Here is a 72,089-nt window from a genome sequence, read left to right as displayed (position 1 = left end):
ATCATGGTGCCTAAAGGCTCAGCTTGTGTCAATAAATCAATGTGCATCGTCCCGAATAGCAATCTTTCATCAACTACATCCAATTACCTACAACTAGAACAATGCTTTCCTATGTTTATTATTATGAGTGTTTATGACAACCGCTCTGAAGCCGACTGTATGTGATATGACATTACTCCCCTTTATTGGGGTTTGAATAGTACTATAATGCTTCCAAGTCGGATCAGATGTCTATGATTTAACTCAACTTATTTGAATTCAAATTAACACTTTATTTAAAAAAATATTGCCTATCATACACTCAGGTAAAAAAAAGAAAAAAAGAAAGAAAAAATACTTGTCTGGGGGTGTGCTATAAAAAATGTTTTCTTTTGAATCTTTATGAACCTTCCAAATGTAACATCCAATTTTGCTCCCACCACAAATCTATTGCCGAGTGCATGAATCATCACAAAAATGTAAATGAGCATCCGAGAACATTTATTTGTGTGTTTGTTCTTCCTATGCATTTAAATAGTTCATATTTGGTCAGGAGAGCGATTTTGTTGTTTGTGTTCTGTCACTTATTATAAGCGTCCATCACTATGACCCACACAACACATTATACCTTATACTATAATTTATAAATCATATTCAAAACACACTGCAGTACAGTAAAGCACTACTTTCCTCAAACAAAACAAGATTGCCGTGGCCCGTACATAGAGTGCATTAACAAAAAGCTAATAATAATTCAATTGAACTCACACAAACTAACTTGCCAGTGTCCTGAATCTTTCTGACTGCTAAATAGCATCTGTGGCGCCCAAAGGAACGTGACATCTTCACTTTGCTTTCAGCAGCAGTGCTACAATAATGAAGCATATTCATTGTCTCTACATATTATATATTCCATTCATATTTGGTATATAAAAAATAAGAATAAACCTTTACTATCTATATAATTAAAGAGTCAAAGTAAATCTTATTACGAATGTGCATATAAATCTACATATCGGTTCTCCTGTAAAGTCTGAAATAATAAATGCAAACTGTGCAAAATAAATCAAATAATAATCATTGAAAAATAGATAAAACTCGGGCATTTATTGCATGAAATGAAATCTAGCTTTGAACAAAGTCAAATGGTTACTTTTTTTTTTTGCTTTAACTACTGTAAAGAACCCAATATCTTCCGTCAAAAGCGCGCACAGCAGCAAACTTGTCTGCTGAGCCAATGAAGGAAACGAGAGCAAAAAAGTTGAGCTATTTGTCAAGGAAGTTGTTTGTCGCTTGGCTCCCAGTGTGCCGTCGTAGGCAAATAGCAACGGAACCCACAGAAGGCGAGAAGCATAACCTGAAGGAATCATTGAAGATGATGGCTATGAAAGCCAACTCATTGCAGAACACTTGCTAATAGGATTCTTGATGGGGCTTTATCAAGAAAGTGTGGTTTATAGCACAATATAATAGCCACTTTGATATTATTCTCAAACAGTTATTTGCATCTTGTGTTTTTGTCATCTTTTACCAACGTTTTAATAGCATTAAGCTGTCGGGTGTTGCTTTGCAATATGTGCAGGGACACTTGTGTCAGTTAAACATGCCTTAGGTGTACAAGCCTTGATTGGGAAACATCTTTCGGTGACAAATGACTATAAAAAAACAAAAAGATGGCTGCACACAGGACAACCTAACTGAAGTAATGAAGGAATCAGGTCACGATACATAGACAGACGTCTAAACGATATAACAACAGCACATTTGACAAGCGAATCTCTCAAACAAGGCCCGGAACATTCTCTGAATGCAGGCTTCCTGGTCTGACTTTTCGTATCACATGTAAGCGGTCTTAAGCTGGCTACACGCTCTCAGCTCTGCCTGGAAACACGATGAATTGACTTGTAAAAAATGAATGAAAGCCTGAGGCTGGAATTTGCAAGCCAAATGGTGACAGGCTGAAAGAAGGGCTCGCTCCGTCATTTGTTGACGAGGAGCTTCAAGGACTTGTGCTGCCAGGAAGTTGTGGATATAGTGACATTCTTGTTATTAAAGAGGGGAGACGACCCCTGCATTCCTAACCAACGTTAAACGGGCCTGCTATGTGACTTCATGGAAACATATACACAACATCCATAAGCACTGAGCCTGGCCTACTTTCAGATGTGAATGAGGAGAAACATTTTGGTTCATGTAAATAATAAAGCAGCGGGGCATGCTTCCACATCACCATCAGGGTTTTATGTTCAATGGTTAGCTCCAGTAGTCCTGTCTGATGTATTTCCAAGCAAACCTCAAACACTAAACAATGAGGAATGGAAATAGGAAATTTCAACATCAAATCGTTTTATCATCATTCCACAGTCGGTTTTATTGGTTCGGCAGTTGTCAAGAGGGTTGGCAGTTGTCAAGAATAAAATGCTGTGAGGCAAAGTGAAGTCAACATGTGAAACACACCTCCAGTGGGTTGCAACACACAACTCATTTAAAGGTGAATTCAAGAAAAAGGATCACCAAGACTATCATGTTTTCATACATATAGCCTGGCCCACTTTCAAATACAATTTACAAACAAACAATTAATATTGAACAATTTCAAATAATACTGCTTTCAAATATATTGATGTCCTCTGAATGTTAACTACTGTTTGTTGATGCTGTTGTCTCAGTGACACGTGAAAATTGGAGCTAGAAGTCTGCTTCAGACCCCACCTGGTTACCATCAAGTCACATTGATTTCCTTGCAGTGGAAGGATAATACCACTTGGCGGCAGTAATGTACCATTAAGAGTAATGATCTGTTTTTGTTGACTTTTGTTGTTTTGTTTTGATTAGATTCTGTTTTGTCATGTTTTGTCTTGCTCATTAGGTTCTCATCAGCCACGCTACTCATATCCTGTCTAAGTGTGCCTCGTTGTCTCATCATTTTGCTTGTATTTAGGGGTTTCTTTTTGTCTTGGTCAGTCCATTGTTTCAGTTGATATTTGGTCTGTCATTGTGGTGTTTTTGTTTCGTTGATACTAAGAATTATGGTTAGTTTGGACTTTGTTAAACTTAATAAGTTAAGTTTAGTTTTGTCAACATTAAAAATCACTCATTTTTATTTTATTTTCTTAACAAAATAGCTTTTTGAATTGTAGTTTCATTTTTTTCGTTAGTTTTAGTTAACTAAAATGACCTTGCTCCACACTCCACCAAAAGCCCCTTCACTTTGTGACATTAAGCTGGCTGTCAACCAACTCTAGACCTCAGAGAAAAAAACCCGCACAGTCTTGACAATACATTAGGTAAAGATGTGTTTTGCACTCAATTTTTTTTGTTTTGAGGTTACATGGTCTTTTTTTAAACAGTACAATATTTTTGAGTGCAATTTTTATCATGCTGTTCTTCTCAGCTTGGATGAAATGCATTTCCTTTCATTTCAATGGGGAAAGATGATTGGCAATGAAAGCGTTTGAATATAAAATAAAAGTCACCTCTGTACATCACACATTTTGCTGAGGATCAAAGATTTGTTTCACACGTAAATGTTGATGTATTGAACTCACCAGTATGGGGAAGCCGGTGAGAAAGTCATAAATGAAGACAATGCCGCTGATCAGGTAAGTGATCTGCAGCGAAGTCTTGAGAGGTTCTGACCCATCGATGGAGGACCTGCGCTTGCCCTGAGCATCCTCCACCACAATGGTGGGGACGTTAAACTTGTTCTTGTCGGCTTTGTGGCCTGCTTGAATGGAGAAGGTCTGGAAGAGAGCAATGCCGATGCAGATCACACCCATAGTCACGCTACCGCCAATCAAGAGCAGGAAGCAAACCCCAAACCCCAGGCCGATCTCTGTCACAATGAATCGGCAGTCGGAGGTGTAGAAGCGGTCGATGGTGTCGTGCCAGCCCACTGCTGGAAGCGTGGACAGGATGAATGAGACCATCCAGATCCCCATCACCGTGTGCACCGCCTGCTTCTTGGTGTTGCTCAGCCTGGAAACACAAACGCACGATTTAGTATAGGAAACGCTAAAAAGCTCAAAACAACACAAAGTTCCACCTTCAGATACAAGTACCCCACTTTGCTTTGACTTGTGAGCCAAAATTCAAGATACAAGCACTGGTTGCTGGCAGCAAACTCAACTCACTAGTGAGCAATTCTATTACTCACAGGCATATTTGCAAACCTCCTATTACATGCTGTTTCAGATACCTATGCGAGTGTTTTGAATTAAGAGTGCAGTCAATAAAAGAATTAATCACATCAAACACATAAAATGTTTACGTAAAGGCCCTGCTTTATTTGCGGAATTGTATCGACATTTCGAATGATTTTAACAGCACATGGACAACCAGAACCGTAGCACATGCTTACAATTGCTCTGAATGGTCCATACACTTACTATATATATATATATATATATATATATATATATATATATATATATACGTATATATTTATATATATATAACATTATGTACAACACTACCCATTACTTTTTTGACAGGATTTGAAAAGGGAGTTTTATGAGTTTTATTGTAAAAGAAATACAGTACAATGTCATCCTTGTAGTGTGAAAAAACAAGCTGAAAAAAGGTGCACACTGTATCATTATCGCTTAGACAAACTGAAGTTGAATACTAGAGTGATGTAAGAGCTCTTTACTGATGGCAAAAAATTGTGCTTCACATCCTGTGGTCAATTTGTCATTTTGTTCTATATCTGTGCAGAGGGATTTGGTGGTCCTCACATCTCCAAATATATTGTTGCAGCCAAGCACTTTGCTAAATGTTTTTGTGTCCTTTGGCGATCGCTCCTTTCTCTCGCACACATATATACGTGAAATAAAACAGCTAGTGACAGATGTTCCTATTAAAGTCTGGACTTCAGCAACATAGGACAAAGTAGGAGTATGGGGAGTTATTATCACCACCTACAAACAAAGTTTAGTGGAAATTCTGAATCATACATGTGAATATATTACTCTGCAACTATCCATTGTTTCAGCCTCCATTGAAGAAAGACAACATGTTGGTCAACATGTCACTGAGAATGTCAGAATATTTCTTAATGAGGCAGTTGTCTCATAATAATATAATTACAAAAAAAGGAAATGCATGATCAAAATGACTTGTTTGATTAAATTGTAGAAAATAAAACCACATAATTGTGATTTTTTTTTTTTTTTTTTTTTTTTTAATGATTTAACCAGTGTTGCCACAGTTACCTCGAGAAAAGTATCTTGGTTACTTCAATTGCTTTAAAAAGTAACGGTTACTTTACTGATTACTTGATTTTAAAAGTAACTATGTTAGATTACAAGTTACTTTAAAAGTTACATTCAGCAAATGCTGACATCCTGCTTAACATAAAAATGACACTGTTTTGCCAATTTACTGTGTTGGAAGTTGATTGTAACAGTGACATTCAAGAATAAAGATTATTATTTTTTTATTAAAAAATAAATGAAGGCAACCTTTTTTTGACTTAATATACATATTAATTTTTCCTGTATTTCTCAAAATAAATTATTGGCCTACATGTTTTTTTTATTAGAAAAAAAAATGAAAGTCTTTCATAGTGGAAAAGATTCCACCCACCACCACCCCCACACTCAAAAAACGGAAGCGCTAATATTGAGACTACCAATAAATGACTGCTAATTAATATAATTGAGACAAGTGTGCTGCATTATTACAGAAAACACCTAATCACCAGAACAGGGATAAATGTTGCCTGTCTAATATTTCCACTTGCTAAAATCCTCTCGAAAAAGCAGCAAAACATAAAAAATATATATACACAAACAAATCAAAATATTGCTGTTTCCATGTCCTAATCTATTTTTAAAGGATTATTTGACATACATGGTTGCAAAATGAAAGGTAACAATAGCTTCTGCAGCTTTGTGCGAAGACACTGAGAGCAATAACGCTCATCTTTCCTCAATATTCCTCCAATTCCTATAGCCGAGAGATTACATCACTAAGCAGCTTGAATATATTGCGTGAATGAGCGTTGCAAAGGACAGTGGACGCTGTGAGAGAGCAGCAGCCCAACTACAAGGTTGAAATTCATTATTCAGGCCTTCAGTGTGTGTTAATGTCAGAGACAAGGCAGCCATGCTTGCTCAGCAGGGCAAATATGGAGAATGAAAAACGAACAGCATTTACATGGCGTTTTTGCACCACAACAAATGAATATTCAAATGAAGTGGCGAGTACAATGTCAGTCAGAAAGGAAGTGAAAGGTGGCGTGAATGGGACAAAAGCATGAAACCTAACAATTCACCAGCTAGCCACATTACCCTTCCATAATTAATAATATAAGTCACGAGCTGTATCTAACATTATGCTACCGTCAATGTCCAGCTTTGATGAACAATTCCTAAATAATTCAACAATGTTATTTTGTGGTTCACAATGTTATAAAACAGCCCTGTAATCATGTGAGCTGTTGCTATTTTGACTGAACAAAACATATTTAACGATAGGTTGTACAATGGAAACCACTGCAAAGTAAATGAATGTTCTTGAAATTTGACACGCAATGTTGCTAACGAGTAACGACTTTCATCTGTTTTTTGGGGGGGTTTTTGCCTACAAAGCAATAAATGTTTGAGCCACGAAAATGTAGCCACTTTAAAGTGGCTGCAATTTATGCCACAGTGTCACCCCGGGGCTTCCCATTAGACGTGCTGTAGCCACCAGCTTTCTCTTGATCTAACAGGATTCCTGGCCTTCTCTCAGCGACGGGGTGTAGTAATAGCTAGCTAGCTAGCTAGCTAATTGCATGCTATAATTGTAAATATGGATCTCGCTGTAAGAAATACGCAACTCGCCATTGTGCCGGATCACCACAGATGCGAGCGTAGGCACTCAGTTCTTATAGAGAGGGACTCATGTTGTTTTAGCCACGCCCCAAAAATTCTGGACAACTGAAATGAGTTCAAGTTATAGCCCCACAATTTAGTACTACATAGTTGTCATTCGGGCAGGCACGGTGGTTCAGTGGTTAGCATGTCTGCCTCCCAGTACGGAGGACTCGGGTTCGAGTCCAGGCGCCAGCCTTTCTGGGTGGAGTTCGCATGTTCTCCCATGGGTCTTCTCCGGGTACTCCGGTCTCCTCCCACATTCCAAAGACATGCATGGCAGGTTAATTGGACGTTCCGAATTGTCCCTAGGTGTGCGTGTGAGTGTGGATGGTTGTTTGTCTCTGTGTGCCCTGCAAATGGCTGGCAAGTTCAGAGTGTACATGGCCTACTGCCCATAGCCAGCTGGGATAGGCTCCAGCACCCCCCGCGACCCTTGTGAGGAGTAAGTGGTTCAGAAGATGGATGGATGGATAGTTGTCACTCTTTTCACATATTTTCAGCAGACATCTTCAAACATGCATAATGGATTTAAAGATCTTGGAAGTTACTACCTCTCTGACCAAAACGAATACAACTTTTGTGCTGGGCTTGATTCAATTGTGCAGGTGTACCTACTGTTGTGGCCAGTTTGGTATCACACCAGTATGTGAGTGTTATAGATTGTGAATTTGAACATCTGTTTGTCTCAACAGCGCTGCCAAATTGGCCAGGCTAACTGTAAATGCATTATGCCCGGGAAGCACACTTATTCTTTGCTTCTCATCATCAGATTAACAGTGAGATATCATGATCATTAGCACCACTTTCTGCACATCTGCGAAACTCAATCCCATGTTCATAGGTGCTGCGTTTGTTGACTACTGTATGTTAACCCCAAAAAGAAAATGTAAATGATCATCATTTATTAACAGATGTCTGCAGCAAACCAAAGACCTTTGAGGAGCGCCTCAAGGCGAGCTGTCATACATCTGCACCAATAGCATAATAATTATATAAGAGCAAAAGGCTTCAATGTGAAGTAACTATCACTGCTAAAACACCACCCACAACAGACACCTATGATAAACCATCTTGGGAAAATATGTAGTGTAACAAATACCGACCTAAACAAAATACATTCCTACTGTCTGAAAAATGACCAACATAAAAAACAAAATAAAAAAAAAAAAATGATCATGCATCCCAGACAAAAATAGCATCAAAATCCTTTTGGAAAGCAAGCATCTATGTGTGAACAGCAGATGTCTTCGGAGTCTTGCGAGGCCAAATTGTGTTACTGCAAGATCATGCTGTCTGGTAATGGGAATCTTTATTATTCAGTGCCACTTTGCTAATATCGCTTCTTGTCTGGAGCCAAATGTAGCTGAAGGCCAGAGCTGGCAGATGCTCCTTGTGGAATATTGTTACGGGTGTGAGTTCAAACAGAAGCATTGGCGGCAGAGAAGTGTCACTTAATACAGACTGTGTAGTGTACCCATCTGAGAAGGTTATTCTCAGGACTACTAGATTTTGCCATTCCCATGTCTTTTTATTTTTATACGCATTTCTGAGCTACGCACATTTTCCCACCCATACTTCTTGAATTCTGAAGCTGTCTGTTAATCATGGTGCATGGAGTTGTCACAGAAATCCATGACCATGACCATCCATTTGACCTTGGTGCTCTATAATATTAGTGGGCCACCTCTTGTATTGTGTTAGCACCTGTCACAGTGCTAATGTTACTGTTCAGAATTGTCAGAGTTGGAATATTGAATGTAGTTAGAATGGTTTGAATCGGCTTAAATGTGGAAGAATGAGTAAATATCTCTTCATTTGGGAATTTTGTTGTGAATTTGGAGAATATTATAATAGCTCCATATATGTTGTGAATGAGCTGAAGACTTTTATGGTTTAGTTGGTCGAGAAATGTGGAAGGAGTAGGTAAGTACCGGTAAATGTAGGCAACCATTTAGGATGTTGTCATGGAAAATGAGGAATATAAAAAAAAAAAAAAGAAGTGAAAAATAGCGCACAAGGTGTACTGAATGAGCTGAACAGGCTAAAGTTGTAATGTGAAAGATAAGGATTATTTTGTCGAATGTCTTCACATTAATTTTATTATGTGGAAAAATGTGCAATTGTGGGAGAACTATACAGAAATGTGAAAAATAGTTCCCTAAATTACCTGAATTTGGGGAATATTTTCAATTTTGATTGGTTTAAAATAAGTATAATGTCAAAAAAAAATGTGGGCTCGTCAGCATTCCCATAACAAGACAATAATAAATGAAATTGGGGTGCTGAATGGCAGCCCGCCACGCTTCCAGTTCGGATGGGTTATAACTGGGGAACATGGCCTTTAAATAAGGTATTGTAAAGTTGAGGGACGCGACATTCCTTTTCAGAAGCACCAAAATGGCCGGCCATCTGGACACTACATCTCCCAGGATGCCTCCCTCACAACACCAGCAGGTGTGGTCACTTAGACCCCTTGATTAAAGCAGGCCTGGCTGACTGGAGCGAGGCGAGAAAAAAAAGTTCCTGAGGAAAATTGTTTCTCAATGTCAAGAACACAGAGTACGAGTTGGGTCTGAGTAAGCCCGGTCTCAAGAACGTACTTCCAAAGCAGTACGCATATCTCGCTGCCATATTTCCGTATTTCATCGCACTTATATCATGTGACTAGCTTTAAATGAATTTGTACTACTATTTCGATGTTTCAAAATGTGTTAAAAACCTTACTTACGTCCTTGTGATTTTATGAGACGTCATCAATGGCGGCCCAAGTACTGTTCCAATTGAAAGTATGCATAAGCCAAGACCACACAGAATTTCAGGATGTCGTTCTTTTTTGCTAGCTTAATTAAACCAAGGGTACATTGGTTGTTGCTTGGCTTGGCTTGGCTGGGAAAATATCCCAAGATGCATTTCATACTACAAGGAACGGAATGGCAGCGGAGGAGGATCACGTTTGTTGGTTTTCTTGCTTCTTCTTTCATTTCTGGCAGACAAGGCACGGCATGTACATTGCTGCCCACCACCAGCAACACGTTTGATAACCCTCCCCTTTTATGAGCGTAAATAATAATAAATATTTAACGCGTAAAGTACAACTTTATTAAATCAAATCCTTTTTTACACAACTTAACAATTGCAATTTACACTATTATAAATATATGAATATATATCCATCCATTCATCCATTTTCTTGACCGCTTATTCCTCACAAGGGTCGTGGGGGGGTGCTGGCGCCTATCTCAGCTGGCTTTGGGCAGTAGGCGGGGTCACCCTGAAGTGGTTGCCAGCCAATCGCAGGGCACACAGAGACAAACAACCATCCACGCACACAAGCACACGTAGGGACAATTCGGAGCGCCCAATTAACCTGCCATGCATGTCTTTGGAATGTGGGAGGAGACGGGAGTACCCGGAGAAGACCCACGCGGGCACGGGGAGAACATGCAAACTCCACCCAGGAAGGCCGGAACCTGGACTCGAACCGGAGTCCTCAGAACTGGGAGGCGGAGTGCTAACCACTCGACCACATATATGAATACATATTAAATGTAATTTACTGTATACATACACACACACACATTCAAAGATAATTTTTAAAAATGTACCACAATTTCAGGAGAATCAGAACAAAACCTGCAACTCAAATCGGTGTCTTTCCAGACCCTTTTTTATTGCAATATAATCCTAAATTGGATAAATCTCATGTCTCAATCTCAAATGATATTTTGTCAATATATTACTCGTAATTATATAACATTTAGTCACGAGTAGGGGTCTTTAAAAAATCGATTCGGCAATATATCGCGATACTACAGCACGCAATTCTCGAATCGATTCAATAGGCAGCCGAATTTAATTTTTAACATCCATTTTTGATGAAAAAATATTCAACAAAACGTCTAACTTTCACACCTTAAGTATGGAAGAATGTGAGAGAGAAGTGGAGAAGGACTGGAAGGACTCAAATAATGAAACCCACCCAATATGAAGGAAAGTTGTGTCTTTTTAGTAACCAAGACTACCTTATTTTGGAACCTTGTTTTGCTAGCCTTGACACTTTGTGATGACCTTTTGTTTTTTGAAGCCAACTGGCCACTCTGAAGACGAGAATAAACATCGGTTTTGTTTCGCATTCAACATTGGTAGACTCCTCCTGTCCTGGTGCGCCTCTCATGGCGTCACAGCATCAATAAATGAATCTGAATATGAACATGAATCAGACGTGTCTCACCTGTAGTTGACAGGCCAGCGTACCATCCACATGCGGTGGTAAGAAAGCGATGTGACGGAGAAGCAGGTGACCAGCGTGAGGGTGTAGAAGGTGGATACAAACACCTTACACAATCCCTCATTCCACTCGTAATTGGAGTGCTGACGGCGCAGCGTTATGACGCAGTACATGGTGATGGGGATGGCCATGTTGAGGATGTGCGTCCCGGCCAGCGTGCAGATGAGGAACTCCAGCGGCTTCCACTTCTTCTGCTTGGCGCTGACGCTGAGGATGCTCCACGTGTTGGCCAGGATGGACACGCCCGAGCAGACCAGCCAAGCCAACGTGTTGGCGTTGATGACGTCATCCACCATGTTGGAGAGGGGCGGGGCACAGCCTTGGGGGCCGCAATGAACTGTTGGCAAGAGCGGGCGCACGCGAGGAGAAGGAGGAGGTGGTGACGGGCAGGAGGGGACGCAGGGTGGGGGACGAGGCAGGCATCCTACATGGGTTGGCGCGCACTCTCCATGGGAAGGCCACAGCGGGGCGGGGACACGGCGGCGGGGCAATGCAGCGGGAAGCAAGTGGGAGCGGCGGGCAGATCTGGGCCGGTTGCCTGGGAATCAGAAACAGAAGAGGGGGCGGTGATGCAATTACATGCTATTAATTCAGTCCAATTGAAAATAATCCTTCATCAGACATAATCCTTCTGCCCAGTCAACTAATTACGTGAATCACCACATTTTATTAAAGTTAATACAGAAAGTCATTCATTGGTCGTGCTTCACACAGAAGGGTGATCAGTCAGCAGGGCCAAAAATTAAGCTGCCACTCCAGTAGTGCATATAGAAAGTCTACACACCCCTGTTCAAATGCAAGGGTTTTGGCATCCAATAATAAATCATTTTAAAACGTGTTTACAATTAATGTGACTGAAAACCTGTACACTCTATTTAAAAAAAAAAGTAAAAAAAATAAAATAAAAAATCCAAGAGGGAAACCGGTAATAAACAACTAAGATAATGTGGTTGAATAAAATTACATACCCTTTTATAACTGGGATTATAGCTGGCTATATTCAGAATTATCATGTCACATTCAAACTCATCTTAAATTGTCATCAGCACAAACATTTTAGACAATTTAAAAAGCCTCTGATTAACTAGTACTTCTCAATTATTTGTTGTTACTAGCTAAAATAAAATATTCCCCTCCCCAACTCTCTGCCACAACTATAAAATTATAATTTGTCCATAGAAATTGTGTTTATGCCACTCAGCAAAGGAGCTAAACTCCTTTCGCACTCAGACAATGACAGCGTCACTGCCACCTACTGTCGTGGATGTGCAAATACTTTTCAGGTTTTTTGTAAAACAAGTTTGAAATATATATATACACTTTGTTTCACTTCATGATTGTGTGCTACTTTGTGTTTAACTTCCACATAGAATTTCAATGAAATATATTTGTGTTTGTTGTCGTACCATGTGAAAATGTTGAAAAACTCATGCGGTGTGAATACTTTTGCAAGGCGCTGTAGTTAAGTGCTACTTGATCTAGCAGGCAACATATATATATATATATATATATCACTGCAAAATGAGCATATTCTCTCTTTTTTTGCACATATTGTAGCCTGTTAACGTGCAGCTAAATCACAGATATAAAGTGTTAATGAAAACAACTGTGAGCTATGGGTGCGAGTGGAGCTTAGCAAAACAGAATAAAATGTTGTCACAACAAGCTATAAAAGATCATGCACAAACTGTAAGTATGACTGCTGCCGAGGGTCTACTTTTACAACCCTATTTACTACTCAACACGAGCCAAAGCACCAGAAGATATACAGTACAATGATGTCCCTCCCTCTATGGGGTGAAAAATGCTTGCCACACAGCCAGGGCATGTTGTCACATTCATTCTCTGTCTTTTGGCTTGTCCAAACACTCATGTGCTGCAGGCTGTGGGCACTGCAGCATCCCTGAGAGGGGACTGAAAATGACCTCATCAGCATCATCATCACCACAACCAGTGTTTGCGGAAGAGAGGCATTGATGGGGTAGCGGTTCATTTGCCAGACTTCCATGATGGCAGGCAGTGTTAATTGAATTCCTACTCACTGACTGAGTGTTGTCTGTCTCAAGGTGCCCGATGTAACTGTTACTGGCAATCAGTCCAGGGTGTAGTCTAAATTTTAGGGGGAAAAAATGAAGTCATATGGCAGTCACAGTCTGCTGTTGCTTGAAAGACGAGCAGCACCAGACAGAAGATAATGGACACAAAAACTCTATATCTTGTCAAATATACACAGTACTGTTTATTATTTTGTAAGAATTCCTAACAGGCTTCTTTTTTTTTTCACAGCTGGAGCTAGTGGGGCCTCTACTTAAAACAACATGAACCTCCAGTACAGCCGCAGTCATTCAGGAGAGCAAATTGAGCACAATTGTGCAAATAATCAATCAGAATTTGTTGCTTCGCACTGCAGTGCAGTGACAGTTCACAAAATTACACACATCACAGCATCCACTTTTATAATTTGGCCAAAAGCAAATAAAAGCACAAGTGTCCAAACTGCTTTGAATCCAAATGGGAAGTATTAAAGAACAAGTGACTTAGCTGCTCAACACTCACTATCAACACAAGTTGAAATGATGTCATAGTTACATCAAAATGCATACATAAATCCTCTTAGCAAGCAAACACGTCGTAGTTGGATAACACTGGATCAACCCAATTAACTTATCTAACAAAAACATTTCTCTTTGCTCAAGTATTTGAACTGGAAAGCTTGACGGAGCCTCAAAACAAACACAAAATTGACATAGTTCAAACAAAACATGAGATTAAAAACAAGAGACTGGCCAATATTCACTATGGAGACGATCAAAGCAAACACACGGACCATGTTAAAAAAACAATGACAAAGCATTCAAGACATCAAACCAGGCAGGGGATGTAAAAAAAAAAAAAAAAAAAATCCCAGCTTTGATCCAGGGGTCCCCAGGTGCTTGTGAGAGTCTGAGCTGCTTCAGCAGAGCTTGATGCAGAAAATCTAACAAGCAGTTATAGTAAAAGCATCAATAAGTCCTCCAAGTTAAGGAATCTGAGATGACGAGTTCGATACCTTGCATCTCCCGTCAAAGAAGAGACCATATGAGAAAATATGTGCATCTTTTTAACTAAACCAATGTCCATTACAGTATCTTAATTAATTTCAATGCTGAAACGCAAGTACAAAAAGGTTGGAGGCAAACAAAAAAAATAACCACATAGTGTGATTTTTTTTTTTTTTTCCTCCAATGCAAAAAAACTTTGGTGCATAAAAAAACATTCAAAGAAGGCAGAAAACTACTGAACAGGAAACCACCATTATGTATAAGAAAGAAAAAACCAATCAAATTTTTTTTTGTAGTTTCTGTTGCATTTTATTTTGGGTGCAGTGCCACTGTCGAGCAATAGATGGCGACACAAAAGGCTAATTAATTTATTTTGAATGAGGATGAATGAAAACAGGAAGTATACAGTAACCTTGTTTTTGTGGAAGATTATTAAACATCAAATCTTCACGCTGCTTTTCACGCCTCCAGAAAGAGAAGGCTGTAGTTTCATTTATAATCTACATCTTTGGGCCTGATTAATATTGTAGGCGTATGAGATGTGTTTGTTTGTTCTGGGGGAAAAAAATGGTTTGTTTAACTGTAAACATGTAGAAGGATAAGCACACTGTTACATTGTTTGTACTGTTTGTAATATTTTTATGTTATCCATTGGTCTTGCTGTCACTCAATGTGTGTTTAATCTTTACATGTTTGTATTAATTCAAAAGTGCGTTTAAAGACCTTGAAAATAAGTGTTGTAAATGCTACAATAAAGACAAGGGAGCGAAACCACCGTGATGAAAGGGGAGGGGGTTTACTGCACACCCTGTACTGGTTTTCAATCAATGGCTGGGCACTCAGAGATAGACTGCTATGTGAAAGTCAAACGTGTGAACCACTACACAAGCATCGACAGCACTTGTCAACTATCTGCACTCCTATTTCTTCTTAAATTACGAAGCAATGACTGGGTACTTATTTGGTGGAGGCAGATACTGGTGAACTGGTTGCCTTAACAAACACAAAAAGGTGACTCATCCAAAGCTTGTCTTCTTCTTGTAATGAACAACCTCATAGCAAGAAGCGAGAACACAAAGTGCCGGATGTCAAAGTCATTAATGACATTGAGGATGGCTATGGCTGACACTTAATATTACCATACTGCTTGTAAACATTCTAGAAGCACTAACCACATCAGCGTACCAATCCAAACTGTACTACAATAAGAAGAACTATATGACTTGATGGCAATGTGACTTCAAGTCCTTAGTTGGCTTATGCAATGCCTTATTAGCAGAAATGAAGCAAGAAGCAGAGTTAGAATTTCAAGTCTTGAATGATAGCCTCCTTTCAATTTGAACTAACAGCTTGATCGCCCACAGTCCCCTGGGCCTCCAAGCCAAATACTTTGCCGTCTGCAAGAAAGAGCACTGGCAATTACAAGACTTTTCTCTCTCCAACTTCAAGGTCCTGAATGATAACAGAATCACTGAGAACAGACGGTCTTTGTGACGAATGACTTCAGAGAAAAGTCACTTTAAATATTTCATGTTTAGACTTGATGAAATGTGCTGGAACAACCCACTTGTCAACGTGGCATATGCAGGGTTTCTTTGACATGTGATGGCAGAAGTGCATTTATTCAATTAGCTCTGGTGGCTACAGCTAGCTCTGAAATTGCAATTATACCTGCCAAAGACGAATTGTAAAAAATGATGAATGAGAGTCATGAAGGTGAATATTGAAGGTGCTAGCTGACGTTGCTTATGACAAGTCACAACACCAACCATCTTCTTCATTTTAGTAAGTAAGTAATTAAGTTTTTGTCTGTTTAGCGCTTTTCACAGACACAAAGTCATAATGCGCTTTACAGGGTTAAAAACGGCACACACATTCAAACACACTAGTGGTCAGCTGCTGTCATGCAGGGCATTGCCCAGTCCACTGGGAGCAAATCGGGTTCAGTGTCTTGCTCAAGAACACTTTAACACCCACAACCTCACAGATGGGAAAGGACCACTTTACCACTGAGCCTTGTTTTATCTTTTACTCATCACAAAAAGGCTGTTTTTGTGTCTTTTTTCAATTGAAAACCCATGAAAGTGAGGTAAAGACATACTGATAATCATTCCGAATTCAAGTATTTTTTCCCAGATTACCCGATTAATCTGAAAGATTATCCGGTGTGTGGGGTTTGTTAAGTGATTGTTTTTTTGGTTTTTTTTTGTCTTTTTTTTTTTTTTTTCTCTAGCTTGACAATTGTAGATGTTAAATATGTTCAGTATACAATACCACAATAAAAATGATACAAGTTTACAACTGGTATTGTATATATTTATTACATATGCTAGCACAGTACACTAACCATTCTTCTACTACTCATTCTCTTTTTGGAATTTCACTAGTCTGGATGCCCTTTGGCACCATGCTGCCTCTCACAGGGCAGTCTTGGTACTACATTTATGACATTTGTGAAAGCAGAGTCAACAATTCCCAGTGGAGATATTGTTATATGTGTGTGGTGTGCCATATTGGACATTTTAAGTACACTACACACTATTACAGCAGTAAACTTTTTTTCACATTTTTTATTTATTTATTTTTTTAACTGTCACTATATTATAAATCGGAACCTGTGTACCTGACATCCTGTCCATTTTGAAATAGAATTTTAATCGACAAACATTATATTATGTTGCCAGCTGTAGGAATATAAATTACTAGATGCATTTTGTGGCTGTAAAGGAGATAATTACCAACTATTTAAAATACTGCAATGATACTTCAATGTCCAGGAAGAAGAGAGGGATTAAAGATTTTCATGTGGTGCACAATGTCACCCACACACACACAGACACAGAAGAGCTCTCCTTCACAGGGGAAGGGATTAGGTCGGCCCTCGGAGGTCAGCACACAATCAATCTGGTGCTCATTAGCTTGTTATCAGAGTCCAGCAGAGGAGCCTTCATGCATAACCAATCATGTGCAGGACCAGCTTGTTAACCCACTGTCCCGCAAAAAGACTAACAGGGGCTGGGGGCCATGATTTTGGGAGGTTTTCTCCAACTGTTGCTCCCTACAGTCCCTACAATTCAATTCTACGTGATCGCATTGCACCCATGGCCTGAATTAGGCTCACAAGTAATTAAGCGCCATTAGGATTCTTATTAACTGTATCAGCCCTTTGGGGCTCCAAACAAAGAATGTTACAACCAACCAAACGGTCCGCTTCTTTCCATGGACACAAGTGACCCCTTGCAAAACATGCTTCGGAAAATCACATACACATACCGGTACCTCAATTATTATCCTTCTTTCGCAGCTGGAGACACTTGCTTGAGACTTGAGTCCCCTGGGCAACGTGCTGTCATTTATGGTGTGTATTTCTCCATGATGTCATCTTGTTATTTGGAGTAAAGGGCATCCTGTCTTTCCACTCGAGTGAAGGCAAAACAAGTGTTTGATTTGCTGTTTTAATGTAGCAATATATATATATATATATATATATATATATATATATATATATATATATATATATATATATATATATATATATATATATATATATATATATATATATATATATATTAGGGGTGTCAAAAAAAATCGATTCGGCGATATATCGCGATACTACATCGCGCGATTCTCGAATCGATTCAATAATCGGCAGAATCGATTTTTTTTTTTTTTTTTTTTTTTTTTTTTTAAGGATTCACACCTTGAGCATGGAAAAATGTTATATGAACGGCACATTAAGCCTTAATATTTTTATTTTAATGCTGTTCAAACATGAAACAGATTACAACCTCTATAAGACTGAAATTTCAGATAAATAAATAATACATTTTCATATAAATCTTACACTCTACAAGCTTACTGATTAGTATTTTCTAAATATGAAAAAAAAATCGCAACAATCGACTTATAAATTCGTATCGGGATTAATCGGTATCGAATCGTGACCATTCGTATCGGGATTAATCGGTATCGAATCGAATCGTGACCTGTGAATCGTGATACGAATCGAATCGTCAGGTACTAGGCAATTCACACCCCTAATATATATATATATATATAGCACAATGTGATCGCAGCTGATCATGTTCAGTTCTTGATCCCAATCGTTACCATAACCACCAAGCCACCTCATGTTTCCATTGAAACAGTTTTTCCCACTAAACTTGAAAATGCATGTTCAGTGTGAAAATGTTCATGACTTGGCAATGACCAGCAGAGGCGCCGTTGAGTCAGTCTCAACTAGTTTGTTGGCGACAGATGAGGATAAACAACCCCATTATTGGAAAGCTGAGCTACTTCCACACAAAACTTCACTATGGCACAACAGTGGCTTAAAAAAAAGGTGTTCAGAACATTCCTTGTCCAAAGAATAGCCGAAAAGGTAAGTGATTGAATGTACTTACTAATAGATAAAAAAATTAACGTCCATATCACAATATCGCGATATTAAAATTGCCACAATATCATCATCTTGTCACGATATTAAAAGTTATGTTAAAAAAGCGATGTTCCATTTGTGAAGTTCCAGCACCCTCTGGCGGTTAGTTTATTAGTGCATTTTAATTTTAATTAGTCATATTTTGGCCAGTGCTGCGGTTACCATTCTTATAAATCAGTCATACCAGCAAATATTTTTCAACACCTCCATAAAAAAAAATAAAATAATAAAAATATTTTTTTTTTTTAAAACAAAAAACATTATGTTTTAGTTTTCACCCGTTTTGGCCGAAGACAGCATTGTGAATTACATAGACCATGATACTTATATGGCCAATAAGAGTACATGACAATTAAATGAATGACCAAGACTATTTCTTTGTAACTACTGTTATGATGTACAAAAACAATATTGTGCTCCAATATGAGTTTTTTAACAATATAGTGAGTTTTTAATACAGTATGTGAGTTTTTTATTTATTTATTTCTTTTTATGTACCATCAACCTCCCTCACAATATCGTGATAATTATGATATCATGATGTGATGATATTGTTACATCCCTCCTTGCTAAACATTAACAAAAGTCAGTCAGCATGTGACAATCCTGTGCAGAAATAAAAAATGTTGGATCAACTTTGGGCAAGCGCTCAACACAAGTAGACAAAAATGTTGGTATTGATGCTAATGCTAATACAACATGAGCGGCGCTCTGGTTGGTCCACCAATTTGTTGGACAACTACAGCAGGTGTTCCGGGCTCAACATGGCAGCAACAGAGATGATGAGCTCCTAATTATTACTCACATCATCTAATCATTGAAAGGTGTTAGTTCAAAAGTTTAAAAAAAAAAAAAAAAAAAAAAGGCATAATGTTGCTTAAGTCTGCTGTTTTTACTTATTTTAGACACTTAAAAAAATATATGAAATACATATACTATACTCATTTGTGAAAACTTAAAAATGACCCCTTTTTAAATGACTCTCCTTTGCCCCAGTCAGTGAGGTCCTAAAGGCATCAATCTTGGCAAATATGACAAGTGGCTGTTCCATCCTGCAAACATTTGATTGAAGTCGTTGGTGAACACGTCATTAAATAGAACATGCGTCCTGATTAAATGATCCAGAGGAAACATTCCGAGTATTGTACACAGAGGTACTCTTCCCTTTGAATTTAATTGCCTCTGCTTGCTTTTACTCTCTGCAATGAACATAAAGTCCTCCGGACTGTTAGCGAGATCATTTTGGCTTTTATTGAGTTGGGCTATGAGACTAGTTAAAAGGCAACCACTGTGAATAATCTGCTTGTGTGCAGCTTCCACTCGTTTTTATTTGTTTTACAAACTGCTATTCTTCACGTTCCTTTGCAGCTTTTGCTGTGAAGGCAACACCAAGTTGCAAGACGGCGATGTACTAATAAAGATGTATTAAAGACGCATGCCATAATACAACACGGTGCTTGCTCTCCCTGTGGGACAATTGTAAACACTTTGTTACAGTGACCAGCTTCTCAGAGGAAGTTGTTGAATTTTCCATCATGTAACCCGAGTCTTTCTTCCTGTTTATGTAAAGCTACCTCAAGCTAAGAGTGAGGCGGGATCACTGCAAGCCATATTGCACGGCTTTTGTCTCAACACACCGACCAGTCCCACCATTAGAATCACCCCAAATCTGTTATTTATAAAAACATGCACTGTGCTTATTACCTTATTATCATCATCACCACCACAGGCTAAGCAACATAAATTGCACTCAGTTGAGCACAGACCTCCAACTGGGCTAGAAAATCTGAATTTGATTCAACAACAGAATGTGCATATTCATAGATGTGCACCTCCTGCAGAAGTATTAACGGAGAAAATAAGACAAGTGTTGTGAAATTACAGGGTTCAAACTAAAATATGACATGATGCTTGCATACGCCGTCAAGGGAAACATTTGCAAACAACTAAGGGCATGTTTACATAAGGTGTGTCAGAAAAGGCCCTGACCTGGTTGTCACAAAGGATATATTTTATTTCAAACCCAAATCAAAAACTATAAGTTTCCCCCTTCAGTGTGGGCCAAATGAATAACCAGCATGTTTGCGAAGACTGCTGCGGTACTTGCTTCTTTCAAGCCATGAAAAGATGTGAGATCTGTGGCCGGAAAACTCATGGTTGCTTCACTCATAATGCCCTGAGCATCTGACAGTTCCCGACCAAGAAGAAAATTGCTGTGGGCATTTCGACAAATATCGGTAATGGCCTTTTTTAAAAATCTGATGGCCAATAAAAGGTGAATAGAAAACCATTTTAATCTCAGGGAACTATTTATTAAAATTTTCAGTTAACTTTTATAAGAGACGCTGCTGACCCTGGGAACCTTCAGAACCTTTTGTTTTTGTTCAATATTAATATATATATATATATATATATATATATATATATATATATATATATATATATATATATATATATATATATATATATATATATATATATATATATATATATATATATATATATATATATATATAAAAAATCTCTCCTTTTTACTGAAAATATTGGTTATCGGCCTTGACTACTAATGATCAGAATAATATGAATTTGACACACCTGGTGTATACCATTAGTGACACCAGTCCTGGAACTTTACTGACACACTATGTCCAATAGTGACTTTGTAATTGAATTTTTTTGAAAGCACTATACACTTGTTGGTAGTAAAGGCTGGAATACAACGAATTTGTTAAGACCCATTTTCAAATACGTATGAACAACAACAACAAAAACACATTTGTGTTTGTTTGTTTGTTTGTTAACATTTTTAGTTGGCAACAATGTGATTCAAGCAGGCTTCAAAAAAGCAAAGCGACCCTTCCTGGCACAGGTAACAAACATGATAACTCCTTGATGCACGTAAACACCGTGTGAACTTGTTGTGTGTTCAAGTGAAGGAAAGCACAGCGTGAACACAAAATAAGCCAGGCAAACGTGTGACACACAAAATGTCACACATGCCCCGTGAAACACTGAGCGCGCCCGCGTCACGTGATGTGCAGCCTGACACGGCTGCATGACAGCCACTCTATCCACAGCGCACTAATGGCCTCTGCATTGACATGAATGTCTCCTGCTATGGTTGCTGACATGACCACGCTTTTACATTTTCATAGTGGTAACATAACACTCCTAATTATGTGCTTGGTGGTGAAGAACATTAAATGCAGAGGAGTAACTCCTTGGATCAGTTGGCAGGTCGAAATGATCTGGCATCATGTGTTTGCCTACTTGACAGAGACACTGCATATTAATGAATACTCCTAGGGGAATACAAATCTTGATAATGTCACAGTTAGCCTGATTCAAGATGTGCAAATGATCAGGTTGCTCAAATGGACAGTCACAGCATATCCTTTGCAAATGGAGGTAATAGTTAATTCATTCATTACAGCCTGTAAACAGCCTGAAGAGCTGCTTGCTAGTTTTGATGCAAACACTGCATATTGTTTGACAGTGGGGCTCATTTGCATAATAACCACCCTCATACTGAATTTCTCCGCCCATGACGTGGCAGCTAGGCTCGGTGAAGATCCAGATTACGCTGTGTAGTGCATATCACGTCAAAGCCAAGAGGTAAGTAGAGGTTTAATTTAGCCAGTGGTGGCTTTCTACAAGCAAGATTCATCCGCAGTCTGGACATGGGCGAACATCTGCTCTGGAGTGAGTCTCATAATAGTCTCCAGAAACAGCATAAAAAGTCACTAGTTTGTGGCTCATTACTTGAAGGGTTGGAAATACTGCTTTCTAGTTCTAATTAAAAGTTATCAGCACTGAGTTGCCATCACTTTATTGTCCTAACTCCACCGCCAAAAAACATTCTTGCCATATATGAGACAGAACTGTCACTCTGAAACTGTCAATCACAGTAAAGTGAAGTAGATGTCAAGTGTGCTAGTATTCTTAATATTTTGCTTACTTAGAATGACAGAGACCTTTTATTAGGAGAGAGAACTGTTTTAATTTTTTGGAGGAAGAAAATGCCGGTGTACTTTTTTTTTTTTTTTAATCTTGCTGTATTTACACTATGTGTTTGAAGTGACACAATAGCAGCAGAATATAGTAGTGTGAAGAAGAAAAAAAACGTTCATGAAATCAGATATCCTCAGACTGCAATCAGGCGGAACAATATGTGAGTACCCAATGTACTGCAGTTGTTTACGTTCATTTTGTTCACTAAGTACAAGCACAGTGATATCAGTAACATCAGGACTCTCCAGAAAATACACAAGTGACACTTAATACATGCTGAATGTTGAAAAGCAACCACTCACACCTTCAATAAATATATTTTAAAGAAATGAATACATTTGTATTCGAGAGCACATTTCCTATCAAGAGAGCAGCTATCTGATAAAATGTTACTACTGTATCTGGTTTATTTGTAGGAGATGTTTCCCCACATCTATCAAATGTGAAATTATCATCCTGAACCCAGCACGTTTCAATTACGGATACTGTGCTGTGCTGTCAGTGGGTTATTTCACCTCTCAACTGGGTCATTTTTCATTTTGCATCGGACAAAAATCGATTTGAATGCAATCAGCCAAATAGGTCAGATTAGCTCAGTCTATGCAGGAATGCTGCGTTCACGTGTCTTCATATCGAGTGCAGGACACCACCTGTTTGGACTGGAGCCTATAACCTACTACTCCAATTCTACAACTATTACAATAAATATTCTAACAGTATTTGCATTTTATCACTAATGTGATGTGTGGTGCTTTTTGTTTCTTACCTTTGAAGACACGCTCAAAGCTTCCTTTCAGCCGCTCACTTGTCACACGAGGTGTTCATGTTTTCACGAGAAGTGGCTTCCCAGTTTCTGTCCAACAGTCCAAAGTGAGCAAAAGGAGTCAGCCGCGATAAAAATGTTGGTATACCCCTGGAGATAACACGCATCACCTCCGCCGAACTCCTCTTTGTCTTCCGAAGCGAAGGAGAACGCCGTCTTGTTAAGATTATCGGCGCGTATTGATCAAACCATCAGAGTGGTCCTTTCCATAAGGCCGATGAAGAGGCACCGGGGGTGCACGAGTGGCGTGAAAAGCAAGTAAAAGATGCATCATCTTCGCCTGCTCGCTCGCTCGCCCCTCGCCTCAGTCACTCAGCGGCTTTTGGGCTGCTGGCTGCGCGCTCCCGCACCCCAAATGCGCGCGAGAGCGGCAAGACGCTCCGTGGCGGTGGCGGTGGGAGAGGGAGTGCACCGACAGACTGCTATGGGATTGGGGGAAATCATTCATGGAATGGGAAGCGGCATACACGCAAGCCTTCTGAGTGAGTGTGTTTGAATGAATACTGTAGGGGCGATTCTTGGATCAGAAGTTTAGGGATTTGATAGTTGACGAGGGTCGGGGGCGGGGCATTTAGTTAGAGGCATTCAATATTTGGGGGCCAGAAAAGAATATAGGGTAGGCTAAGAGACAAATCCTTGCCTTAGAACACAAAACAGTGACCTATGCAGAAGAATTTAAACCGACTGTATGTTGATATATTGAGTGGTATATCTTTAAGAAATTTGACACATGTCCTTGTTGGGAGTGATTGGGTGGATCAAATCAGTATTGAGGCAAAATAGTTAAGGATGCTGTAGTTTTGTTGATAAAGTATGTTTCAATAATGTATCTACTGTAATTGTAAGGTTGTTTTTTTTTTTTTAAGACAGAATACAGTAAGTAACGTCTTAATTTTTATCAAATTTTGGTGCTTACTGCTCAGATTTTCTTTACAGTGCAATGCATATACATCTAATATAAACTACAACTACAAATACAAACATCAATAAATGTTACAGTGCATGTCGCTAAATCATTGCACTATCAGTTTGAAAACTAGGGATGGATGAGTGTCGATACCAGCCTTATTTTAAGGTATCGGTACTCGAGACGGTGGCTGTCCTCTTGTGGACATTTTACAAACAGGAACTAGAAATTAGAGAAAATGGTGCTGGTAAATGGTAGAAAAAATTACCATTAATGCCAATGTTTTTATTTTAGTAAAAATATCACATTGGAATATATAGGTATGCCTTTAAAATTATGTGTCATTTTTGGGGGGGATTTTATGTACTAGTGGTATCGGTATTTGGTATTGTATCGGTGACTATTCTAGAATTGAGTATCGGTATCGAACATCCGTAATGAAAACAATGTAACAATTAAAAACAAAAAAACAAAAAAAAACCTCAACATTGTGTAATATCTCTCTACAGTGGTCACTACGGCCACTGTGAAAGCCAAACTTTTTCAAGAGTACCTAATTTTGTGACCACACCAAAGCTCACATGCAGAATGAATCACACTGCATCCAGTTATTCATGCTCCTTTGAAATGAGCAGTTTTCATTGACATTATACGAGTGGTTATGTAAGACTCCTCCCATGGACGCTGCCTTCAGAGTAGTGTTCTTCCCTCGGGGCTCACATTGTACCCAGTGAGAAAACTAATAGACTCTGCATGTCATGAGCGCTGCCTGCAACACAGACGATGTTCCCTGTTTGCAGGCTGCACCTGCCTCCCATTCACTCACAACTACACCTGGCAGCTGCACATCCTGGGAGGTGTGTCGAAAATAAGCTCCTCTTGATTGTGAAGCAGCAAGAGGGGATTTTGGAGGAGGGGGCAGGGGGCTATTTCCCAAGAGCTTATGTGATCTAGTCAATAAAAGCTGCGCCGTGCTCTCTTGAGGTTTCTTTCAAACGACATCTGTAATTGGACTGCAACAAAAATCAACACAATCGGCATATATTTGTTGTCTTTGCCTATAAGTAGGCCAACAAAACGAAACAGAAATTAGAAGTGTGACTTGAGTTCTTCTGTTTGTCAAAATGCCAATTTGTCAATGAGATTTCAGTGGATGCTAAGAAACACACAAACCGATAAACAGACCTTAAAAAAAGCCATTACGATACGAAAAAGACAATTGTTGGTCTACATAAAGATTGCCGCCAACCTGAAAGTGAGCTAAAACACGGTGGCCAGCACCTTTTAGAAGTTAAACAAGACAGATTCCACTCGGAACTTATGGAGGACCAAAAGTGCCAACATTAAATAAATAAATACACAATTAAATAATTAAAAGTGTCATGAATTAATTAAATGTGTAATTAATTAATTAAATTCACTATGATTATTTATTTATTTATTTCTCTATTTAATTATTTCATGGTCACTGTGTTGCGGTGTTTCGTGAGTTTATTTTATAGTATCTGTCAAACTCACCCTTCAAAGTTAGTGGGCGGGGCTAAAGCCTGATTCACTCAATCTTGTCTAATCAACTGCTTCGTCCTGGAGTGGTTAGAAACATGGCGGCTACGGTGATGGATTTTTTGCTGATATAGAGTGATCGAGGCTTGTTGTTGTGCAAAACCAACATCAAAATAAAAACTACATTTTTTCTATTTCGATAAAGTACAATTTTGCCTTGTAGGAGTTTCCATTGAAGAGTGATTTGCTTCTGAGGTATAGTTCTCGTAATGTCCCGCCTCCACTCTCGCAAGAACTCACAGTTAATGTAGGCGGTCACATAATAGAGATAGTACTTGGATGCCCCCTGGGGAATTTAATTACCCTGGTAATTATTGTTGGTGGAAAAACGTGCAAACTGAATTTTACCAAGGTAAACTGAAAAGTTCTCCAACGCCTAATTTGTATATTTTCACTTAGGGGTGCAATCCTATTTGTTGCCAGAGGCTAACATTAATGACTGTTTGTTAGATAAGCTGTATAATGTCGATGAGTGTGGGTTGGTGGGCGTTCGGTGTTTTCCCATGAAAGGAAATCAAAAATGCATTTTTGTGAAACACTCTATGTGCAAGTGTTTGGTGGGGGCAGTAGAGGTCAGGTTTTTAAAAAGTCGTCGTCCATCTCTCGCCACCTCTTTGTGATGTTAAGTGACCTGGAAGTAAAAAGTAACAGAAGGCATTCCCGCCCACTGGCTCCTCTGGCACCAGGCTGCCCCCACTCTCCCCGTCAGCGCCACACCATCACCCACCCACCCACACGTACACACAGACGAGCTTGAAACCCTAACGCTGTTTGACGGCCTTGCTGGTGGTGCACGCTCCCTCACAAAGATAGCTGCCACACCTCTTTAGGCAGGAGCTTGGTCATTTTACAGCCAAAGGGGGAGCCCAGTTTAATGGTACCTGCAAAGGGTGGGGGGATTCCAGTCCCGTCACCAATAATTCATCTGCAAGGAAAATCCTGCTGGCTCCAAGCCCAGATAAAAGTGGCGAGCTGCAGGAAGGACTCCCGCTCTGACAATGTGTTCCATGTTCACTTCTTGTATATGTAATAGCCAGGTGTCCCAATATTTTTGCCAACATTGTGAACAAAATATTGAGTCATGTGTGGAGCAGGTGTCAACAAACTTGCGTTGATTTCCAGAATTCATGTCCCGGATCATTCACATGTGACCTTGAAGTGGGATGGTGGCTCAGGTTTCTGTGTGAAAATTAAGTTACTCAGTCTGACAAGAAAAAACAAAACAAAACAAACAATTGACAATGTAGCTGAAGAAATACAAAGCTCATTCTGCAATGAAAACCGAGAATTCTTGTTTCCAGCATGACATGACACATGCTTATGGGCTTCATTTATTCTTCCCAATTTGTTTGATGAGCAGGAAACTGCACAGGTGTCTTGACTAAATCCCAACCTTATTTGTTCTCTTTCATATTCTGTTCTTGCTTCTTGAGTTTTCTCCGGCTTCCTCCCACATTCCCAAAAACTAAGCATGCTAGGTTGTCTTACTAAAGACTTTGAGGACTCTATTTTCCTGCACAGGATTAATGTAACTAGTGTTGTTCCGATACAGTTTTTTAGCTCCCGATACCGATACCCAGCTTTGCAGTATCGGCCGATACCATACCGATACTTAAGGTTTTTTTTTCCTCAACATGAAAAAGCTGTCCTGCCATTGGTTCAGAGCATTCAAGGGCCAATAGGTTATCTTAGATCGGCATGCAGTGAACAGGTCACATATCAGTGAATGTCGTGCACGAGCAAGACACAAGATGCTGCTTCCAAAATCCTATATTAGCGTTGGAATTAATGGTATCGGCATGTTACTTGTGAGTAATCACCGATACCGATACCACTGTTTTAATGCGGTATCGGCACCTCTGCCGATACCAGTATCGGTATCGGAACAACACTAACCCCGGGTTTTCATCGGATGCGGTTGCGGTGTGGTTGCGGTGCGGTGCGTCTTGACTGCGTGCTCCGGACGGGTAAATTTTTTTGTCAATCCACACCGGCTCCGCACAGCTGCGGTCCGGCAGCTCCGCCGCCGCCCACTTCCCAACGTGTCTCGCAGGACCGCGCGCGCGCGATCATGTGGCATTTCACAACGACAAACATACAGAAAGTCTGTGCTCAACAGAGAAGCAGAAAGAGAGGTGGACTTCTTTTGATTTAACCTTTTCTTCTTCTTCTGCTATGAGATTCCATGCAGCATCCTTTTTTTGTTGTCCTTGTAAAGTATATTAATAACGAGAGTCGGGTCAGTGCGGGTCCACTCTTTATTTCTGTCTTCCGCGTCCGGCTGCCGCTCAGTACGGCAAGCGAGACGGGCACAACAAGCAATCGCGAACATCAAACTCACAATACATTACAGTCCTTATAAAAAGGATGTGCCGTGTCATATATTATTTTGTGGTTTTCCACCTCCAAGATAAACCTCTCCTCGTCCATGTTCGCTGGTGTCTAAACCGTGAATGAGCACATGGCTCGGCGACGCCCACGTCACGTTTTGCTGAAAAACTTGCGAAATAGGAGCTGGCGAGTGTTTTATTCTGAAAGGTAACCGGAAATTTATTTTGAAACTGCCTCGGTCTTCCTGTCCCGCTCGATGTGTTTTGTGCTAGCTTGCCATTTGCCGGAGGCCTACCGCTGCGGCGTCCGGCAAAAATAGAAAATAGGTCTATCCTTGCGGAAGGCTTGCGGCACGCCGCAGGCCTTCCGCAGTCGACACGCAACGCACCCGCAAGCGGTGTAAACTGCACCATTCGAATGAATGGAATCTAATTGCTTGCGTCGCCGGACCGCACCGCAACCGCACCGCAACCGCAACCGGTGAAAACCCGGGGTAAATGTAACACAAGTACTATCTAGTTGTTCGCATAGGTGGAGGTTTTTTTTTAAATCATATTTTGTATTTCTGCAGGCAAGCACAGTTAGAAACATATGTTTGCACCATGAGTGCTTTATGACGCAAAGCCTCGAAAAAAAAAAAAATACACACAGAGAAAGACTGTCTGTACTGACCCAGCTCGATGGACGTAAACCTTCAGTCAATGCTTTATCAACAAGAAGCATTTTGTAGCAATTCTAATAATACTACGATTCCATGGCTCACTTTTGCATTCAAGAGCTTTCAAATATTCGTTTAGACAGACAGACAAATATATATCTATATATAATAGGGGTGTCAAAATTAGTGAATTTAACACACAATTAATGACCGCCCCTTACTTGGAACGCCTGTACTGGGGGAATTCCAGTCACAACGCAAGTAGACACGTCCACGTCAAAATCTAGCAATACAAAATGTAATAATAATGCATATATTTGTGGAGACTGAGGTCAAGTTGTAGTTTACAATTTAAAAAAAAATGTGTGGAATTTCACAAGTTACTTGCGTGTTAAAGATTAGATAGTTCTTAATATGAAAAGAATGCACTGAGCTGTCACCGTCTTACAAATGCAATTATGCCATCTAGTAACAGAAAAATTACCTCAACACAAATCAATGCCACACTCACTTTTTACAGTACAGTAGCCTACATCATTTTCATTTTAACTCAATTTTATGAATTATTATGAAATGACTATCAATGAATAAAAGATGCAGCCATATTTCTATTAGTTTAACATTTTTCCTTAGAAAATCACGAGTTAACTATAGAAGTCATGCGATTAATTACAAATAAAAAAAAAGTAATCACTATATATGGAATTTGGTGTTGAACTTACCCATGCTTCAGCATGTTTATATATTACTGGAAATTTCATATTATTATCATCATCATCATCATCAATATCATTGTTATTATTATCAAAAAACGTGTGGGAGGAGCTGCTGGCAACCAGTCCAGGGTGTGCTGCCCTACTGCCCAAAGCCAGCTGAGATAGGCTCCAGCACCCCCCGCGACCCTTGTGAGGAATAAGCGGTCAAGAAAATGGATGGATGGATGGATGGTGTGGGAGGAGTGATGAAATGGAACATACACATGTAACCAGGCTTGAGCAAAATATGCAGCACCTCCACTCTTCACATGATCCAGACTTTACAAGCAGGGATGAGTAAAAGAGGGATGATTCGACCAACCAAGACAAATGCGAAGACGAAAACTGCTCTGTGCCACATCCTGTTGGTAACCATAGTTACCATATTGTGGCTTGATGCGTGACAGCCAGCTGCAACCAGCCCAATTGAAATTGAAATGGCTGAAAACAGTGGGGAAAATTGGCACATGTGATGACAAATGTGATGTTTTAGAGCAGTGCACAAAATAAGAAGAGGTCATGTTTCGTTTTCTGAAATGGATTGCACGCTCTTTTTTCCTCAAAATGCTTTAACCTCACTAGGGTTAAAAATAGATTCAAAGCGCCTCGTGGAAGCTTGGGCCTAACTTCATTTTCATGGTTAAAATGAAAAGCTAGCATGCTGTGCCGGAGGGACTCTGTGGACAGAAACAATAACCTTGAAGATCCAATGGCAAATCATTTTGTGCCTGCACAAGGAGGAAGAGCAAAAAAAGGTGCTTTGCTCTGGTGATCCTCCGCTGGCTGTCTCTTCACCATCTCTCTCACACACTTCAATCTAGTGCAGCTTTCATCTCACGACAAATCTTGCCATCTGTTGCGTGGAATGAAAACATGACTACTTTTCGCACAACTTGCTGATCTCTAACAGGTTTGTATAATCCATTAATCATCCAAAAAATGTCCTGGTTCTATTAGAATTGGTATTTAAATAGTCATCTTCTCCAGACTGCTCACATTTCGACATAGTGACACCATCATGACACCTAACAGGTGATCAACAACTTGCCATCGCAAAGCTACCAAAAAGATGTTCCCTGAGTGAAGCGGCTAATTAGCTGAATGTGTCACGAGCAGGTTGCACCACAGATATAATAAGAGATTGGAAGAGTTATGGAAAGGCTCGGAAATGCATTGGTTGCTAAATGAATCCACTTTTTTGCCATTCAGCTCCAAAGAACAGAAATGTGTGTAAAAGGTACTGTAATGGACAGGGAGGTTTTAGTGCATTTTAAGAGTACAAAGCTGACCGAGGCACAGAAAGAGTGCAAGCGAGGAGTACAGAAGTGACAAAGCAGCAGACTGGAGAATCATTGTGCACATTGTGGCTGCACAGGAGGAAGGAAAAGAGAGCAGTGAGGCTGTGTGAGGGTGAGAGCACAGGAGAGCAAGGTTGGGGGGGGGGGGAGGTTTTTCGAGGGAGTGTTGTGTGAAGGCGTGGGAGACATGAGAGTTGAGTCAAAGACCCCCAAGCCAGCCCTGCACCTCCCCCTCACCCCTTTGATTTCACTGTGGTGAAAAGATGGGTGGCGTGTGTCCTCTCTGCCAAGGCATGGCCAAGACAATGACATCATCATCATAATCATCATCAACAAATGAGCAGGAGTACGAGGCAAGAGGTCAGACTCACGTTCGGGATCTTTTATTTGTTTCTTCATCTTTTTTTTTGTTTTTGTATACTTCATCAAGTCCTTTTTAAAGCTCTCATAAAAGACTAGTCAGTAGCTGCATCACACAAAATTAAAATATTTCTCTCTCTTATTTAACATTATATATGTATATTATATGTGATCACTTTGGCGCATGAAACAGGTCAAGGTTCAGGAGGAGGCTACAGAGGACGAGAAAAGGGACTTTGCTTTTCTTCGGTGTTGTGTTGCAGCCGTGTCACTGCTTGGCCTCCTTCTCCGCAAGTCTCTTGGCTTTATTGAAGAGGTAGCGGGCTTGGCCTTCATCATAACGCTTCTGCTCCTCCTCGCCATTAACCTGAGAAGAAATAATAGAAACAGTATAGTCAACATGTAAAATAGAATCACATTAGTTATAAGTATAAACATAAAAGTGCCATTTAATAAAGTTACGTGTATGTTTAAGATGGGATTTTTTATTTTTTTTTCCTTAAGGAACATTAATATCTTACCCTGATTTTGTAAATCAAACTTGAGCATAATTATCTTTGCACAGGTGAGGATATCATAAAATTATAAAGATGCAACATCAAGACTCGCCACTGCTAGGACTATTTGACTATGAAGTCAAAAACTTCATTTTTCACCTCCTCAGCTGAAGCAGTCTTTCGATTCACGGGGGTTAGCCACGTGCAATCCTGCAGTTTAATTAGACTGCCTCTCCGCTTAAACAGCATGGCCACCCACGGAACGGCACCCACGGACATTTTTACAGCGCAGCCTGTACTCTCCCTCGTCTACCTCACCAGACAGGGGAGCACGCGTGCGACTGTTTATTTTTAAATACACGGCAAGCGACTCTCAGAATTCATGGCTTATTCAGAAACAGGCTCTTCAATCTGCTCGCACCGGGGGGTTGGCACATTCAAGAGCACCTGCCACTCAGCAGCGCTCCGAGCGCTGAGCTCACAGATGGCGCTTTAACTTTATGGCGGGAGCAAGGTGGCAACGCACAAGACAAAATGTCAGCATTCTGGGACAGGAGCACGGGTCGCCTCTCAAATGGGATGACAATTTTAGATGGTGATGCAGAGCCACAAAGGCACTGCAGAGACCATATGTGCTGTAAAGCCTAAAACCCGGACCTCAACTCCATCAAACATTGTTGTGGTTGTGACATTCATTGTGTGATCCGCAAAAATTCCACATCTTGTAGACGTGCGAATATAAAATATACAAGTTTGAATGTAATCCAATGTTATTAAATTAAAAAAAAGAAAAATACCACTTGCCATGAGTGTATAAGAAGTTGTTCATTAATAGTTAGTGCTGTGAATAAGCAATCATTAATGTCTGTTTTTATATCGACAGAGACACAGTATCACTACGTGATCCCGACAAGGAAGTGTACATTGTGTTCCCTTGAAATGTTATTCGCACAGCAGCTGCAGATTAATAACTATGATTATCCTACTGCTAATGACTACCATCTCACCAAAGCAGTACTGTGTGTCTCATTGTGTTTCAAATTTTAATTATACACCAAATGTCTTGAAGAAGACAGTAAAAAGTTGATTATTCCGTAAAATGTTGGCTACATCTCCAAATGTCAAGAGTTGACGCTCCAAACTAGTTTTTCATTTTTACGGTAATACAAATATAATACAATTTACACTCTAGAAATGTGAACCCTTTCATTCACAATTCTTTATTAAGCAAGGAAATGAGCAGTGCAGTGCAATGATGTGCCTCAGACATCGACACAGTCACGAATATCTCAATTCTGTCACGCGTGTCGCCATTAACCCGTTGACTATCCAGTTGAAGGCTTGGCGTCTAAAAATAAACATGGCATGACTTGGACCACAGCAGGTTGCCATGACAACCAGGCTTGTTTTCATGGAAAGGGATGCCAGATGAGACTCTGCCACCACGGAAGGCAGACTCGGAGGAAGGGGAGGTAGGAAAGGAGGGAACGATGCAAGGAAGAAGGAACATGATAGAAGGAAGCAAGGAGAAATGGAGATGAAGGGCAAGGGAGGAAGGAGGGAGACAGATGAGGAGAAAAGAACTGAGTCACAAGATTAGAGGAGACGGACACAAAACGAGTGTGACCACAAAAGCCAAAGTGTATGGAACATGAGTTACAGTAGAAGGTACAAATAAATAATTGGAGAACAAAGGTGAAGGAAAAATGGAGAAAGTTGGTGAAGAACAACAACAGAAGGGAGCAAGACATGAGAATTAAGCATGAAGAAAGGACATTACAGAAAAAGAAATGATGATTTATTGGGTGATATAAAAATGGAAGTAAGGAAAGGAAGAGAAGGAAAGAAGAGGCAAGTTTGGAAAAGAAGCAAGATGGAAAGAAAGGATGGGAGAGGCTGGGAAGTACTGTGAGTAAAGCAGTGCACATTGACAGCATCCAAAGTGACGCCCTTCTGATGAAAACACGATGGTGCTGAACCTTAATTCCATCCATCCATCCATTTTCTGAGCCGCTTTTCCTCACATGAGTCACGGGGGTGCTGGAGCCTATCCCAGCTGGCTTTGGGCAGCAGTAGGCGGGGTACACCTTGAACTGGTTGCCAGCCAATTGCAGGGCACACATAGACGAACAACCACTCACAATCACACCTACGTACTATTTAGAGTGTTCAGTTAACCTGCCAAGCATGTCTTTGGAATATGTGAGGAAAACCGGAGTACCCGGAGAAAACCCACGCAAGCATGGGGAGAACATTCAAACTATTATGAAAAAAAAAAAAAAAAGTACATATCCTAAAAATTCTTCAGAAAATAATAATAAATAATCAATATACGTTTGTTACAAAAACGGTCTGGAAGAGGTGAAGAAAATCCTGGAAATATTGAAAAAAAAACCCGAATAATATTAAACATATTTTGAAAAAATATGGAATTATAAAATTATATGGAAATAATATGGAAAATGGGTGGCACGTTGAATGAGTGGTTTGCACGTCCGCCTCCCAGTACTGAGGACTCGGGTTTGAGTCTAGGTTTCGGCCTTCCTGGGTGAAGTTTGCATGGTCTCCCCGTGCCCGCGTGGGTCTTCTCCGGGTACTCGGGTCTCCTCTGACATTCCAAAGACATGCATGGCAGGTTGATTGGGCACTCTGAATTTTCTCTAGGTGTGCTTGTGTGTGTGGATGGTTGTCCGTCTCTGTGTGCCTGCGATTGGCTGGCAACCAGTTCAGGGTGTACACCGTCTACTGCCCATAGCCAGCTGGGATAGGCTCCAGCAGCCCCTGCAACCCTTGTGAGGAGCAAGCGGTTCAGAAAATGGATGGTTGGATGAATATGGGAAATAAAACTGCAAAGATGCAAATGGCCACCGAACCACAAGTATGCAGGGTTTGACTGTAATTTTAAGTTGTCATATCACCATTCACCACTAGATGGCATGAGTTTACCTCCCAAGACTAGAAGAATAGGTTGATTTTTTATTTTTTTTTCGATTTGGAATAATATGGAGGACAAGCATAATACTGTCTCAACAATATACAAAATTTGAGTGAGTTGATTTTTGTGAAAACAAAATGCACAAAATGACTTCTTGCACTTCATGTTGGCTTCTTGTTCAGCAGTTTTGTACCGTCCTTGATCATTAATTTTTATGCAAGAGATCTCTTCGTGCTGGGGAAAAATATACAGTATGTGGTTATTTTGTTGTTTTCTTCAAACCCTTTAATTTTGGGTTAGGATAGTGGCTCTTTATACATGTGCTGAGAAATGTATTCTGAAAAATATTAAGTGCACGTATTTTGCACATATGCACATAGTGTGTTGATATTTAAAGTGGCATTTTTGTCATGCATTTGGTTAAAAAGTGTGTGTTCCTATTTGGACCCCAGTAGTACTGATGAAAAATTGGGGCCCCCTACAGCATTTCGATTGTATTGTACACATGTGGAATACAGCAAAGAGTGCTCGCAGGCATCGACACTCTCTTCTGCGCCCCAAAACAAAAATGATGGCGCTTCTTCTCGCGGGAGATACCACCAGCCATGGCCCCCATTCCGCCTCCCCATGCTGTCCTCCTTCCCCAATATACATGACATCCCCCTCCATACACACACACACAAGCGCTGAGACCCTGCTGAGCTAAAATGGGGAATTCTATAAATAGAAAGAGAGCGGGCTCAGTGGGGAGGACGCCTGGTTGAGAGAATGGGGCGCTGGGGTGGGGGGAAGCACCTGCAGTCAAAAATAGAAGAATATGACTTTCATCCAGACTATTTATAGAACACAACTAGAGCTGAATCTGCCACAATGTCATGAAATATTCATCGGTGGAGCTGCTGCCGTTTCATTGTGTCGCTGTCTATTCAGAGATCATGTATGGACTCAAATGTAAAATGTAAGCTCCATGTTAAATAAGCTGCAAGCACTGATGAATGTGTCATTGACAGTTGGAGACATACAGTTGAGAAGACTTAACACAAGTCATGTTTCACTGCATATTAGCAGTTCACTGCAGAAAAATCAACCTATTTGCTGATACTAAATCCTTGTTCAATAAATTCAAGTAAGTAGTCATTTTATACGTCTAGGGGTTGTGTATATATGGGCAATTATAATCCCTCTGGCATTTAAATTATTCATGTTTGTTTGTTTCTTTTTTTGTTTTTTGTGGCATGGGGTTGTAGACCTTGGCCACCTGTCAGTATAATCCAAACTCATTCTCGGCAGAGGATAAAGAATATATGCTTGTGAGTATTACAGTACTTTCTGTCTACATGTGGTTCACCGTTGGTATTAGGGGTATATCTCGATATTACATCGCACAATTCTCGAATCGATTCAATAGGCGGCCGAATCGATTTTTAAATATCCATTTTTGATGGAAAAAATATTTACCAAAATGTCTTAGGGTTCACACCTTAAGCATGGAAGAATGTTATATTAATGGAACATTATGCCTTAATATTTTATTTTAATTCTGTTCAAACATGAAACAGATTACAACCTGTATAAGACTGAAGTTTCAGATAAATAAATAATACATTTTCATATAAATCTTACACTCTACAAGCTTACTGATTAGTATTTTATAAATTTAAATTTAAAAAAAATCATAACAATGGACTTATAAATTTGTATTGGGATTAATCGGTATCGAATCGAATCAAATCGTGACCTGTGAATCGTGATACGAATCGAATCGTCAGGTACTAGGCAATTCACACCCCTAGTTGGTATTCAAATACAACTGGGCTGTAAGATTGTAAAGCCGTTTTAATGGCTTATTTTGTTTGAGACTAAAGATGCTGAAACAAAGCAATCTCAAAAAGGCTTTTGCATTGCATGCTATAACTAGTTATGATGCACTTGATAAGTCAACTAGTAATGTGTACATCTCAGTAGTATGTAGTAGTAAGAAAACGTTGCCATGGCATTTCACTTTCCTTTTAGATGTTCTGTTCATTAAATATTGATGGTTGATCAACAAAATGTGGTCACCAAGGTAACGGAATTCCAGGGTTTATTAATGAAATGATCCATGGACCGTGCCTTTTTCTGTACCACATAATGTGTAATGCTCTGGTTTGCATTCATCCTAGCTTGACTTCTTAAATTAGCAAGTCAAATCTTCACGGTCAAAGAATAAAACCTATTAAAGCAGCACTAAAAATACTCCCATGCACAAAAAAAAGTAGTAGTCTAGTTTTGCTAATTATCAATTTGGTTTAAGCCTAAATGTTTTGTTGTTGTTTTTTACCTTGTGCAGAACATGGGGATAAATTTAGCAAAACGAGGTCACACTACTGTATACTCTAGCTTGCACGGCAAATTGAGGTTGCCGTCGCATTCCCATCCATTAAAGTCCCATCGCTATCGTTAGGGTTATCATCAGGTGTTAATTGGATTGATGTGTCCCGTCGTATTTCCTGCTCATGATAATGCATCTCTTTGTGCACAGAGGGGTGGAATCAGCAATAGAGTTCACGTGAGCGCTCCCTCGTTTTTGATCTCGTCTCGGTCCATGTTTAAGCCAGCAGGAAGACCGAAATAGCAAGACTTTATCCTCATGTGCCTCCTTTCTCATAGAAATGAACATGCTTGTTGATGTCTTCAAGCTAACGTGCATTGCCCACATGCACACACACATTTGAGCTTTCTCTTTCAAATAAGCACATCAGTCCTTTCGATCTGTGCTGTGTTTATGTCCAACATTATCGCTCAACACATGCACACACGTACAATTTTCACTTGGCATGCTCTACCAGAATCACAAATGTGCAGGTTCCATTTACAGAGCCGAGAATGAATTATTAAAATCACCAGGAGAGCTCATTTCTGTTGTTTTGCTTCTCTTTTCATGGAATCGAGGTGTAGTGATACATTACAACGAGGGCTATCATGGCTGCCGTTTCGTGCCATTAAAGCAAGACAGGAGCAGCTGATTAGAGATGGGAAAGTGGCTCTAATGAATGCGTGGAAGCAGGCACACAAAAGGCGAAACAAACACAAGCTTGTGTCAAATGGAAATGAGGACAGAGGCAGGCGCTTTTGAAAACGGTGACTGGCAGCAGAGGTGCGTTAGATTCAAAAGTATGTTTGGTGCTAACAAAAGCAAACTGGTGCGTTTTCAACTCCCACCACCCAGCGGCCCTCCTCCAACTGCCACCATAGCACACACATATACATTTAAAGCACCACTAAACATTATACTCTTTAAACAGTCTCAAATGTACGAAAGTAAAATGTAAACATTTATTTTTACTGTCAATTACACACACAGTGGTGGGCCTAGTTTGTACAGCCACTTATGTTTCACATACCAGAAATATACAATACCCGTTTTGATAACCTAATGTCTGCTCACAAAATAGTTTCCACTCTGGTTTAAGATTTTTGTAGAAAGTAGAAATAGCTGTCATGATAATTGAAGATTGCCCAGCAACTACTGATGACTAGGGTTGCAAAATTCAGGAACATTTCAATGTAAGTTAACATAACTATATAGGAAGATATGACCCCACTCAAATAGACGCCTTTTTAAATATTAATTATTCAAAACTAAACGGAACAGTAAGATGTTCAGAAAACTGATACAGCAATACTTACAGGCATATATTCTTTCGACTGTGTGAAAAAGAGCCATAGCCTATGGAGTATATGCTACAGAGGAGGCGGGACTTCCGACCTCTGGGTTTTCACACATCAGCTTTGTTTCCATTTCCGGTTTGCGACGTGTGGGCCGCGTCCCAATACTTGCGCTTCTGCTTTTGTGCCCCTCGGTTGCACATTCCCGTTGACGGGTACGAATGTGTAGTGTGTCTGTCTCAGTTGTCTGAAGCATTTCAGAGAGCTGAGAGGTTGGGGGATGCAGGGGTGGGGGTGCGAGTGTTGGAACGCGGCCAGCAGTGGCCGGAAACGGGCTGATGTGTGAAACCTGGAAGTCGGAAGTCCGTGGCATCTACCCCATTACTGCAAGCTTTGCCATGACCTTCTTCTTTGTGTGTTTTCATCAAACCTTCATGGCACCACACTGCCCCCTGCAGGCCAATGTATACAAAACAGAACCAGCGCATATATCTCTACCGCAAGTGGAATAGGATAATTCCGTGTCCATGAAAAGCCAACCAACCAACCAAAAAATTAAAAATAAATGTTTTTGAACAACTAAACAATTTTCATTGTGTCGCAATAGCATCTAGTATCAATACGTATCGGTAAGTGCTCAAATGTACTAAACTGATCTCAGGCCTGATCCAATCATTCAACTTGGTTGGCAAAATAACATCACAGCATTTCCATCCAATTCCCACGAGGGAGCTCAGGTGAAAATTGGACTGATGTGTGAAACCTTATAATCAGATTGTGATCCGCTGAGGTAGACAGGAAGCACTCTTGACCATGTTCATTCAATGACTGTTAGCAAAGATGTTACACACAAACATATAGCTTCAACCAGATAGGGACAGCAACTGTGTACTGTACATGAGAGAACCAAGGTGGGAAACAGTCTGCTGAGTGTACACAGTATGGACATGTATGGACAACAACTCCACTCTGTAAGGGTTGCGCGAATAGATCATTTTTGTAGTCAACTATAATGTGATTAAACTTGAGTCTGAGTCGATATTTTTTCAGAAGAGCACCTTTTTTTGCACCATGAACTGAGATATAAAGATGGATTTTTGACAGACCGGCATATAAACAAATAAATAATTACAACACTTCAAGCTCAACCACTGAAGCGATATTTGTAGCCTAAAATAAGTTCAACTGAGTGGCTATACACAGGGTCCAAGTGCTAGATCTCCAGTATCTACGTACTATCAGTGCAGTAAAATTCGGCATGGAAACAGTGAAGTTACTCATTTTAACAGATGGTAGTGTGCTTGCATATTAACAGGATATGGATGAGGGTGTGCTGCACACCAAGCTCCAACAGCAGGTGTCCCATTGCACTCAGTAGGTAAACACTGAGGCTTTATATGCAGATAGGAAGTGCTAAATCAACCAAATGTTTAGCAAATGCTCGGGGATCTTGTTAGGGCATTAGTATTCAACCACCGCTTCCTTGCGACAATACTGCAACACACAGCAATGGTGATTTAATCAAATGGAACTTAAATTAGCAGAATTACAGGCACTGTGGGCAGGTGATTGCCTTAAGGGGGATACAAGCGCGCCTAATCATGATCACCACATAATAATCCTTAAAGTACCACCAACAACTGCTCCCACGGAAAAATTCTCAGTCCAATGGCATGTGCTAGTTTCTACTTGTTACTTTTTAATCATCAGTCATTTTTACATGAGCTGGTCTTTTGAAATGTGATTTTTTTTTTCTGTCACAAATGGTCACTTCATTTTAAATTAATTTCTATTAATAACTTATATAAATATCATTATAATTTTTTGTGTGCTTCAAAATGCTTCGTACAGCAGTATAAAGAAGCTCTTTGACTAAACTATATATGCTAGAATAATTTTTTGTTTAAATATCAAATTAGAATAATATATAATTGTTGACTTGCATTCCTGTGTTTGTTAGAAGCTTAATGTTATGTTTGATTAATTAGAGTTGTTCCCTTGGATTCAGAAGCATTCTTGTTCGTATAAAAAATAAATAAATAAAATACAGTAATACAGTGGTATCTAAGCAACACCACAAGTTGCGTCCAATTTGAATACAATGATGGTTTTATGACAAAGGTGTCAGACTTCATGGACATGGATGTATGAGGTGATATGTTATAATAGGGCCAGCAGAGATATTAGAGTGTCATACTCAAGAGTGTGAAAAATAGGACTGACCTTAAGAGGAGGGACGGGCTGAGCTTTGCCAAACTTGTCCAACGAGATGAAAGTGAAGAAGGCCGAGACTGCACGATAGCTAACTTTCTCCGAGTTAACCAGCGAGGAGGCATCGACCACCACTTCTATTTCCATCGACTTGTTGCTGATGAAGGTGAGACGGCCTGTGACGGTGACCACACAGCCTTGACAGGGAAGAGGAAAAAACAAAATGTCTTTTTGTGTCTTTATATTTTGTTACATACTGCTTTTTCAGTCTCATTAGATGTATGCTAATATATGCATATAAGTTAGTAAAATAATGATGTAAACTGTACATGCTTTCATGAAAAGTATTCTTCCACTTTTGTCAGTGGTGTTGTTGTTTTTTTACTCCAGTTAATGTGCTCAAAGTGTGTTATTACTGTGGGTTGCCATGGAAACGTGGAAGGAAGGCATTATCCCTGCAGTCTGACTTCTATTTTGAAGCCCAAATAATAAACTACAAGTACAAGGAAAATGAACATGTCTGAGTGAGCGGCAAAAAATTCTTTTGGCTGCCAAATCACATACAAATAGAATCCTATTATCTGCACGCGTTAGTAGATAAATAAATCTCTTTTGATTATGGTGTAAATATTAATATTACAGAATATTTTAATTATTAACTCAACTGTAGCTGCCATTTTGTCCTCTAATAATAATAATAATAATAATAATATTACACATATGCACCCCCAGACACAAATTAATTTATTATTATTATTATTTATTTTTTTGGTCAGACACAAAACCTAATTGCTCTCATCTAACCTTGCAATGGGTCTTAATGCTTTATATCACAATATTGAGCGTCATTAATGGGTATAAAGAATTCAGCATTCTCATGGTAACCTTTCTTAATCTTGCGATGAAAGTTGATGGCGTCCACAGAGGCGGTGACAATGTTGGTGTTGCAGTGGCGTGCTGCCACAATGCCCGCGACCTCATCCATCAGCTTCATGGTCACACCTGTTGAACACACAATCAGGCATAGTTCAGTCACATGCCATACATCTACAAATATGGTCAACAGATGTGTAAGCGTTTCCATATGAAGTACCAGAAGAAGTCAGTTCATGAATTTCAAGGTACTTCTATATAGGTTAACACTGTTGTACAGTATTCTAAAAAAAAACACTGCACGTGAAGAAATTTGTGTTAATTGAACATATGCAACATGTTCTTGATGTATCGGTGGATGTTGGAATACTCGCAGAAAACCCAAACAAGCACAGGGAGAATAGAAAGGATTTACAATTGTTTCATATTCCTTACTTGATGAAACAAAGACCTTCCTGATGTGAGGTGAAAGTGCCACTGTGCCTCCCACAGCAGCATATTTGGCACTGAGTCAACAGGGTAATATTTATTTTGGGTGATTTTTCACTTTTAAGACCATGTCAAATAATTCAGAAAGCTTAGAGGGCACTTTGCCAGATTTCACATTAAAAGTTGATTAATTTTTAAAGAGCTAGAAAGAAACAGTGCAAGTGCAATGAAAGCTGCAGATTATAAAGCAGCACAAATGTAGATGCACTCGTTGAAATTAGAGCTGACTTGATGATTGGTCTGCAAATTTGTGGTGGAAATGAAGGAATCTGATTTTTGTGGGTTTCAAACAGAAGCATGATTTGTGCAGTTTGTTTGTTTTACTATTTCTAAAAGTTATTTGTATATTACTGTATGTATACTGTATTTCTATTGAAGTCCCGCTGTCTCACTTGTCAATCAATATCATTATCATTGGCTGAGAGACATGTCAATCATTAGAATGGCACTACTGAGGCATAATTTGGAAGTGCATATGAGGAGGATTCAAAGTGAAAGATGGCAGCTAACTCATACATTTTATTTGAATAGGTTGCCATACAAACAAACTAACCATTGCCTAATTGCTTGATTCCTTATCATTCACTTTCAAAAGACAGTAACTAAAATAGGCAACATATTCCCTTTTGGAAGGAACATGTCCAACTCGTAACCATTTGCTATGATGCATTCAGCAGGGTGAGCGTTTTCATGTGATTTCTTTGGCATTTTGTCTCAGTGACATCTATCGACATCCACATGCCATTTCTGAAAGAACTGCAATTTCCAGTAATAAAACGTAGTTGCCAGATTCATTCCCCCTGAGTCTCACACGCAACACAAAATCAATAAGTCTGCTTTGGATGGCTTTTTTGGCTCTGACCATCTGCACGGTGCAGGGAGCCTGATGTGTGGGAGTACAAACAAGAATGTGCTGCCTGCTGCATTCACATAAAAGACAGCCTGTTCAGTTGATTTAAAATAAAGTTTTGGAATTCTTAGACATCTTGTTCCTTCTAAATTCATGAAAAGTCCTCTGTAATTTTGCTAATAAGACTCATAAAGCTTTGATAAAAGTTTCAGATGAAGCACACTGCACCTTTTTGATTCGTCCACATTCAGTTGTGCAGCCCGTGACTTCCTATTTCCCAAAAACATTTTCATTCACAAATCTCATGCTACTTTTTAATGTCCAGTCATCTCCTCTGAGCTCATCTAGCTCTGCCTGACGCAGTGCTGCCCTTTAAATATCAGGCCAACACTGATATTGGACATGTACGACTATGCGGCCCAGCTATTCCCTATCACAACAAAACAACGCGGTCCAGATATTCTTCACTGGCAACTTCTATTCTTCCAAGATGGTTGCTCCTGAAGACTGCACCGATAATCTAGCGCAAGGTCAACAGCAGTTTCTAGATCAGGGGTCACCCAACTTTTTTGAAAGGGAGACCTACTTCTTTGAGATGGATTAATGCCAAGAGATACCATTTTCATACACACTTCTGAAACAATGAATTTGCTAACATTACCTTGGATTATATGGGAATGTCAATTCCCATATAGACTGACCATCTTAATGATTACAATAATTTAAGAAACAGATAATGTAAATATGAATATGAAACAGTTTGTTTCTCTAAATCTCATTCTAAATCCACACTAACCAAAAGTTTGAAATGATGACTTAACTGGTGAGCTATTTTTAGAACAGACAGAACTACGTTGGTGAGCCCTGGTCTAGATCATTGACTCTCAAAAATGTGTACGAACCCCCTAGTGCAATGCGAAATAATTAATTATATTCGGCATAATGTTACACATTGTTGAGTACAATTAAATTGGATTTAACTTTTGTGTACAATGCATTTGAACAGTTTTTATTCAAACATTTTAGGTACAATCTTCACTGATGAGAAATAAATTGCAATTGAATCATTACAGTTTTTAATTATCCTCTATTTAGTCTCAGTGTTATGTTCAAACTGTGCATATAATTATTATTACAGTGGTTTACAATAGAATAAAATATATTTATTAGGAATAAAAACACTGCCACATTTTGGGTTAATCCAGGACTTACGTGTCACAATACACAATTGCTCACGTTGAATGAGAGAGATTAGTTAGCACTATCAACTGTACAGGAGATGTACTTGTGCAATATTATTATATATTGTTGGAAAATGATTTGTGATTTTAATGACTTGTTTTAGGCTGTCTTTTACATCCGCCCAAAGAACTACCAATGAAAATTAGCTTGATTTAGCTAACTTGGGCACCATTACATTTGTAAAACGTTGATTAATGTGGATTTCACCCTTTCAAATAAATACATTCAATATTTTGTTATGATCGTTAGAGAGCTAAGAATTTTTTAGGTGGTATTTGAGGTAAAACGTCAATTAGAGGGGTCTAGAGGACTTGTAATCCTAAATAATTAGTAAGAATCAATCAAGGATTGACCAAATCCCCTTAGTGCTAAATTATTCATTGAACCAAGACATCATGGACAAGTCTATGCTTCCAACATTGCAGGAAGAGTTTCAGGAAGGATGCTAATTCCGACTGACATACAGTACAATCAAACATATCCACAGAGAGTATCATTAGGGTTTTACTATTCTTTTTAGAGAGCGCCTTTTTATTTGGGACAAATAAAAATGGCTTGTTGTGGCCACAGTTTAGAACAGCAGGTCAGACTGACCCAAATGTGTTGTTGTTTGTAGCACTGGCAAGACATTAAACATGACACACATGACAACAAAATCCTGAAAAAGAACAGTGGGAAAGAAGTGAACAATATTACTGCAGAAGAGTGACAAAATGTTGCACAACACTGTGACACAGAAGTAGCAAGCCAATTGGCGTTGAGCCATAAACTTGGCTGCCACAGTCACCTTTCTGGGATTTATCTCAGTTGACACCTATTTGGTTCCTGAATCACCTAAGCTAATGATTCAAATCTTCGCACTTCATCAGGAATTGCCGTCAATTTGGGAGAAAATCAAAAAAGATGAACACTGTTGAAGTTGGTGTCACACAGTGACTCCTCGCTAGTGTGAGACCCCGTGACAGCACCCAAGGGTCAAGAAGTTTCTAAACAAGGTTCACTCTATAGTAAATCATACAGTTCCCATTACACCATGTACTGTCGAGCCGACGTGATGGTGCGCCTAAATGTGAGACTGAAAACGAGGACAAGCAAGGCCAAGACAGCCCAAGGGCCCCCGTTGCACATTCACAGGGTGACATGGCACACTATGACTCCCTTTGCCGTAGGGAAGGAACAAGCCAGAGGGTGGATGAGGGGGAGAGGGCTGGGGTGTCATGGCGTTGCTTTGTGTGAAGAGGAAAGAGAGCTCACTCCAAAAGGGGAAAAAGTCCAATTAGTAAGCCAGTCCCCAGTGCAGCCCAGTTTGCCAGAGGGCAAAATACCTCTGTGATCACACGCCTTGCCAACATCCCCCCAAAATCTTCAAGTACACTGTGCTCCAAGAACAGTAGAGGGGGGTCTTCGAGGCGGTCTTCAGCCTTCATGGGAACCCCATCCAGACTTTGCACATTACATGAGGATCCTGCTGATGTTAAGAGGAGGAAGTGAAAAAGAGTGAGGTCAGTGTGACCTCTCAATCTTGACACCATAAAAAATATGGGCCCCTCAGCTTGGTTATTGAATAGACAAGCCTGCTGTGTTTTAAAGAAGAAAAATAAATGAGTCGATAAGTGACTCTTCTGTGGACAATTTTAAGCTATTATCACTACCATTACTTACGCAGCCAAAATGTAAGACTATTGATAGGATTTTTTTTTAGCAAATTATTATAAAAAATTTAACCACTGGTGGCTGGAATGTATCCCAACGAGTCTTTGTGAGAATTTTCCATGCTGTGACGACGAGGCACTCTAAAGTGGCCATGCCACCACGAATCCCATTTTACTTGTGTTTCCCCAGTGTCTTCTACCAGTCTCTGCGCTGGCATGCTCACAATTATGTTTGACAATGAGGCACTCTCATGCACAACGGACTATCTGAATGGAAGCTCCCTTTTCAGGGTGTGGGCATGGCTAGCAAGGTAGCTGCACCATCACAGCCAGCTTGTAAAGGCGCTTATACAATAACCTATAGTGGTGGAGGAGAAACTCCTGTTGGGGGAAAAAATCAGGAAAAATGAAATGGTGAAAAGCAGTTTAACGTTGTATGTCCACATTTGAGTACTACACGTTTTTCATTCTTGGCATTTTTTCAGCAATTTCCTTCAAACATGTTTAATGTATTTAGAAACAAATCAAACAAACAATACAAGGTTAGACCTTGCAATGGAGAGCCTTGTGGCGACTCTTGTTTTGTTTTGATTTGGTGCTTTATAAAATGTACAATTATTGAACTAATGGTTATTTCTTGTATTTTGAAGTGCTAGAGGGGTAGGCACAGAAATGAAAAGCTTTTGCTTCTGCCTACACCCTTTCTGTTATTTATGTATGGATTGTAGTTTTTGTCCATGTTGAATTTTTTATTTATCCAGCCGGATAAATTTTTCATCCATTCATCCATTCAAATCTCTGAATTCCCTTTACATCGTCTTCTTTAGGCAGCACTGACTAAGCATCTGAGCAGAAAGCTCTCATGTCATCCCCGATGATTGCTATTAAACGCTTTGAGGTTATTAACCAGCAGCGTATTCAATTATTTTCTTCCAAATGCAATTTTTATCAGAATTGCAATTTCTCGTTTAGAAATTTTGCACGTATAATCATGATTTGCTCACAATCACCCCTCCAATACTATTTATTATTATTCTTGATTTGCTGGATTTTTGGTTAAAAGCAACCATTGGTGCATCTGTCAACTTGGAACTACTGTAGGTCCTTTCACTTCTTAAGCTCTCATCGGTTGGCCTGTGCTCACCTTCTTATCCAGCTGCCTGCAAGTGCTTTGATCGTGGACAGCATCAAATCGCTCAAACTGCCTCCTAATGAGCTGTAACTATGGAAACGGCTTCTGTTAATGTTGGTGCCTCCCAGCAATCTCCCCACATCAGTGCGTAAACCGCCATAAACTGTTGTTTTTCCAAGTATTCTCCTTTCGGCTTTACTAAGCACTCTGCCTACAGAATTACAGAAAAGTGCTGACTCTGTTATTGTGCACACTCAGCAACAGGCAGAGAGAGTGAAATGGACTTTCTGTAATGGAAATGTTAGATTTAATAAGTGGATGTTTATTATTGTGCTTGTCGTTTGCAGTGGTGCAGGAATGAGAGCTGAGCTCTGAGCAATTTCTAATGTTTTGCCATATTGTCATATATACGAGTCCGGTAACCTAATAAAAAAAACTTTTCATTGGCCATTTTCAGACACTCTTCAAAACACTCATTTATTTCTTTAGTTCTGTTATTGCAAATTGAAGTTCAGAGCAGTACATGGCTGCTGTGTATGCTCCATCTCTCATCGTTTTCATTTGATATCGTCATGATTTACAGATTACAGGTAACACCTAAGAATGGGAATGTAGCTCAAGTTAAAGCTGCTCTATGTGACAATTTGCCCAAAAGTATCTTTACAATAGCCTTCTTATTTCACCATTTATGACTGAAACATCTTCTAATTAGTAGATTAACACATTAGCTGTCCCCAATGGGTATTCCTGCAAGCCGCTGGCCAATAATTATCAGGCTGGATTCAGGTTCGAAATTCCCACCGTGTCTGCGGATGTGACGTAATGTGCGCATCAGGAGACCCCCAAAACGACATGATTTTTTCAACCATTAACATTGCATCATCAAAGAAAATAAGCCATTTTCAACACTTTAAATTGGTCAATAATTCGTAAAAATGACACGTGACAAATGACACTGACCAAAAGTATAGATTTTTGAAAAAATTTGAAATTTGCCAAATTGTGACTTACGAGGTTTCGGCCTGACACCAGCGATATATAGCACTGTAGTTGTATGATAAAAGCTGAAAACTTCTCATTTCTTTTTTAGATTGTTTATGTCAGCTTTCATGATATATGACTTGAAATAACATCTCTCAGAACTATAAGCACTTTTACCATTTAGTGATTGCAGTGCTGAGATCAACTGAATGCGACATAGCAGTGCTTCATAAATGTACTGTATTACGCCACCTGTCGAAAAAAATAGAAAAGAATTTCCAGTATCACGAAGTGCTTTATTGCAGACACTTTCAATTTCAATGAGCGCTCAAGGTTTTACCATCTTGAACAGGAATGAGGAACTTCAAACGGAATTCCAATGTTAATACTTTTATTAATCTCTGAGAAGTCAGAAATTACAAACCTCCCCTGCCAAATAATTGCTGTAAAAAGAAACTTTGAAATATTTGTTGTTGTTCTTTAAAAAAATATTTTGTAGTCTCTTATTTTAATTAGACCGCAAAGAGGTCTACCAGTGGAAATCAACTGGTGTTTCCATGGAAACAGGTGGTACGCTTCCTTAGAACATGGGCTAACCATGGTGGGGGGCAAGATTAATGAGCAGAAGTGGGCAGACAACTGTGAACATGCAGCGAAGAAATGTTCAAGAGAGGGTTGGAGGGAATGTTAAGTTTCAAGATATCAGACTCCCTCTGGTAATGAACAACTTTTAGAACATTGGCTAGAAACATCGTCACAAACCCTGCCTGTGCATTTAGGCCGCAATTCCCGTTCAGCTTGTTGTTCAACTGTTCTTTTTCTCTTTTGGGGGGAGTGTTCAATATTGTGTCTGTAGGTCCACTGGGGTTAATGAAACATGTTTCAATTTAATTTAAATCTTCAAACTTGTGTTGACTTTTTATATCCAATGTGTCTAGTGAGGTATAGAATTGCTCAAGCTATATCACCATAAATCAGCAAATAATACAAGCGCACTGAAATTATAACTTGATTTACTGTACAATACCTCTTCAAAAACACTAACCTGCTTGAGAACTCAGTATAATGTATAATTAGGATTTCAACTTTAGTAAACTCTTTCTGCATTGCCATGAGTGAGATTGGCAGATACCGAAAAACATTGTATCCATATTTCCATCCCTTTATTACACAAAAATAGGACATTATTTCAAATTGACAGGGCAGAAAATGCACAATTATGAATTATGATACAGTTACTGCATAATGTCATTATTCAGCTGTATTACATCTCTTTGTCTTCCTGTTTAAATGGATACGTTGTCACCTATTGCTCAGTTGCTATTTTCCAAAACAGCACTCCTCACGATTTTCTGTGCTAACCAGCAGGGTGTTCATGTACGAGCTCTTGAATGTTCCCGTGTTTATGCGTGTGCTTTACGTCTCCTTAGGCTGCAGCTAACTAGGTCACATTTCCACGGAGCGGAGGGGAAACATACAGAAAATGATTAGTTTGTATTCTCAAATAGAAGTTAATTCTCTCAAGCAAGATGGAGAGAGCGGAGGAGGAAGAGCAGGAAAGGGGAGGCTGCCTGACCTGACTCGTGCTTATGTAAACAAAATAAGTGTAGCGCAAGCAGGAGCAGTGAGCAATGGGGAACATCGCCCTAATGAGCAATAGCATGTAGAAAGACAGTGTGTGTGTATGTGTGTTGTTCCATTTGATTCTTAATTGGACAGATGTCTCAGCAAGCTCTCCAAATTAAAAAGCCAAGCATGACACGTGCAACATTTATCCGTCCCGCCCTGTTTGCTTCGATCTCTCCTCCTGGCCTCCATGCGTTCTCTCCTGTTCATCTCGCTCACATCTCTTTTGTTGTTCTCATGCCCTCTTTACACCCTTGACATTGGCAGAAATGCCAGCAGGACAAAAATCATATATAGCTCGCTACTATAAGGAGAGCTGCGTTTAGAAACACCCCTTAAATTAAACAATTATCGGGTAAAGAGTCTTTCCAGATCAGTGAAAGCTGTTAGTGCTGCAACTCCGCATTCTCTTCCAGTTTGACTTCTTTAATCAGGTATGTTTGTAAAATGTCATTCACTACAGTGAAATGGGGAAGTGGTTGTAAAATAGTTTAAAACTAATTCCCTTTAGCTTTGTTGCTCAAGGTGTTGTTACTTTGACTTTGCTGATACATGTCATAAACATTGGCCACATTAATGTGAACACAAACTCAATCAAACTGCACATCAACCTCACTTTACTTTTCCAATCATTTTATGAATTGTCTCTTCCGTGCAGGACAAACTACACCAACTTGTAGGACAAAAAACTCTGTCACAAGAGTCGTACAAATTAACTGATTTGAGTGATTTAGACACTTTTTTTCCCCCATTGTTCCCTCTCCTACATCCTTTGTGATTCATCCCAATTCCCTATTCTCTCTTCTCATCTGTGGGAGTCTTAGCTCCATCCTCCCCCGAGGGGCATCCACACAACATGATAAGGCCTTCAGTCTGCTTCAGTGTTGAAACTCAAACAAAGAGATACCGCTTCCTCCTGTATTGCTTTGTATTGCTTACGTTTGAAACAGAAGGATACTGCAGACAAAGTAGCACCTGTATTGTATTGTGTGGCTTGTGAACCTATCTCACAATTATTATTTGACTGCAGTGAATGAATTGTGTGTATTTGTTGAGAATTGGGATTATGCTCTGGACAGGCAAGATGGCTGCTTCTTCTGTCTGCCTATAAACTTGAGAGCAAATACACCTGCATGGTGTATCAGGTAGACTGGTACTATAACTTCCAAATGTTTAATTTCTGATATATTTTATCCATACATCCATTTTCTTGACCGCTTATTCCTCACAAGGGTCGCGAGGGCTGCTGGCACCTATCTCAGCTGGCTCTGGGCAGTAGGCGGGGGACACCCTGGACTGGTTGCCAGCCAATCGCAGGGCACGATATATTTTATTGAGCTCCAAACGGATAGTCAATCATAAATTAAGCTGCAAACCAGCCGCGATATGCATACTTTGGGTCATAAATTCACTACTGGGTCCAAAGCCAAGTCCTGACAGACTGAGATACTGCCAGCCCAAAACCCATAAGTCAGGCTTTTTTTTCCCGATGCAATAAATATGAAGTGTTAAGCCCTCTTTAAGCAGTGGCTATAAATGTGTCAAAAGAATCGGGACCAATATAATAAGTCAAAAGTTAACTAAAGTGCAAACTATAATTGATTAACGTACATTCCTGTGTATGCAATATTCTACTATTCGATTGCAACTTTTTTGCAGTTGGTGTTAACGTTCATTGTAAAAGTGGGTTTAAAATCCCACACAACAAACTTTATATCACAGCTACATCATTAGGGACCGTTGTAATTTGCTGAAAAATATCACAGACATAATCGATTAATTGACTCCAACTCGACTTTCAACGCGCTATTTTACATGCTGCCCTTTTTCATCCAGTTTGGAATGACCAATGAACTCACCTCCATGGACGTAATCGTGTAGTGTGCAGTCAGACGGACCCACCAGATGGATCAGGCTGGACTGGCTGAAGCCAACTGTGTGCTTTTCTGCAAAGCAAAAGAACATGACTTTACAGACAGTACATTTAGCTTATACTGTATATGCTACAAGAGCAAAATGCTTATGCTCTTATGACAGCACACTGAGAAAGACAGCATGCTGTACCTTTTGGCATGTCCTGTTTGAATGTCCTTAATGACATTTAAGGAATACTTAATTGTACACTTGCTTCATTTTGGATGTCATGTATTATGTTCCTTTTATGTGAGTGATACCTGGCTTGGGTGGAGGTGGCACAACTTCTTCAATCATTTCTTTGGTTTTCAGTCTGGCTGTCTTCTGGGTCTCGTAGCGCTTCCGACCCTCCTCCTCTTGCTGTGCGTCAAACTATGCAAACATTGGAACAATTGTTTCTGTGTGATGTTTTTCGTTGCTATAAAATCTTTTTTTCACCTGTTCTTCACATATTGAAACTGCATCCTCTCCTTTACCATGCATGTGGTAGGTCAAGATAGCAAAGCGCTCAAGTAGTGGGCTCTCATTACATGTCACATTTCTGAGAATAATCTATATATTGCTCATCTTGGTATCTTGATGAGGGAGGAAACTTCTCATATCTTATGAGACTGCTTTGTGATATTAAGCAGAGATGAGGGTTAGTCTAGCCCAGCTAATTTTGGGAGCGGTTTCTCTGATTATTCAGATAATAAATATTCTTAAAGGCATTTAAGTCAGTACATTATGGAAATTCTACAACACATTTATAGTTAGAAATTCAGCAATTAGAATGGCATTCAGGCAGGATGAGTAAAACAGGCCTTTGAAATGCTGCATGACTATTACTTGATCAGAGGGCCACTCTCCATGACAGATAGGAGCTTGGTGAAATGCCAAATTTTGGTTGATGAAGGTTAGGCCAGCTGTGGTTTTCCACGTACCTTGATGGGCGGCACCTCCATGATCTTGTCGACATTCTGCAGAGAGCAGGGTACGTACCACAGCACCGCCCTGTTGACCAGCTTTTTGACACCTGCAGTCACAGAGAAAAAGGTCAAAGTCTTCTAGCCAAGGAAAATGTCACTGGGAATTGGAGAGCTTTCTTCTCTCAATACAGTTTGAAACTGTGATCAGCGATCAGCCATCTTGAAATCACACAACATTCTTAAATAAAAGGACTTTACTTTAAAATTGCTAGGGGTGGATGTTTTATTTTGTAGTCTTTTGAGAAACTACTTGTAGCAAAAGGCCAAATAAGTTTCTCAAGCTCACGTTAACTTCTATTTCTGCATAGTTCCAATACAAGTAACACATAGGAGGATTTCGTCTGCCTTGCAGCACTAAGAGGCATAAGATCAGAAAACAAATCTTGTAAAAATCACTTCTCATAGAAAGGAGGAGAGGTTGTCATGGTGATATCTGTTCTATTCTGCCAACAGTTAATTTGAAAACTGTGAGGCTATTTTGAGGTGTTCGGGCACGCAGTGGAGAGGCATGCAAATGGGGCTTACTCATGGCTACATCATCTCATGGTGTTTTATTTGGGGAGAATACATATCTGATGAACATAGTGAACGTTCCTTCAAGTTCTAACAAACTACAATAAGATAATACCAAATAAATAAAACAGGCTATTTTGACATAAGAGCACACGTGCATTGAGACAATACATAACAATAGCACAGGGTTAAAGCAGACTTCTCTTGGGGAGTAGCATTTGCATCTTACACCCGAGTTAGAACTGCGCTGACAGACGGGCAGCGTTGCCATGTCGACCGCGCTCCTCTCCTCCTCCATTCATTGGCTGCCGCCCTTGTCAGCGACCAGGAAGTTGCCCACAGGAGAAAGAGTCATATTTGCATATCCTTGACTCTACCAAGACTGTTGAGTCCAATCTATTATTAGCTACTCCTGGACATTTTAAGTCAACTGTGTTTAGGATGGAGGAGGGGAAGAGAACGAAGAGAGGGTTGAAGTAGGTGGCTGTTGAGGACAATTCCCACATGACCTTTTTGCCGGAATCTAATAAGGGAGCTGGTTTTCAATTTCCAGTCCCTCCATATCTGAATGACAACATGTTTGGCTATGTTGCCCTTTCAACAGCAGCCCTTGTGTGTTCACTGAAGCAGCATGATGACCGCATTAAGGTTACAGTTCATGCACACTCTTATTAAAAATCTGCATCTGGGAATTCATCCAGAAACATATTTTTGAAAGCCTGGCGTACATTCTACTTTGTAGTTCATCCCAAAGATGACTGATGGGTTTTTTTCATACAAAACTCATCAAAGTATGCCTTTGTGTCTTCTTCAAACTGTTCCCACTCGGAAGTGCTCAATGTCTTGTTAAGGCAAAGCTAAGTGGAGCGGGAGTTTGCATTGTTTGTTCATTTATTTTATTTCAACAAAAACACTGCACCTCTTTAGGAACAATCTATCAGACAGAAGGCACGACAAGACGAGGTGTCTTATTAGGGCTGTATGTTTGAGAATTGAATACAAAACACAAAATAGCACAATTTACTTAATTGCTAGTTGCTAGCCGCTAGCCGGTGATGCTTGGAACAAAACAGAAGCATAGTGAAGGTCCTTAGCCAGCTTAGAGGATTCACAGGCAACGTGTTGGCTAATTCAATAAAACTATAATAGACTGGAAATGTTATCACCTCATAAAAAATAGACTTTAAACCAATAAATTTAGTGTAATAGTAACACAATTACAAATAAGTGTCGCTAGCAATGTAGCAGATGTGGCTAACATTGGCTTGCTACAGTGCAAATGATAGCTAATGCTGCTACTTTGTTGAAGTTGGACAGCGTGCTCTCGCTCTTGTGAAGTGTGGCTAAGAACAGCAGACTCGCTTTAATTAAAAGAGAAGTTAAGAGTAAAAAAAATTACAGTGCTTTACACGTCTATAAAAATTGTATCTTTGTACATGACTTTAATGCAAGTTTCACAGCCTCTAAAAGGTTTGTGGAAAGGAGTACTTTTTAAATATGTATTTCTAATGACAAAACACTCTTGCTCTTCATATCATTACTGTATATTCTGCAAGTGTTTTTACAGTGTTTGGGGACTAGTTAGTGTATTGTAAACAATTTTATGGGCCACTTTGAATTTTCTGTTTTGTTTTGTATTGTATTGTTTTGTTTTGTTTTATTTTGTTTTGGGTTTTTTTACAATGGCCTTTGGGGGCACTGCAGCATAAGTGGGGCCCCATGCTTGCCCGTGCATTAATCCAAGCCCACTTAAGAAAGCATTACCTCCTACTTGTACTTGGTGGAGCTAATTAGGGGGATTGTAGTTATTGCCTTTGTGCAGATAAGTCCCTCCAGTGCTGTTTTTGCACCCTTCAATCACCATTAATCCAATTTAATGACATTAGTCACTATTTCAGAAGGTGTTGACATGATCATTTTATTGTACAAATACTTGTTTTTCTACCTCATAGTGTTTAAATAACTAATAGCAGTACTTACTGTGATCGTCATGTTCTTTCGCCCTCACCTGCTTTATCCACTTCATGCAGTTTTATCACTTGACTTATTGTCTGTAACATTGTCAACCTTCTACTCTTCTTTGTCTCATATGCATAAGTTTCAAACCCTCAAAACATTTTAAAAAAAAAATGTTACAATTTCTACCTCCTGCACAACATGTTCCAGACTGACGGATCCAAAATAGACATTTGTCCATTGCGCTGTGCCAAGGCGAAATTACTTTTAACTGAAGCACACTCTGGCCTGATGGGACAAGATGATTTCAAGCCAGAAGTTTTTGACATTGAACTGCAAAGGCGTTCACGATTGAATACCTGAGATGTCGGGTCATGGGTGATTACAGTAAAGCGCATAATGCATTTAGAAAATGCGCCTTTGGAGGCTCACAAAGCTAACATTCAGAGTTTGCAGTTGAATGACCCATCAGGATCACGGCAAGAACTGTCATGCTTATTTTAAGCTTCACCCATAATGCATTGCTCTCAGCTGTGTCTAAGCATGTGTATGTGTGCGTGCATGCTGCATGGGGCATGGGGGGGTTACAATTTGTGTATACAGTCTTTATGCAAATGTGCGCATGTGATGCAAGCATTATTATCGCTCTGTCTGTGCATGCAGATTGTTGCCATTTGTGAATGGTCACCAAAAGCCTGATTGTGACGTCTGTTGTACGTGTCACAATGTGAGACTTTGTGTTTTTACCGAGTATGCGCCACTACTGTACGTGCGCATATGCAAATCTGTGTGCGTGTGTATGACTGTGCATCTGTGTAGAGTGCGCATGAGCGTTGTGCACAGCGGGGACAATCATCACGGCTTGTGCCCACAGTAGGCAGGCTCCCCCTGGGGGGCCGTGACTGAGGCCTGCCTGATGAGATCCTGCCTGACTGACTGTGGAACCTGGATGCCTGTCTCCCCCAACACACGAAATACACATAATTGCATGGAACCATAAAGTGCCTACAGTAATGCATTTTAGAATGTATGTATGTATGCACAGAAATACAAAACAAATTGATTTACATAAAAACTAGCTAGTCAAGAACACGAATGTGAAAGGTCCTCCCTCTCAATTTTTTGGAGAGCGAAAACGTGTGCGTTCAGTGTGTGGGTGCAAAAAATTGTGGGTACTGTATCAGCCCTACACCCAGCATGTGTGTACTGTGTATGCGTATGAGACGTGTTCAGGTACACCCACTTGGCGTCCATGTGTGACTAGACCACAGTGTGTGGGACCTGATGCTAAGCCGACATGACAGAAGCAAATAATGTCTGCTCCCGTTATCTTCTCTTCCCCCTCGGCCCCGCAGGAACCTTTTAAAGGGCCAAACACTGATACAAGCACACATGCACAAACGTGCACGTATGTACAGTATGCCATGTAAATGCATATTCTGCCGGAATATAATGAACCATGTGTGCATACTACACACACAAAATTTAGCAATGCATAAAGAGAAAATGTGACTTATGCCCATGTTACACACTGACTTCCATTTTTTTATTTTTTTTTGCTGAACTGAAACTGCCTGAATAAAAGGACTACATTTATTTAAAATACTGAATTAATCTGATTTAAGTGTTTTGAGGTCAAATGTTGCATTCAAGACTGCTGGGAAATCAGAAAAATACAGTTTGGAGCGAATGAGGTCTGAAGCTTACTAGTCAAAAGGGGTGTGTGCCATTTCTTTGCTTGGTATGCAAATAGATCATTTTGGACCTGGCTAGTCCACTATGATCATCAAACACAACTTTAGTGATCGAGGGTTGCCATGGAAATAACACAGACATAGCTATTCTCCTTATTACAAGACAGCATGCTACCAAATTGATTGTAAAACTGACATTTTAAGTTAGAGCTAATTACATACATGTGTGTTTCACATGATTATAACTGAATCAACCGTATACGGTGCCTTAAACAATTTCTCATTTCACCCAAAGATAATGGAACTCCAGTTGTTCCTGATGTTGTGTAAAACAGTAGGTGAATGAGTAGTCAAAATGGAAAAGCACTTTGAGGGCCTTGTAAGAAAGGAAAGCGCTGTATAAACTAGAGTAAGTGCAATCTCTGTAGAAATTGCGTGGGAATGCTGAAAGCACATTGAGAGACAAATTATGAAATTATAACCTCCTGGTTACTGGACAATGCGCTTTACCAACTGTGCCACCAAGCAGTACCAGTATCAGTAATGATGATAAGTTTTATATATATATATATATATATATATATATATATATATATATACACATGGAAGTGGACATAGAAAGTGATACTTAGAAAAAGTACAATGACTGTCCCATTGAAAATGAAATGGGGAAAAGTTTATATTAAATGTTAAATTGTACAAACACTGTAAATAATGTGGAATCACAGGATATATACCCCTGGAGGTGTGAATTTTTGAAGCTATTTGAAATTTGAACAATGTAAATTGAAAGTATTATGTGGGAGTTGTTAGGCGGCAAAAAAGTATAGAGAATAAAAATCACAATAACATATGTTATTGCATCAGCATTCCCACAATGAAGCACCATTTATCAAGAACATGCTGCTTTTATACTATTCTGTCAAATTTACATGCAGATTTTGTTTATTGTTCATTGCATCCCGGTAAAATTTAGGAAGTTATTTTTATTGTACCATTAAATACCTGTTAAAATGTTGTTCTGGAAAGTTGCTTGTATTTTTTACAGAATTTATCTGGCAACCACAGCTGCCAGTTTATTTATTTATTTATTTATTTATTTATTTATTTATTTATTTATTTTTCGTTAAAATAAAAACAACAGAATTTTTTTACAGTGTAAACTGAGATAACTTTTTATGAGATTTTTCTTGGGTAGAGAGTTGAGGGGGGTACACCAAGGACACCTGATGAGCCCCCAAATGTCATGGGCCTTATCAGTGAAACACTAAAGAAGGAGTGTACCTGTGTCAACCACTAACCCCAAAATGTCATCATCTGTCTTGCAACATTGTCTCATGGTATACGCAAGGATTGCATCTGCCATGCCGTACCCAACACTCCAGATTTTAACAATATGTACTTCAACTTTGGTGTACCATTTTTATTTCATCTGCCCTGGCTCAATAAATGTTGGAAAGCACTGTTGTCTGTGTTCATGGATGTACCTTGTTATCGTTGTACAGGTTTAGAGGTTTCTTGCTTGAAATAGTAGGGGGGAAAAAAAGGGTAAAGTTTGTACTTTGGCAGAAATGGACTCTACCATACACCTGTTTTTGGCAAGTACTGAATGTATGCTGTTCTCCACATGTCATTTCATATCGCAAATGCATGTCTGTCAACGTACTCCCAACCCAGCAACCAGCCAACCAACCAGTACAAGCCTGTTGCTAGGGCAACAGCTGTCTAGGGGACACTTCTTGTTTCTCACACCTCCTTCATCTTTCGCTCCTTTTCCCACCCTTACTCAGTCTTCTTTCATTCAGTATGTGGGCCTTGCATACATCGGTGTACCCATCTGTTGTGTCTGTCTTTTCTGAGGATGATTAAAAGTTGCTGTGATGTAGCAGCACCTTCTACACCGCAATTAAATCTTCAGAAAATATTCAGAAATACAAAGTCGTGCTACATTTGACAAAAAAGGAAGCCTGTGTGCGTGTGTGCTTGTTTTCTGTGCATAAACAAGCCCCATGCAAGATGTTACGTTGTGTGTGCTGCCCTCTACTGAACAAACAGCAGGAGTACAGTACTCTAATTGTCCTATTCCGTGTGTCGTGTGACTTTGAAATCACATCATTTTCTCATTAATTTCAATCAGCATGTTTATAATTAAGCAGACACAGCTTTATTCATATATATGTATGATATGTTTAAAACAGTGCATTTATTCCATTGCAAAATTAATGTGTATGAACAAATTTGTTTCAAAAGCATACTGGGCACATTTAGTGACCTATGCCAGTGGTTCTTTAGTGTGCGACCCGCTAATGGGACGTGGGCTTCCTGCTTGTATTTAACATTTAAGTCCAGTACATTTATATTTAATATTATACAACTGTTTCAAACGTTTACTTGGGTACAGTTTGTTATCTTTTAATTATTTTTATTGTATTACTATAGTAGTACAGTATTTATTAAGTGGAGTGCTAGTACATATTGTTATAGTGGCTAATTACAATATTTTTCGAGGTAGTACTTGGTTTAAAAAGTTTGAGAAACACTGGCCTATGCAACAAGTGTGTTGGTGCTCTACTAACTGTGTTATAGTTAAAGTTTATTACCAGGTTTGGGCGAGTACCAATACCAAGTATTGGTTTCGGTGCCGATACCAGCCTTATTTTAAGGTACCGGCCACCCTCTTGTGGCCATTTTACAATCAGGAACTAGGGATTAGAGGAATAGAAAATTGCCTTCTTTTTTTTTTATTTACTATATTAGAATACATAGGTTTTTCTTTAAAATTATCTGTCAATTGTGGGTGGAATTTATGGAGTAGTGGTATCGGTATTTGGTATCGTATCAGTGATTACTCAAGGGTTGTGTATCGTATCAGTCCAAAAAAAAACAAAAAAAAAACGGTATCGAACATCCCTTTTTATTACAATTCTAATCTGTAACATTGCATTAAAAAAGGCACATCAGACGGGAAGACCTCTTATGTGATTGGTGACTCATCATATTGTAAAAGACCACAGTGGAAGCTGTATTTGGGCAACATCTTAACTGGAAATTCAAATAAATGCACCCACAAGGCAGAAGCTGTCACCAATTTGGACATGGATGTAGATGTGTTTGAATTGTGCTTGTTATCAGCAAATGCCTTCACACGTGAATGATTGTCATTCTTCTTTCTCTCACCGGGACGCAGGAAGGTGCCGGGAAGAATGAGGCAAAAGGTTAACATTGGTGAGTGGCAGCAAGTCAACAAAAGTTATGAAATTCCTGGAGGGCTGCATCAGAATGACGAGATCTAATCAAACTTTGATGCCTTGACAAGTTACCTGTGAGGATGTTCTCGCCCATGACTTTGACCTGCACTTCCAGCGAGTGTTGCGAGGTGTACGTGATCTCAGCCGTGGCATGGGCGACCTCCCCGATGAACAAGGGGGACAAGAACTCAGTCTTCTCCACACGGACCAAAGCAGCCAGGCAGCGGTCCTGGAGAAGGCAGTACAGTACATTATCGTATATGAGCTGTCACTATTAACGCTAATAGGAAAGCAAGCATAGTTAAGATCGCACGTCTGCTTTGATCAGACAAGCAAGGTACCATGATGTCTGAAGATGTATTGCGTGATACTTCGTACTTAGTGAACTCACTGCAATGTAGATCCTTTCAAATATACCTTTCCAGAATAAAAAAACAAGTACAGTGTTGGTTATACTGCCTAATATTGTTTATGAAATTATGAGTAAAACTGTTCACTATAGTAAACAGACGTGCACAATATATGAATTGAGTTTGACATACAGTGCTGAACTAATTTATTCGACCTCCTGTCACTAAGATACCAGCATCATGAAGTGCTGTAATGCACTTAAAAAAATAAAAAATAAATACAACTAACATTGGGGACAGGTCTAATACATTCTTTAAATGCTACTAATTAGGAATGGGCAAGTTCCGATACCAGTTCTGTATCAGTATCAGTGCCGATGGCTGCCTTACTTTAAGGTACAGTGTTTCCTCGCTATAATGCGCTTCAATTTTTTGCGGTCTCGCTGTAATGCGGATTTTTTTTTTGTGCAAATCTGCATGTATTTTTTTTTTTACAGTAATGTACTTATTATATAAAATTCATGAAGATCTGAACATTGAGAATGGTTAAACGAGAAAATGTGAGAAAAAGTAAATGCCTCAATGAGAAACGTGTATAAACTGTGTGGTGAGGAGGCGTTTTAGAGACTAAAAACATTTATGATAAAAGTAAAACAAAAAAGTAACCCCAGCGGAAAACGAGGGAACACTGCACAGTAGCTACTCCAGGTATCGGCCACCCTCTAGTGGCTGTTTTACAATCAGGAAGTCGAGATCAGAAATTTAGAGGAATAGAAAATAGCTGCTAATTTCATTAAATTTTAAAGAAAATTAATACACTGCTCAAAAAATTAAAGCAACTTTTTTTATATATATGTTGGGCCTGGCACGAGATCAGTTAAACCCATCTAATAATAATTATTTGGTCTGTTATGTGGTAGAGTGCATTGTTAAAACACTTAGGCGTTATTGTGACCCGTTTTGGGCTTTTTGATGGTTCTGACCAAGTCATTTCAAAATAAGATAATGCCCAGGGGTTTTAATCAATTTCAGCTGTATTGGTGTTGATGAAATTAACAAGTGCACTAGAGTGGTAACAATGAGAAAACCCCAAAAACAAGACTGGTTTTACATGTGGAGGTCGTTCCAAGTTTCTCCCACTTAATCTTTTTTTGGATGCAGGGTTTTCCACTAGTGCAGATTTTAGCTTGAGTCATTATCACTACTGGCAGTATGAGGCGATTCTTTAATTAACCCGACAGAAGCTCAGGGATGCCCTTAAACAAATGAACATACCACAAGACACCATCCGTCGTCTCATTAGGAGCATGCCGCAACGTTGTCAAGCATGCATACAAGCACGTGGAGGCCACACAAGTTATTGAGAAACATTTTGAGTTGCAGAAATGAATTATATAAAAAATGGACTAGTCGGCCACATTTTTTCATTTTGGGATTTCTTACTGTACTAATGCTAACAGTATCAAGTATCGGTATTATTGACTACTGAAAGGGATACTTTACTTATTTAGCCATTTTTGGCAGTCAAACATTATATGCCTATAAGAAATTTAATACTTTCATTATTTTTCATGTACAATTAGTACTTTTAAAAACACATTTTGCAGATTGCTGTCGACAGAAAATTACATCACAAGGGCTCAGGTAACCAATCACAGCTCAGCTTGTAAATGTCACATGATCAAACCTAAATAACAGGTGAACTGTGATTGGTTACCTGAGCCCTTGTGATGTCATTTTCAGTTGACAGCAAGTTGCAAAATGTGTTTTTAAAGGTACTATTTGTATGTGAAAAATAATGAAATATCAAATTAATTATCGACAAAATATTAACTTTTTATTGCTATAATGGGCTAAGTAAGTGAAGCATCACTTTAAGGGTTCTGTATCGGTATCGGTCTCAAAAAGGTGTATTGAACATCACTACTACTAATTTATTTTATTTATTTATTTATTTTTTTAATTAAAATTAAAACTAATTAAAAAATAATACAAAATGTAAAAATCTAATTTTTAAATACTACTAAGTCGAATACATTTTTTTAAAACCAGTAAATATTCAAATAGGCTATTATTTGTGTTGAACATTTGTGTTCAGTGAAGCATTCGTGTACAATTCCACTGTATGTCGCACGTCACATCTGAAGAGAGGCTGAAATGTAAGATATCATCAGAATGTTGTTGAAGGCAGGACAAACATCCGATGGTGTAAGTCACAGCAGAATTAGTTCAATGGGTGAAAGGTAAAGCATGATATGAGCGTCTACAATCAGAGTTGGTGCTGATTCTGTAGTGTGTTCATTTCAACCTCATGTTTTTGTTCTATTGTCATTAGCTTAATACAGTGTTTCTCAATTCCGGTCCTCGGGGCCCCCTAGCCAGCCTGTTTTCCATGGCTCCCAATTCCCAATGCAGCTGATTCCAATGACAGCTAATCAGCCAGCTCTGGAGAAGCCTGATAACGATCCTCACCTGCGTTGCAATTGGGAGACGTGGGAAACAGGCTGGCTAGGGGGGCCCGAGGACCGGAATTGAGAAACACTGGCTTAATGGGATCCTGTCTCAGGGAGTATCAAGCACATTTTTTAATTTTGATTTGCATAGCTATTCGTTATGTGCTGTTTGAAGAAGGAGCGCTGAGTGAACATATATTCTGCGGCAGCTCCTCGCAACAGCTGTAAACAATCATTAAAGGCTGTGATTACTGTGGATGCCCAGAGAAATCTTTAAATTACCCAAATATGCTGATGATGATCCTAGACAGCCAAAATAAAATGTGGTGAATACTGTACAACTGAACCTGAACCACGGTGGATGACTGGTTAGCACGTCCACCTCCCAGTACTGAGGACTTGGGTTCGAGTCCAGGCTTCGGCCTTCCTGGGTGGAGTTTGCATGTTCTCCCCGTGCCCGCGTGGGTCTTCTCCGGGTACTCCGGTCTCCTCCCACATTCCAAAGACATGCATGGCAGGTTAATTGGGTGCTCCGAATTGTCCCTAGGTGTGCTTGTGAGTGTGGATGGTTGTTTGTCTCTGTGTGCCCTGTGATTGCCTGGCAACCAGTTCAGGGTGTACCCTGCCTACTGCCCAGAGCCTGCTGAGATATGCGCCAGCGACCCTTGTGAGGAATAAGCGGTCAAAAAAATGTATAGATTGATGAACCTGACAGTATGTGAGAGAGAGAGAGAGAGAGAGAGAGATTGATTCATGAATACATTGTTGACAGAAAACTACTTTTCTTCTGGCTCTCAACTGCTGCTGTAAGAGGCAACCCGGTGGACTCCCTTTTTGTATCCCCCTGTTGGTCATTTATGTTCTATGGCTCTTGCAGACTTAGTTGTGTCTGTTCCATTTTGTTGCACTCTGGTACAGTAACAACAAAGCTATTGTGATTCTGATAAGTCTGATTAGAAAACGTGTTCTGAGCGTCAGTGTAGTCTACGTGCGCTGATGCCCATTCGGGAGTTAAGACAAGTTTTAAACTACAATAAATTATTTGGTTGTATCCTCTCACCTCATTCTGCGTGTTGCAGTGGCGCGTGCTAATAATGCATCCAGCTTCTTCGATCATCTTCAGGATGTGACCACCGTGCACGTTACCGACAATGTTGGCATCATCTGGCCGCATGATCCTGCAGTTAATGAGAGATGAGATTAGTACAGCTGGTGAGCAGTATGGGTTGACCTCTGTGCTATTTTACTCTAATCTAAAGAGAACATTGATCACTCATTTCTGGTTTCAATTGTGAAAATGTTGTGCTTGGTTTGGGATACAGAACAGTTTTACAAAGTATCACAGTCATTTGAATGTTATGTTTCATTGGAGGCAGGTTAGAGAGGGGAAAACAATGACCTACAGATGAGAATGTGGTGCTGATAGAAAAAACAAAGTCACAAGAAAAAACAATATGAACTTAATGCTGTTGAATGATAAGCTAATCAATAATAATCTATGAGTATGATACAGGTTTTAGTGGGTAAAATCATTTAACAGTCTACAGTCAGTCAAGCATCATTAACTTTACAGAACTTGGATTTAGCGTAATTGCAGTAGATTGTACAAGTAGTCATAATGTTTTGATTTTTTTAAGGTAAGGAAAGATACAGATGACTTGACTTGAATTCCCTATAAATGATCAAAACATGTTTGATGTCTTGAAGTATCTTTCGTTACATTCTCCTGTTGTTTGTTGTCTGAGTCATTTTGCAGCTCATCTCCAACATGTCCAACAACATCCGCTTCCAGGTCATAAAAACGAGCAAATCCACATCTTGACACCATAAGGTTCCGGCAACTGAGTCACATTTACCGTCTAACTGACTAGTCCTTGTTTTTATAAATGACAATGGATAAAATGACTCATTATTAGTCACAGCAACAAAGTGGATGCAACTACGCACCGGCGTCGAAAACAGAGCAGCTTCCCGCAATCCTTTCATTTTAAAAAGACCCTTGAAAAATGTGCTCCCTTATATAATGTAAAGGTCACATTGCAATCAAATACACTATTATAAAAGAAGTATAGCACTACCTGCAGAGTTCATATTTGATGTCTGACGTGTCCGGTTCATAGGGCACAAATTTTCTCGGGGGCCTGAAGCAGCGCATCTTCCAAACCTGAACCTCTTCTCTCTGCTTCTTCCTCCAAGCCACTTATTTGCCTTCTGGATGCTTTCTGCGTCCAGGTCTGAGATTTGAAGCCTTGATGTCACTACAGTCACCATCACGACTGGTCTGACTGGATCAGAACCCGCCCGCTGATGAGGCGATAAGACACCGAGTTGACAACAACTGTGACTATTGCCGTCAGCGTCGTGTGCTGTGGCTGTCAAGGGAATCTCAAGAATCTCGATTGCTCACAAACACACGTGACGTCACACACGTGACGGAGCGCACTTGCCAAGATATCTCTGCGAAGGTAAATTAAAAAGCTAAACTATATAATACTGACAAAGCTAACCTTTGACACAAGAAATATCTTATTATGTATAAGGTCTCAATTATTGCCAAACTGTTGTGAGAATGTCACACACATGACGGGAGAATGGCCCTAATATATATTGCAATAAACACAAGCAGAGATATCCATCCATCCATCCATCCATTTTCTTGACCGCTTATTCCTCACAAGGGTCGCGGGGGCTGCTGGTGCCTATCTCAACAGGCTTTGGGCAGTAGGCGGGGTACACCCTGGACTGGTTGCCAGACAATCAGAAATATTTTACACTTATTGGTTAACCGTTCACTATGGCAACTTCAAGTTTGGGGGTTGAAGGAATGAAATTTTGCTCAGGCTTCTCAAGGAAAGTACCATAACATAGCATTCATTAAGAAGAAAATAGAATTCAATTAAATGTTCAAACAAAATGAAGATCTAACCTATAAATGGGACATTATGGAAAATTGACTTTTTAATGTTTGTAAATTGGTTCTCTGGAGTGCCTGGCCTCCCACCAAATATGAAATCCAGCAGCCAAGTAATTTTTCTGTTGACAATTTCTGCCAGGAATTGGTCTGTGAGTGAGCAGTTCTACATTTTTAGGAAGAATGTCACTATTTTTTTTTTAGTTTTATTTTTTATTTTTTTAAATTGTCACCATGACACATTCATATCATTATAATGATCTGTGCGCACTCGAGGAAAAACAACCAACCACAGACAGAAAGCGTAACTGATGAGGTGTCAATCATTCTCATGCACGTATGGGCAAGGGTTCTCGTGTACTTACTGGCAACCCCCCCCCCCCCCCCCCCTACCCCACGCAGGATAAAGTCATACTAATAGTTTTAAAACCGCAAATGCAAACTTCCCCCTTTCACAAGAATGAGAGGCTTTCAAGCTCTTTGCTTCACTATTCGAGGCCTCATTAAACAAAAAATACTGCCACCTAGTGTTCAAATAGATATAATACTATATTCATATGACATGGACTAAAATACACTGTGCAAGTGTGCAGTAACAATAAACTGCATTTATTTGCTATAGTTTAAGTGTGCAAACAACTTTGTTCCTAAACTGAACTAACAATAAATTAGTTCAATGTCTGAATTTTTGTCAGTTTTAGTCAGGTTTTTCCAGTTTTTCCAGTGTGATTGGGTTGAGGTGATTTATTTTATTTTTTTATTTTTTTGAAGACATTTCTCCACCTTTTGAATGGACCATCTCACAATGGGAACGGTGATATTGTGAATAAGCTGTTGTGTTGAGCACAGTATTTAATAAAAGCCGCAAATACTGTATTCACATATAAAGGGTGTCGAGAAGTTTATTTTGTGACTGCACATATGACACCTGACAACAGTCTGAAATTATGAAAAAGCATAATGTGTCCTTTAACTCGTGTTTGCCGATCAAACACATTGGCTGTCTGTTTAACAGTGTGAATGTGGGGAAAAGAAAAAAAGGGTTGTGCTTTGTGCGGCCCCTGTTGGAGAACGAAAGTACAACGACGCAGGGTCTGCTGCTGGGAAATGAAGCCGATTCATAAATGAAAATCAGGTTACAGTTTCCCCTTGTACATAACATATTTTCATACTCAGCGAAGACGCGAGCAGCATGCTACATGGTGTCACCATCGTGTAACGTGTAATGCGTATATTTTAGCGATATGCGCGACACGATGAGTGACAAAACGAAAGAAAAATGCTTTATCATCCCCTCATACAACCTGTATGACGTGCTATGCTATCACTGTTAAACATCTTCGCCATAGTTACCAAAAACGAAAACAGAAAGCTTGTAAAACTAATAAAGCAGATTAAGCCGGCGTGTGACGTAAAGTCTCGCGACGGACGGTCACTGGCATACGTGAGTTCCGTGCATGTGTTTGTGCGTCACACGTCTAATAACAAAAAAAAGTAAGACCACGTCGTAATAAACATAAGTAACACATCCCTACCTGCATAGCTGAAGGGATGATGCGGAGTCTAGAACCTTCGTCGCAGACATGATGCTGGTGAGGATGTCCTCTTTCCTGATGGAGAAAACGACAGTCGAAACAACTCGCACAGTATCCGGGACTTACCGACAATAAAACGAGGCGGAAGTGATTTTGAAAACAATATATATGAAAGATTTCTCACGGGTGTAAAGAAACTCGATGTGCTGGACGAGCGATTCCTTCAAACGTATCTGTGTTGTTTAGTTTGGAAGTGTCACGCCAACAGCCATTTTGCTTCCATCTGTCAGTTGAACGCGACCACGCTGACCGAGCCGGTGAATGCAACCCACCGTAGCAATAACACCAGTGGCCTTTAGAGGGCAGCAGTAACCTAGGTACAGTAGATTAGGATAGACAGATAGACATAGATAGATAGATAGATAGATAGATAGATAGATAGATAGATAGATAGATAGATAGATAGATAGATAAACACCTTTTTGTTTTTGTTTCCATTTTTTATTATGAATAGATAAACACCTTTTTGTTTTTGTTTCCATTTTTTATTATGAACCCAATGACCTAAACCTTATTCCACATACACAATATCAAAATTTCTATCAAATATTGTTCACAAACCAGGCTAAATCTGTGATAATAAGCACTTATCATTTGACGAGATAATCCATCTCACCTCACAGGTGTGCCATATCAAGATACTGATTAGACACCATGGTTAGTGCACAGGTGTACGTACCTTAGACTGCCCACAATAAAAGGCCACTCTGAAAGGTGTAGTTTTTTTTTATTGGGGTGGGGTCTGGGGATAAAACTGACTTAAAACGTTTTTTTTGTTTTGTTTTTTGTTTTTGTTTTTTGAGTCCCCAGACTCGATTTGTTTTTTGAGTCCCCAGACTCGATGGATGGATGGATGGATGGATGGATGGATGGATGGATCCATGAGTCTGGTTAACTATTAGGACATTGCCAGAAATTAATGGTGGCTACACAAAATCTAATCAAAATAGGCCGATTTTGGACAGTTTTACTTTTAGGGTGCATGTACTAACTCACTCTGCCAGCGGTTTAGAAATTTATGGTGAGTTATTTTCAGAGGAAATAAATTAACACTGTGTGCAAGCTGTACCCTGCAAAGTGTTATTTCTTCAGTGGTGTCCCATGGAAACAATTGTTTTCAAAAATTGAGGGGTGTACTAACTGTACAAACAAAATTCTACAGCGTGGAAGAAAAGAGACAAACACACAATATTACCACGACGTCGCAGTTTTATTGTTTTGATATACATTAAATACAGAATTCGCAGCAAATTGCGAAAATAACCACATCCCAAGAGAGATACTCGCAGTGACACACAATATGTCCACAAAATCAATCTGCACAGATTCAGAACACTGAATTCATATATGCAAATTTACTAAGAGTGACCCTTAGGGTCTTACAGGGCTGTTTCAATAGCCCTTAATCATTCAGTCCTCTCAAAGTAGACCAAATATTTAACGTAAAACATACATGCGGAGTTTTAACAAAATACGACAGTCTAGATTTGTCAACTTATACAGGACAACCGACGCGTACGCAAAATGGAAAGTATACAATACTTGGCTAAGTCGATTTATGGTAAATCTTAAATGGATACAAGTCATGCTAATTTAACATGCAATGTATATGCTATATGTACATGTATAAAACATGCTATAGTCCTTTTATTGGATCCACTAGAATAATCTACCAAGGTCTCCACATGGGGGCGCTGTCGTTCTGTGGATCTGAGCGAGCTGTGACCAGGGCCACCGCCTCCGCTTTCTGTCCCAGGCTGGACTTGAGGCTAAGGAGCCTCTGTTGGATGTGCGGGAGAGCCGCGGAGTTTTGGCTGCAGCAGTTGAGGCACTGCCGGTTGACGTTGGCAGCCATGGAGCGCTGAATGAAGTCGGTCAGCTGACGGCTGACGTCCGGTTCTAGGCTGCTTTTGGGAAGGCGCGCAGAGACGCGCTGGAGGCAAGCCTTGTAACCCTCTTTGTAACTGTCTGTGGAATCTGAAATAAAAACGGCGATGTTGGGATGTTAGGTCAGTCACTGCACATTTTAGAAAGAGGAATATCCTACACTTTTTTTTATGAGTGGCCTATTATAGTATGAGTACTCACTTTTATGTTGGACCGAGGGGATGCCACTGAGGAACCTCACAGTCATTTCCAGGATGTCTGCTTTCTCCAGCTTAGAGTAATGAATCTTCTGCAGATGGTTAAAAAAAAAATAAAAAATAAAAAATGTTAAAACACGTGAGGTTAACATCCAACAATATCTTCATTCAACTTAAATTTAAAAAAAAGAAAAGAAAAAAAAGAACATACATCTCTGCCGGTGAGAGGAAGAATCAGTTCTTTCAAATGGTTCAGGCTGTCGTTAATACGAGCGCGCCTTCTTTTTTCCACCAAAGGTTTCATAGTCTGAAAAAAAAAAAAAGAACAAAGCAAGTTTAGTATGGCGGTAGGCCCTAAATATAAAACATTCGAGCACGTTTAAGTATGTGAAGAAAGACTCACCTTTCTGAGTTCAAGAGCTTCTTTCCTTTTGGCCACGGTGGACCTCAGAGAAAAGGGTGTCAGAGCGTCACAAGTCATGTTTGGAGACATGTTCTTCGTCCTTTCAGTTGTCGAAACGTATGCTCGACAGATATCACAGGAGAAGTGTTTGTAACCGTCACTGGCTGCGCTTTATATCCCCGTCCACGGCGTCGGTACCCGTACGTCACGGCTACGCCCCCAAGCCAGCACCAAACGACGTGACTGGCCACGCATTTGACGACAACAGAAAAAAGCATCACGTTTATTAAGATAGCCATCTGTCTTCGATTTAAATCCAAGCGTGACAACTCCAGTGCGTGTCTGCATTATGATAAGATGGGGGGGAAAACATAATCCACGTCCAGACGCTACGCGTAAAACTTGTTTGCTCGCACACAATTCCCTTGCAAACATTTGAATAGACGTATAAATTTGTTTCAATAGATCCATGCATAGAAAATGTATATAGCTTTATTTGAAAACATTAACATGAAATGTAGTGCGTAATTGCCCAGAAACAATGTTGTGCTCCTGCGTAATTACGCGCAGACTCGAGCTTGGTTGTAAAAATGAAACAAAGCCAAGCTAATAATCATGAATATATTGAGGTTACACAATTGTTTTTATTATACTATGTAGTAAAATATAGGCCTATAAAATAGCCTATAGCACTGCTTATTTGTTTTATTGCTTTAGTTGGATTATTTTGTATTGTTTTATATAAGTGTGCATGTTTGCTCACGTACATACTTTTTACGGGAACATATATTTAATAAATAAGTACTATTAAACAAAATATGGCGTAATACAGCTGTCTGGTAAAGAAATGAGGCTTGCGTGCGTGAAAAGGGTTCACAGACAGCCAGACTTCTGCTCCAATCCAGTCCACGCTACATCAAGTAAACCCAAGCCACGCTACTTCCAAATAACATCTGCTCGTAAATTTTGGCAACAATAGTTTTGCATATGTGGTTTATGCAGTTCTAGCCGGAGGGGGCGAGGTCACAATACCTGTGGGGTATTTTCTGCGTCCTGCTGCCAACGCTATGAACAGAGTGGGGGCTACAAAACCCGGGGGAGGAGTCGAGTGCTGGTTTAGTGGCTAAATGCACAACAAGAAGACTACACCACTTGGAAAATAAACTCAAACGAAATGATTGCGCGTTTGTACATTTCTGGTAGGCTAGATAATTACAGAGGGACGTTTTTTGACATATTTATGTATCGTGCTTTCCAAAGTATGTGGCTACGTATACTTACGTTTCAAATAATGGTATCGAACAATAACTGAAGATGTATGGCAGGCCATCAGATGCCGCTGCACTCTGGGGAACCACGCGTGCAGCACGCGCCACGGTGACCAGATGGCTCTCTGCCCCCTTCTGATCAACCCTCATTTTCCCTCCTCCTCTGCCTCCATCCATCCAGTCAACAGCACCAACATCCCAGCCACCATTCATTCGTTTCATACACACGCACACACACGCACATTGAATTGTTTCCATTTTCCTTTACGCGCATGACACGTGATCCGCCAGCACTTTAGCGTGGCTATACCCCATCTGCATGTTTCTAATAATGTGCAACTGAAACAAATCGTTACCACCCCCAAGCTCTGTGTTGCATTTTGCTTCTATGGATTGACACATCGCCATTTTGGCGTCCAGGCAATCACAAGATGTGTGTTTTGATTTTTGTTTTGTTTTTTTTCCCATATTGTATGTGGTCAAGCACAAAGAGTTGAGGCTGAGGGCATGAAACGTGTTTTGTGTAGAAAGAAAGAAAGAAAGAAAGAAAGAAAGAAAGAAAGAAAGAAAGAAAGAAAGAAAGAAAGAAAGAAAGAAAGATTTTTCCAGACCTTTACTGCAGCATCTTTCAGTTCTTGTTTGTTTGTGGTGGTTTCTCCTTCCAGTCTCTTCTTCAGGAAGCAAAATGCATGCTCTATTGGGTTTAGGTCTGGTGACTGATTTTGCCAGTCTAAGGACCTTCCACTTTTCCCCCCTGATGAAGTCCTGTTGTGGTGACAGTGTGTTTTGGGTCATTGCCTTGTTGCATGTTGACGCTTCTCCCAATTAGTTTGAATGCATTTTTCTGTAAATTGCAAGACAGAATGGTTTTGTGTACACTTCAGAATACATGCTGCTGCTACCAATGAGATTGGTCTCATCAGTTTGTTCCAAGACTTTTGTGGCTCATCTGCGTACTTCTTTGCCAAATTCAATCTAGCCTTCTGGTTCTTTTTGCTGATGAGGTTTGCATCAGCATCTTGTGGTAGGATATGTTTTGTATATTTCTTGTCTCAAAGTCTTCTTGGAACAGTAGATTGTGATCCCTTCATCCACACTCTCTGGAGGTTGGCAGTGATGTCAATGACTGTTTTCCTTGCGTTCCTTTGCGTGTTTCTTCACAGCTCTCACAATGTTTCTCTCAACAATTGTTGTTGATACCCTGTGATGACCGGTCCAATGAGCTATAGTACGGTAGCAGTATCTTTCTTTTTCAGGGAATTCCAAATTGTTGCAATGGCTAAG

General features: G+C 39.7%; 3 protein-coding genes across 4 annotated transcripts in view; all 3 read right to left on the bottom strand.

The window, feature by feature from the left end:
- gpr153 (G protein-coupled receptor 153) overlaps window positions 1–23,916 on the bottom strand; it is a 34,254-nt gene extending 10,338 nt beyond the window's left edge. The window contains exons 1-3 of the mRNA XM_077514574.1: window positions 23,384–23,916; window positions 11,071–11,665; window positions 3,528–3,957 (exon numbers count right to left, since the gene is read on the bottom strand). Coding sequence (XP_077370700.1) covers window positions 3,528–3,957; window positions 11,071–11,423 — 783 coding nt within the window. The 5' untranslated portion in view covers window positions 11,424–11,665; window positions 23,384–23,916. The remainder of the gene's footprint in view (window positions 1–3,527; window positions 3,958–11,070; window positions 11,666–23,383) is intronic.
- A 7,397-nt stretch (window positions 23,917–31,313) lies between these two features.
- On the bottom strand, window positions 31,314–70,970 carry acot7 (acyl-CoA thioesterase 7). 2 transcript variants are annotated; one of them, XM_077514570.1, is made up of 11 exons: window positions 70,819–70,970; window positions 67,175–67,363; window positions 66,991–67,065; window positions 63,605–63,722; window positions 59,814–59,970; window positions 52,286–52,377; window positions 51,623–51,734; window positions 51,308–51,394; window positions 41,489–41,605; window positions 40,616–40,800; window positions 31,314–31,679 (listed from the first exon to the last, which is right to left on the bottom strand). In XM_077514570.1, the coding sequence occupies exons 1-11, from the start codon at window positions 70,953–70,955 to the stop codon at window positions 31,581–31,583; spliced, it is 1,368 nt and encodes a 455-aa protein (XP_077370696.1). In that variant the 5' UTR covers window positions 70,956–70,970; the 3' UTR covers window positions 31,314–31,580. The 2 variants fall into 2 exon arrangements, with proteins under 2 accessions (XP_077370696.1, XP_077370697.1); XM_077514571.1 differs by lacking the exons at window positions 66,991–67,065; window positions 67,175–67,363; window positions 70,819–70,970 and adding an exon at window positions 64,623–64,786.
- On the bottom strand, window positions 68,316–70,106 carry LOC144014557 (transcription factor HES-2-like). The gene is made up of 4 exons (XM_077514572.1): window positions 69,538–70,106; window positions 69,346–69,441; window positions 69,139–69,226; window positions 68,316–69,027 (listed from the first exon to the last, which is right to left on the bottom strand). Exons 1-4 carry the CDS (start codon window positions 69,625–69,627, stop codon window positions 68,720–68,722), a joined length of 582 nt encoding a protein of 193 aa, XP_077370698.1. The 5' UTR covers window positions 69,628–70,106; the 3' UTR covers window positions 68,316–68,719.
- Window positions 70,971–72,089: the final 1,119 nt, after the last annotated feature.

The sequence above is a fragment of the Festucalex cinctus genome, chromosome 2, assembly GCF_051991245.1.
Source record: "Festucalex cinctus isolate MCC-2025b chromosome 2, RoL_Fcin_1.0, whole genome shotgun sequence".
NCBI classification, from domain to species: domain Eukaryota; kingdom Metazoa; phylum Chordata; class Actinopteri; order Syngnathiformes; family Syngnathidae; genus Festucalex; species Festucalex cinctus.
The sequence above is the reverse complement of the archived record's forward strand: the minus strand, read 5'-3'. Positions and strand labels throughout refer to the sequence as shown.

Bases quoted from the DNA above. Each gene is read 5' to 3' on its own strand.
- acot7 (XM_077514570.1), bottom strand. From the start codon at position 70,955: ATGAGGGTTGATCAGAAGGGGGCAGAGAGCCATCTGGTCACCGTGGCG. The intron at 67,066-67,174 runs GTGAGAAATCTT...TTTCTCCATCAG, and splicing joins CATCGAGTTTCTTTACACCC to GAAAGAGGACATCCTCACCA. The intron at 63,723-66,990 runs GTAGGGATGTGT...CATTAACTGCAG, and splicing joins TCATCCCTTCAGCTATGCAG to GATCATGCGGCCAGATGATG.
- LOC144014557 (XM_077514572.1), bottom strand. From the start codon at position 69,627: ATGTCTCCAAACATGACTTGTGACGCTCTGACACCCTTTTCTCTGAGG. The intron at 69,442-69,537 runs GTGAGTCTTTCT...TTTTTTTTTCAG, and splicing joins AAGCTCTTGAACTCAGAAAG to ACTATGAAACCTTTGGTGGA. The intron at 69,227-69,345 runs GTATGTTCTTTT...AACCATCTGCAG, and splicing joins TTCCTCTCACCGGCAGAGAT to AAGATTCATTACTCTAAGCT.